This window comes from Sus scrofa, chromosome 7, assembly GCF_054392235.1.
Source record: "Sus scrofa isolate SSC_HxYL_T2T_F1_AM1 chromosome 7, Sscrofa_HxYL_maternal_Yorkshire_Landrace_v2.0, whole genome shotgun sequence".
Lineage (NCBI taxonomy): Eukaryota > Metazoa > Chordata > Mammalia > Artiodactyla > Suidae > Sus > Sus scrofa.
The window spans coordinates 24,075,066-24,147,154 of NC_139389.1; the positions used below are offsets into that span (position 1 = coordinate 24,075,066).

General features: G+C 38.2%; 6 protein-coding genes across 6 annotated transcripts; 3 read left to right on the forward strand and 3 right to left on the reverse strand.

Annotated features, from left to right (window-relative positions):
• Positions 1–11,452: 11,452 nt before the first annotated feature.
• On the reverse strand, positions 11,453–12,416 carry LOC110258293 (olfactory receptor 2W1-like). The gene is given in 2 exon segments (XM_084970350.1): positions 11,453–11,602; positions 11,604–12,416. Coding segments are annotated over 2 exon segments (963 nt in total).
• Positions 12,417–23,650: 11,234 nt separating this feature from the next.
• LOC110258294 (olfactory receptor 2J3-like) lies at positions 23,651–24,604 on the forward strand. The gene has a single exon (XM_084970351.1). It carries the CDS (start codon positions 23,666–23,668, stop codon positions 24,602–24,604), a length of 939 nt encoding a protein of 312 aa, XP_084826477.1. The 5' UTR covers positions 23,651–23,665.
• A 5,314-nt stretch (positions 24,605–29,918) lies between these two features.
• Positions 29,919–35,741, forward strand: LOC146401368 (olfactory receptor 2J3-like). Its single transcript, XM_084970481.1, has 5 exons — positions 29,919–30,018; positions 34,459–34,557; positions 34,993–35,109; positions 35,195–35,310; positions 35,442–35,741. Exons 1-5 carry the CDS (start codon positions 29,919–29,921, stop codon positions 35,739–35,741), a joined length of 732 nt encoding a protein of 243 aa, XP_084826607.1.
• Positions 35,742–37,947: 2,206 nt separating this feature from the next.
• LOC146401369 (olfactory receptor 2B11-like) lies at positions 37,948–38,886 on the reverse strand. Its single transcript, XM_084970352.1, has one exon. The coding sequence runs from the start codon at positions 38,884–38,886 to the stop codon at positions 37,948–37,950; it is 939 nt and encodes a 312-aa protein (XP_084826478.1).
• An 11,904-nt stretch (positions 38,887–50,790) lies between these two features.
• Positions 50,791–51,753, reverse strand: LOC146401370 (olfactory receptor 10C1-like). The gene has a single exon (XM_084970353.1). The coding sequence runs from the start codon at positions 51,751–51,753 to the stop codon at positions 50,791–50,793; it is 963 nt and encodes a 320-aa protein (XP_084826479.1).
• A 15,412-nt stretch (positions 51,754–67,165) lies between these two features.
• Positions 67,166–68,046, forward strand: LOC146401371 (olfactory receptor 2J3-like). The gene is made up of 3 exons (XM_084970483.1): positions 67,166–67,344; positions 67,396–67,615; positions 67,747–68,046. The coding sequence occupies exons 1-3, from the start codon at positions 67,166–67,168 to the stop codon at positions 68,044–68,046; spliced, it is 699 nt and encodes a 232-aa protein (XP_084826609.1).
• The last annotated feature ends 4,043 nt before the right edge of the window (positions 68,047–72,089 follow it).

The window sequence follows — 72,089 nt, forward strand, 5'->3', positions numbered from 1 at the left end:
AGGAAGTAAAGAATGAAGAATTGTTAAAACCAAGAAAAAAATGACCAAGAAAGCATAGCATCAAAATTATAATAAACTGTACTTGACAAGTTATAAAAGAAGATATAGATCTACAGACTAAACAAGTCTCACTTTATTTCAGCTAAAAAAATACTTAATGGTAAAACCCTAGTAAAATTGCTGGACTTCAACAATAATAATCTTTTTTAAAATTGAAATATGCTTGATTTGCAATGTAGTCTCAGGTGTATAGCAAAGTGACTGAGATACATATCTGTATATATATAGCTATGACTATGTATATGAATATATATACTTTTCAGATTATTTTCCATTATAGATTATTACAATATAGTAGTTCCTTGTTTATCTATTTTATATATAGTAGTGTGTATATATTAATCCCAACCTTCTAATATGTCCCTCCCCTTTTCACCCTTGGTAACCATAAATTTGTTTCTATATCTGTTGGGTCTACTTCTTTTTTAACAAATAAGTTCATTTGTATCATTTTTTAGATTCCACGTATAAGTGATATGATATTTGCCTTTCTCTGTCTGACTTATTTTACTTAGTACAATAATCTCCAGGTCCATCCATGTTGCTGCAGATGGCATAATTTCATTCTTTTTATGGCTGAGTAATATTCCATTGTACATGTGTACTTCATCTTCTTATCCATTCATCTGTTGGTGGATATTTAGATTGTTTCCATGTCTTGGCCATTACAAGAAGTGGGGTGCATGTATCTCTTTGAAATAGAGTTTTCATCTTTTCCAGATCTATGCCCAGAATTGGGATTCCTGGATCATATAATAACTCTATTTTTAGTTTTTTAAGGAACTTCCATACTGTTCTTCATAGTGGCTGTACCAATTTACATTCCCACTAACAGGTTAGGAGGGTTCCCTTTCCTCCACGCCCTCTCCATCATTTATTATTTGTAGACATTTTGATGATAGCCATTCTGATTGATGTGATGTAATACTTCACTGTAATTTTTTTTAATATGTACATAGTGGTGCTTTATTTTTGTTTTGTTTTGTTTTGTTATTTTTATTTATTTATTTATTTTTATAATTTTTTTATTTTCCCACTGTATAGCAAGGGGGTCAGGTTATCCTTTGCAAGTGAATCAACGGACAAGGGATTCATCTCCAAAATTTATAAACACCTTCTGCAGCTCCATACCAAAAAAACAAACAACCTCATCCAAAAATGGGCAGAAGATCTAACCAGACAGTTCTCCAAAGAAGACATACGGACGGCCAGAAAACACATGAAAAGATGTTCAACATCACTCATTAGTAGAAAAATGCAAGTCAAAACCTCTCTGAGGTGCCACCTTACACCAGCCAGAATGGCCATCATCCAAAAGTCTACAAACAATAAGTGCTGGAGAGGGTGCGGAGAAAAAGGAACCCCAGTACACTGTTGGTGGGATTGTAAATTGGTGCAACCACTGTGGAAAGCAGGATGGAGAGTCCTCAGAAAACTAAGCATAGAACTACCCTTTGATCCAGCAATCCCACTCCTGGCCATCTATCCAGAGAAAACCACGACTTGCAGAGACACTTGTACTCCGATGTTCATTGCAGCACTATTTTCTTTTTTTTTTTAATTTTTTTATTTTCCCACTGTACAGCAAGGGGGGTCAGGTTATCCTTACATGTATACATTACAATTACATTTTTCCCCCACCCTTTGTTCTGTTGCAACATGAGTATCTAGACAAAGTTCTCAATGCTATTCAGCAGGATCTCCTTGCATATCTATTCTAAGTTGTGTCTGATAAGCCCAAGCTCCCGATCCCTCCCACTCCCTCCCCCTCCCATCAGGCAGCCACAAGACTCTTCTCCAAGTCCATGATTTTCTTTTCTGAGGAGATGTTCATTTGTGCTGGACGTTAGATTCCAGTTATAAGTGATATCATATGGCACCCACATGTTCATTGCAGCACTATTCACAATAGCCAGGACATGGAAACAACCCAGATGTCCATCGACAGATGATTGGATTCGGAAGATGTGGTATATATACACAATGGAATACTACTCAGCCATAAAAAGGAATGACATAATGCCATTTGCAGCAACATGGATGGAACTAGAGAATCTCATCCTGAGTGAAATGAGCCAGAAAGACAAAGACAAATACCATATGATATCACTTATAACTGGAATCTAACATCCAGCACAAATGAACATCTCTTCAGAAAAGAAAATCATGGACTTGGAGAAGAGTCTTGTGGCTGCCTGATGGGAGGGGGAGGGAGTGGGAGGGATCGGGAGCTTGGGCTTATCAGACACAACTTAGAATAGATATGCAAGGAGATCCTGCTGAATAGCATTGAGAACTTTGTCTAGATACTCATGTTGCAACAGAACAAAGGGTGGGGGAAAAATGTAATTGTAATGTATACATGTAAGGATAACCTGACCCCCCTTGCTGTACAGTGGGAAAATAAAAAAATTAAAAAAAAAAAGAAAATAGTGCTGCAATGAACATCGGAGTACAAGTGTCTCTGCAAGTCGTGGTTTTCTCTGGATAGATGGCCAGGAGTGGGATTGCTGGATCAAAGGGTAGTTCTATGCTTAGTTTTCTGAGGACTCTCCATCCTGCTTTCCACAGTGGTTGCACCAATTTACAATCCCACCAACAGTGTACTGGGGTTCCTTTTTCTCCGCACCCTCTCCAGCACTTATTGTTTGTAGACTTTTGGATGATGGCCATTCTGGCTGGTGTAAGGTGGCACCTCAGAGAGGTTTTGACTTGCATTTTTCTACTAATGAGTGATGTTGAACATCTTTTCATGTGTTTTCTGGCCGTCCGTATGTCTTCTTTGGAGAACTGTCTGGTTAGATCTTCTGCCCATTTTTGGATGAGGTTGTTTGTTTTTTTGGTATGGAGCTGCAGAAGGTGTTTATAAATTTTGGAGATGAATCCCTTGTCCGTTGATTCACTTGCAAAGATTTTCTCCCATTCTGTGGGTTGTCTTTTTGTGTTGTTTAGGGTTTCCTTTGCTGTGCAGAAACGTTGAAGTTTGATTAGGTCCCATTTGTTTATTTTTGTTTTTATTGTCAGTACTCTAAGAGGTGGATCTGAGAAGATGGGCAACGCCTGATCCTTAACCCACTGAGCAAAGCCAGGGATTGAACCCACAACCTCATGGTTCCTAGTCTGATTCATTTCTGCTGCGTCACCATGGGAACTCTGTGGATTCTTTAGTTTTTGAAAAATTTCACATTGGTTTTCCGGGAATGGGTAAATCCAGATTGTGAAGCAAGTGCTTTTGTCTTAGACATGCAATATAATGTGTTTTTGAACCCCTTTGACTAAATCGAGATGTGTTTTTCTGAACCCTTTTTATTTCCCTATTTTTTCTTTCTTGCTTTAGCCCTTTACTTATGGGGACCATTTAAATGAAATTATTAGCAGTGCTTCCCCATTTGGCTTCACTTCAGAATAACTGGGATATGTGGAAATTTTAGAAATACAGAATCTAATTCCCGTGCCCTCCCCAGAGGCTATATTATTCTCTGTTTATACTGCTTCTCTGGACAATATCATATAGTTTCAGGGCTTTAAATGCCAGCTACATGTTGATGGCTTTCAAATTTATGTTTCCAGTCTTTTCCACTAAGCATGAAACTGGTAATCCCGACCACCTAATTGCATTTACATTTGGATGTCTAACAAGAATATGAACCTAGGAGTTCCTGTGTGGCTCAGTGGGTTAAGGATCTGGCAGGGTCACTGCTGTAGCTCAGGTGGCCCAGGTTCAGTCCCTGGCCCTGGAACTTCCACATGCCATGGGTGTGGCGAAAGGGGAAAAGAGAAAGAATAAGAACCTAAACATGGCTAAACTAGAACTCTTGATTCCCACTGTGCCAAATCTGCTATCACCTCAATCTTCCTAATCATAGTCTATGGTACAAAGATCTGCCTATCACTGGCCAAAAACCGTAGTCATCCTTAATTATTCCTCTGCCATCACCTTGAAAGTCTGAACTAGTCCAAGTTTAACCTGTTCTTCCCATGTCTACTGTTACACTGAGCACCTGCCTTCTTTTTCCTGGATCACTCAATGGCCTCATATCTTGATCCCTGCTTAATTCATTCTCTGCGTGACAGCCAAAACTCTTACTTTTTTTGGGGGGAGGGGGGCGGGGAACATTCCTGCGGCATGCAGGAGTACTTGGGGCAGGATCAGACCTGTGCCATAGCAGTGACAACGCTGGATGCTGAACTGCTAGGTCACCAGAGGACTCTCCAAAAGAGTTCTTAAAAAAAAAAGCTAAATAAAATATTTTCGTTTACCTGTCTGAAATCTTTCAAGACTCTTATGTACCTAGAACAAAATGTAGACTCCTTGAGATGGGGGCCAACCGAGATGGCAACAAAAGAGATTCCTGAACTCCACTCTTCCCATGGACACATCCAATGTGCAACAAGACAGAGTATTTATCTCTGAAAGAAATCCAGAAACTACTTGAGTGACTTCTCTACACCTTGAGTGGATGAGAAAATACTCACGTTCTGATGGGTGGAAATGATTGAGACACCCCCTCACCATAGCTCCCCCCTGCCCTGCCCTGCCCTGGCAGAGCACTATACAATTGGGAGAAACTCCCAGCTCCCAATTCCTCCCTGAGGAGCCCAGGGTTTGGACCCCATAAATGTCTATATTTTTTGGCTTTTTTTTAGGGCCACACCCGAGGCATATGGAGGTTCCCAGGCTAGAGGCCAAATCGGAGCTACAGCTGCCAGCCTACACCACAGCTATAGCAATGCCCGATCCAAGCTGTTTCTGTGACCTATACCACAGCTCACAGCAACACCGATCCTTAACCCACTGAGCGAGGCCAGGGATTGAACCCTCAGCCTCATGGATACTAGTCGGATTTGTTTCCACTGCACTACGAGGGGAACTCCAGAACCGCATTTTTAACACCCCAGCTTTCAAGAGTTCCATCTGAGGGATGGACCCTCCAAACTCTTAACTCTGAAAGCCAGTGAGACTTGCATCCATGAGACCCTCAAGACTAGAGCAAAGAAAGAGGAGTTGTTAACAGATGTAGGAGACATGACTCATTCCCCTGGGTTGACTGTTGAGGGAGCAAACAGAAAAGCTGATCTCCCAGGCTTTCCCTGAAAGAGGCCCACTGGCAAATTTAAAAGCAGCTGCCCTAAGGGTCAGGCTTTTAATTTAGCCCACATCTGGTGGCTGGCTGTGATCGGCCCCAGAGACTGGGGAAACTGGTAGGCACCTTTTCTGCCATCTCCCACTAGCCCCCTCCAAATCACCAGTATCTCCCTGGAAGGAGCTTGCATGCAAGTAATGTGCCTCAGAAATTTCACTGCGGCCCAAGGGACAGGTCCCTAGATGGGTAGGCTCTGATGACCGATGGGCCTTGCATTCGTGAATCCCACAGGACTGTAGCAAACAATGTTATACGATTGATATGTGACACTGTGTATGTTCAAGATGTACAGTGTTACATTTAAATATAACATTATAATTACCACCATAATGTTAGCTAACACCTCCATCATGCCACATAATAACCACTTCTTTTTTTGTGATGAGAACATTTAAGACTTAGTCTCTTAGCAGTGGAAACATTTGTTTTGAATATGGTTGACTATAATCACCATGCTGTACCTTAGATTTCCTGAACTATTTAACCTTCTAGTTGTACTCTTAAACATCTCAGTTCCCCAGCTCTCTAGCCCCTGGCAGCCAGCATTCTACTGTCTGTTTCTAAGAGTGTCTGTTTCAGAATTCACGTACAAGGGGTAATGAGTAGGATTTGTCTTTCTCTGCTTAACTTCTCTGACTTAGCATCCTGACTTCAAAGTCCATTCATGTTGTTGCAGATGGCAAGATTTTCTTCTCATAGCAGAATAACATTCCTGTGTGTGTGTGTGTGTGTGTGTGTGTGTGTGTGTGTGTGTGTGTGTGTGTGTGTGTGTGTGGTGTCACATCTTCTTTATCCATTCACCCACTGATGGACATAGAATGGGCTGTTTCTATGTATTGGCCATTGTGACTAATGCTGCAATAAACATCGAAGTTCAGGTATCTCTTTGGGATCCTGTTTTCATTTTCCTTGGCTATATTCCCAGAAGTGGAATTGCTGTGTTATATGGTAATTCTATTTTTAATTAAAAAACCCCTTCATATTCTTTTCCATAGCGGCTCAAACAATTTACATTCCCGCCAACATACACAAAAGTTCCCCTTTTCTCCACATCCTGACAAACGCTTGTATTCTTTGCCTCCCAGATGCTAGCCATTCTACTAGGTGTAAGATGATATGTCATTCTGGTTTGGATGTGCATTTCCCGGATGATCCATGAATTGAGCACCTCCTCATAAATGTGTTGGCCACTTGTATACCGTCTTTGGAGAAATGTTATTCACTTCCTCGGACTGTTTTTCAGTTGGGTTGTTTGTTTTTTGGCTATTGAGTTGAATGAGTTCTTTATATATTTTGGATATTAGCCTCTTATCTGAGACATGATTTGCAAATATTTTCTCCTATTCTGTAGGTTGCCTTTGTGTTTTGTAGATTGTCTCTTTTGGTTTTTCGTTTGATGTAGGCCCATTTGTTGATTTTTGCTTTTGCTGCTTGTGCTTTTGGTGTCATATCCAAGCATTCTATTAAAATGGTCTCTTTTCTGGTTAGTTTGGTCCATTCTTCCAAAAATCTGTATTTGTTGGTAGTGCCAGGAGAGATTAGGGTGATGTTTGCTTTTTTTTTTTTTCCCTTCCAGAATTTGATAGCACAATACATTTGATAAGACATTTATATTTCTTCCATTTCCAGTTGTTTTAGTGACAAATAATTCACTAGAATATTCCTTAGGAGTCTATTTAGGTGATACAAGCCCAAATTTCATGGATTAATTTTAAGTTCTGATTGGCTTTATTAGGTGATTCATGAACTGAGCACCGTCTCACCCAGGGGAATGGGTAACGTCTCCTACATCTGTTAACAACTCTAGAAGGGCATTACAAGGGGTTTTACAAATAGGAAAGTTTTTATAGGAAGAAAGGTGGGGTAAGGGAGTTAGTTAATAGCCAAAGAAAAGTAAAGATTTTTTTTCATGCCAGAAAAATCTTCTCTTTTGGGGGGAAGAAAATGGCAAGGGTTTTATCATGCCGGTTGCCTTTTATTCCTCTGGGAGAATGGAGAGGGCCCATGTGACAGATTATACCTCATTGGTGCTGACCAGAAAGTTCCACATACTGGTTGATTAAGATCACATTGGTGGTGAAGGTTGAAACTGCAGTTAGGTTAGGTATTAAATCTAGATTTGGTATCATGGACTTTAGCACAAGTGATGTCATTTTGGGCCTCTGGTTTTCCTCTTTAACACGGGGAACTAGAAACATCTTCCAAGTCACCGCATAAGAGAGAATTCTTGTACGGTTTCTCTATATCAACACCTCGTATATTATTGCCATTTTGATTTTTTTGGATTTTATAATTATTATACTTTCTTTAGGAGACCTAAGTTTCATCTTACCTATGCATGTCTCTGAAACAAACCTGAAAAAAAATAATTGCACGGATTTTTTTTCCATGTATTTGAGTCTTGTAATAATTGGGAACAGTACAGAAGGATTTTTTCTTCAAAATTAATCTTTATATTTCCAATTTGTCATAATGTCTGACATTATGTTAGGTACAATGTTTGGTACCTAAAGTAATTTGATTTATATTTAATATGTCTGATCATTGTGATATGTAATTTCTGGTTAATACATCTACTAGCCAGACATACTTGCCTTTCTTTGCAAAATCAAAACAGTAGATACACATGAAAATTTATGGCAGTCCATCAGTTTGTGTATTTACGTAACATCAAATTGCATGAAATGAATTTCATATGGGTGTTTGGATTTAGTGGTATTGAAAGGGCATTGATTTAATGATTTTTTTTTGAAAAGTCATTGATTTCACGATTTTCTTTTTTTTGGGAATCATTTTCAGGCAGAGCTACTTGATTAGTGAATGTTGTTAGTGGAAGGAATATTAAATAATACATATGTTCTTTTCTTTATGATATTTGTCTTAAATTTATTTCAACTTTTATTGAGACATCAGTGGGACATATAAAATTGTATTGGTTTTAGGTGTACAATGTTATAGTTACTATAATGAGTTAACTTTCATCACCACACACAGTTACAATTTTTTTTTTCTTGTGGTGGGAACTTTTAAGTTTTCCTCTTAGCAACTCTCAAATAAACCACATAGCATTGCTAAGTACAGTCACCACGCTGTATGTTACATCCCCGGGACTCATTTATCTTATAACTGGATGTTTGCACCTTTTGACCACCTTTGCCTATTTTACCAATTCCCATTTGTGGAGCAGGGTGGGGCCCTGCTCTCTGGCAAGTACCAATCTGTTTTCTGGATCAATATGTTGAGTCTTTTTTTAGATTTGACGTGTATGTGAAGTCATATACTATTAGTCTTTGATTTATTTCACTTAGCTTAAGGCTTTCAAGTTCCATCTTTTTTTTTTTTTTTTTTTTTTTTTTTTTGCAAATGGCAGCATCTCCTTCCTTTTTATGGCTAAATAATATATTAATATATTATTATTTACATAATTGCATAGATTTTTCAGGTGTTTACATCATATTAATCATATAATAACTATGGATATATATATTTATATATATATATATATATATATGGATATATATTTATATATAAATACCGCATTTTCCTTATCTGTCATATTTCTTTGCTAAAGCAAAAGCAGTGGTTCCCAAATGTTGACCATATAACATTTAAACACACAAGGTGATTTCTCATAATACCTTTCACACAGTGGGCATTTCATTCATGTATTCTTAGTATTATTTTTTTTTTTGTCTTTTGTCTTTTGTTGTTGTTGCTATTTCTTGGGCCGCTCCCGCGGCATATGGAGGTTCTCAGGCTAGGGGTCGAATCGGAGCTGGAGCCACCAGCCTACGCCAGAGCCACAGCAACGCGGGATCCGAGCCGTGTCTGCAACCTACACCACAGCTCACGGCAACGCCGGATCGTTAACCCACGGAGCAAGGGCAGGGATCGAACCTGCAACTTCATGGTTCCTAGTCGGATTCGTTAACCACTGCGCCACGACGGGAACTCCCATGTATTCTTATTGATTGCTCAATCTGGTTTCTGTTTATCAACACATTTTTAATCTCTGAGGCTTTTTACTTATATTCTTTGTTCTAAGAGACATCTGTGCTGGTTTTTAGCCTCCATGACTTTACCACACCCTATTCACCTTGATGTTTTCTGCTGTTTTCAGATCTTATAGAACCTTTAGAGTTCATCTCAAGTGCCATCTACTTCATAAACCTATTTCCGTTTCCTCCTAATCAGACTTATCCATTACTTTTCTGAGAGCCTTTGTACTTTTTGCCTGTGCAGAATAATTTAGCACGTATGGTTAAGTCGTTGCGGGGTAGATTCTAATTATATTATGCAATGTTGTTTTTTCAAATAGATAAAATGGTGTTACTTTTGCTTGCATATATAGTTTCACATTTAAACTTATGATACAGAGATCAGGAAGCACGCAATTAATTCTGTCAATCAGATTCATCATTTGCTTGCCTTGAAAAGTCCGCTGGCTCCAAGTGACAGTGCTCTGCCTGGCCCCCAGCACTGTCCCAATTTGGAAAGTCTCTCCGCTGCCTACACACACACGAGATATCCACTACTGTTTGTTCTGTGTAGAGACAAAGATTGTGAAGCTAAGTTTAGGCAACCATTGAAAGAAGTGGCAGGAAAATAGGGAGATCACTTTAATATCCATTTTAAATTAAACACACAGAGGCTTGGAACAAATTAAGTAATTTTTTTCTCAAGTGGAGAGAAATTGAGGTTCAATGACTGGTCTTCTGAGTCCTAGTCTAATGTGTTTGTATCATACAATTTTTCCCCCTCATTAATCTTTTCTACTTCTGCAAGAATATTGACACTGTGCTAATAGAGCATTTAAGTTAGATGAGCTAGAGCATCTGTGGTAAACTCTCATGGATGTTGATGTGAGACTCAGTTAGGAAAGTAACCTTTCCTCAAGGAGAAAATTAGATTTAATTACGATTACTCTTACTATTACGCTTACATTTTTCAAGCGACATATTATTCCACAGTGTGATATCAGGCTGACTAAATTATGGAAGTCCTGATTAGCTTATAGAAGTTCAGTGTCTTGAAAGGATTTATTGTAATTTAATGTAAATTCCAAGTATATACCCATTAATTGTGAGAAATAAAAGGGAGGTTAAGTATTTGAAATTTTGGTTCAATTTGCAACCCAAATGCCAAAGACTGGAAAAGAAAATAAAAGTAAGTGTAAGCAAGAAAACAAACAATGATGAGCATAACCTGTAATTTTCTCCTGAGTCCATTACTATTGTGTATTTTGTGTACTTGGATAATTGAAGATAGCAAAGTCTTAATGTATTTTCTAGCCCTATTAATTATAGATGGTACTAAGCTAAGAGCACAGAACTTATGTACTCTCTGTGAACCTTTTTTTGTGGGATGGTGAGCTGTTTCTGAAGGCAACTCTAAAAAGGTATTATGTGGACCATAAGAACGTCGACACTATTCTTTATCAAATTAAACATGTTTTATGTGAGTCATTATTGTCGTTCAGACTGGGGAAGTGAAAATTATCCAAAGACTCCTCCTTTCTTTACATTTCAAGAATTGTAATGTGATAGAGGAGAAAATATTACCTTTTCTTTTACTTTTAAAGTCCAACAATGTATCCAAAGTTCCAAATCCATCCAGATTATAATTATTAATAAGGATTACAATTATTAAACAAAGCCGTCTTTTAGAGATAGGTTTTAGATCATAGAAAAATACCAAAGTTTTATTCATCATCACATTTTCCCATAAAAATATAAACATTATACCATGATATAGGACAATGAAAATATTTATTTTATGAAATTCCACTACATACACATATTAGTACAATCCCTCAAAATTTATGTAAATTCCATGTAGATTTATGTCAAAAGCCTAACTCACCTCCAACTTGTCATATTTTCTTTCCATTGGGATTGAGACAATGATGAAATAAATCTTTCATGAATGAATGAGAAATGAGTAAGCCTTTTTTGTCACCTTTAAAATCCTTTAATTTGTGCCTTCTCACTCCTGTGTATCATGATAAAGAGGTAGATAGGCTTAAGTAACTTAGAGCCATTACTCAAGATAATGATATTGATGTCATGATTAGAAGCCAAAAAAGGTAGGGTGGTTATATTGTTTGCATCCACAAAGTGTTTGCATCCACAAAGTGTTTGCATACAAGAATTATTACATAAATCGATCTCTGTGATCTAGGGATTACTTGCCTCAGTAAAAATGAAAGTTAGATAACCTTATTATTGTCTCCATCACATTAATTTTTTCTATGACTTCCAGGTCCTTTTTGATTTAGTAGATTTGTGATCAACTCTCATCAGCTTCTTCAGTGCCTCCTTCATGTCTTTATTCCTTAAAGTGTAAATGAGGGGGTTGAGACTTGGTGTGATGATGGTGTAAAAGAGGGTGAGAAACTTAACCCTGATCTTTGGAGGCACTGTTACCTGGTTGTAGGTATAGGTAGATAATAGCTCCGTAGAAGATAGACACCACGGTGAGATGAGATCCACAGGTATTGATTGCTTTCCGCTGGCCTGCCCTTGACTTCATTCTCAGCACAGCTTTGGCAATGTAGCCGTAGGATATAAGAATAAGGATGAGTGGTGTAAGGACAATGGCGATGCCTAAAGCAAAAACAGACAATTCAACTGCTGTGGTGTCTATACACGCTATCTTGAGCATAGCTGGCAACTCACACAAGAAATGATCCAGAAGGTTGTTTCCACATCTAGGCAGATTCAGAGTGAGTGTACACAGTACAACAGAATTGGCCAAACTAATGCTCCAGACCATGATAATCATCTTGAGACATAAATGTGGGTTCATGATTACCAAATAATGGAGGGGCTTACAAATAGCTGTGAAACGATCGTAGGACATAACAGCTAGGAGAAGGCACTCGATGGAGCCCAACCACATATAAACATAGAGCTGAATGACACAGCCCCCATAGCTGATGGTCTTATGAGGCCCCCACAAGTTAACCAGCATCTGAGGGACGATGCTGGTTGTGAAACATAGGTCTAGGAAAGATAAATTCCGGAGGAAGAAGTACATTGGTGTGTGGAGGTGGGAGTCCAGGAGAGACGCAAGAATGATGGCTGTGTTACCGACCAGTGTGATCAAGTAGAAGGTGGCGACAACTCCTGACAGGGCCATCTCCAGTTTGGGATGGTCAGAGAAGCCCAGCAGAATGAAATCATGCAGAGAAGTAGAGTTTCTTTGGCCCATAGTCCTTCAGTGCCCAAATCCTAAACTGATTTTGGGGTTGGAGAAGGAGAGGGAGGAGAGGGTAGGAGGAAGAGTAGGTGGAGGAAGAGGAGGAGGAGGAGAAGAAGGAAAAGGAATGTGTCAACATAGAGTAAAAATTTGATGAGATACAGAAGTAAACAAGGTAGAGAATTTATACGAATAATTGAAAAAATTAATGGTACAAGTAAAAATTATGGCCAAGTAAGTCTGGTATTTGTCGGTTCTTTTAAAGTAATAAATTTAATATTATATTTTTATCTAGATGACCTTAGGGAGTTCGCTCTTAAACTTAGGGTCTGAATTTTCTCATATGTCAATCTGGAAGTTTGGACTAGAACTTTTTCTAAAATAGTGTGATTGTGTGATTATCCATAAAACTCAGCTACTTGATGTGGGAATATTATTCTTTAACTGAGTTAGTGAATTCACTTATTACATCTAATTATTTGGCTTTTGTTGGAATGAAGGATTAGTCCTCTTTTCCATTAGTTATTTACCAATTTGATTTACACCTTTGCTTTTCTGATATATTATGTAGTCGATCTGGCATGATTCCTTGGTACCTTTATCTTTCTCAACTCAGTACCTAGTTTATCACCCAAACTGGTACATTTGAATTCAAACATATTTGTTAACCATCCTCTCACTTAAATATATGTCCTCCATCACTATGCTAATCCAAAAAAGTACCATTCTGGTGAGTGTTGTTGATAATGAGGAAGACTGTACATGTGTATGGGGAGGGCATAAATGGGAAATATCTGTACCTTTCTCTCAATTTTGTTGTAAACCTGAAACAGCTCTACAAATAAAGTTGAATAAAAAGATAGAAAACTTAGAGAAAAATATATGAATGAAAATTAAATTTAAATATCAAACTGGTGACACTTTCTCTCTGTATAGTACCAAAGTTGTGCTTACTGTTTGTTATACCATTTCAATCTATTTCCTGAATATTATGAAGAAATTGCTTCAAACTATGGCCATGATTCATAAGTGGACACATTTATATGACTAAGTGGTATGGCTGAGACAGTTGTATTGAGAGAGTCATTTGGTGATTTCCTCAGAATTAGCTTCCCAAGAATTATTTGAGTCTAGGTTCTGCCATTGACCAAGATGGATAGTAAGAAAAAATTAACTTTCTGAAATGTATTACAAGCTTTTATACACCATTAGAATTATGTATTGTCTGAGCAGGGGGGTGAATTAATAATTAATGATTACTTATTTTGATAGGCATATGTTTTATGTAACCTCGAATAAGACAGAACTTCAGTTAAAATTATATGAATGCAAAAATGAAAATTCTTTTAAAATTAAAGACAATACCATACAATTAATTTCTTAACTATTTCAATTATTCTTGTAGCCTCGAAAGATTAATTTGGGAAGAGAAAATACCCATCTATTAAAAATCTCCCATAGGAAATCTCCCCGTAATTTTTCATGCTCATTGTGAGATTTAGAAATAGATCAAAAATGTGAATCCTTTCTAGCTCTTCAGTCTTCATGAATAAAATATTACATTTCAAGCCTTCATTTTCAATTTAATCTACATTTCTCTCTTTTTTAAACTGCTGAATCAAGGAGTTCCCGTTGTGGCTCAGCTTGTTAAAAATCTGACAGATATCCATGAGGATGTGGGTTTGATCTTGGTCTTGCTCAGTGGGTTAAGGAAGAATCTGGCATTGCTGCAGGCTGTGGCATGGGTCACAGATGTGGCTTGGATCTCGCATTGCTGTGGTTGTGATGTAGACTGCAATTCTGATTTGACCCCTAGCCTGGGAACTTCCATATACCTCAGGTGCAGCCAAAAAAAAAACAAACAAATCCAGATGATTTCTCTGTAATTTCTCTAGAGAAAGAAAAATAAAAAAAAAAAATAAAAAAAGGAAAAATAAAAAGAAAAAAAAGGAAAAAATTGCTGAATCGAAATGTCTGAAATCACAAATCAATAAATAACATTAGGATTATAACTTTTAAAATTGTAAATCACTATGCCATATACGTGAAACATGTAATATTGTACACCAGCGATACCTCAAAAAAGTAATAGCATCATGCCCTCTACTTACAATAGAGAATAAATTTTTTTTTTTTGTCTTTTTGCCATTTTCTTGGGCCGCTCCCATGGCTTATGGAGGTTCCCAGGCTAGGGGTCGAATCGGAGCTGTAGCCACTGGCCTACGCCAGAGCCACAGCAACGCGGGATCTGAGCCGCATCTGCGACCTACACCACAGTTCACGGCAACGCCGGATCCTTAACCCACTGAGCAAGGCCAGGGACTGAACCCGCAACCTCATGGTTCCTAGTCGGATTCGTTAACCACTGAGGCACGACGGGAACTCCAAGAGAATAAATTTAATCTTTCCTCCATAATGGAGATAAAGAGAATTTCTCTTCAGAGGTTTACAATATTTATTTGTTCTAAACATCCTGAAAGTCAGCAGGATCCTTAGTCTTTGTAGTTCCAAATTCTCTTTCTTTTACGTCCCACAAATTGTTTTACCAACTTAGACACACTATTTTCCAAGAGATATTAAAGAGTAACATTACTGTGATCCAGAGAGCGTTTCCCTGATGTTGTACTTTTTGACCCGTGTGGAGCCCACTCTGTGGAAACCAGATCCTGGTTAAGCATTTGCTCTCCGGGGCTGCAGCTTTCTCCTTTTTTTTTCCTGCAGCGCCACTGCGAGTTCTGTTTTTTTCCTGATGTGTGTTAAAATATAGATTCTCGACAGGACTCCTCCTTCTTGAACATGTGACTTCGAGGAAGGGGAGGAAACGTGTCAGAAATTCTTACTACTTGTTCTGACTTTAAATCAGCTTGCAAATAGTCTTGGTCCCAGTGAAATATTAAAAAGCAACCATTAATTCAAAATAAGAATAAAACAAAACCCAGACCTCAAGAAAGGTTTCAAAGCCATCCAGACTACATCCCATTGATTTCAGTAGAGTGCCACAGAAAAAAAGCCTGTAAATGAAACAGCTGGAGAATTAGAAGATATTCTGATATTTCACTAAGAGAAATTTAATAGATGCAAAAGTTATTCACTGACAGAACAGCATAAGATAGGGAACGAGGAAAATGTCTTTTAGACATTTTTCTCTAGTAGTGAATATGTTACAAATAAACTTTTCTGTTAGAGTGTGCATTTCCAATACTCAAATTATAGTATGTGTTATTTCTATAAAATAATCCTACCATTGATAGTACATATTGATTTGGAAAAAAGTTGCTGGAGCGTATCATTTAAAAAGTTACTGGAGCGTATAAAAAAGATATCTGATGCCTGAGGTTGAATAGTAATTTTATGAAAGATATTCAATCTGCAAATCCCTAAATAATAAGTTGAGAATCATAAGATTTATACTTTTATACAGTCCTAATGTGGCTTTGTCTTGATGACTGTGATTAGTAATTCAAACACTTCAGTATCTGTAACAACTAATTCTGTTTGTGTCGTAGAGGTCAGTGTTTAAACCCCCCAGTTCTAGAGTGAGTAGTACTCAGAAGAGTTTTATGACTTGGTTTATGGTCACAAGACTCCCTTGAGTTAAAATTACATTCCACCAATAATTAATAAAATACAGAAGCACAAATTGATTGCCTTATGATATGTACATGTTTAAATGTTGCAAGTCTCATCTCTGAGTCATAAAACAATTTTAACTATCTGCTTCAGTATGGTAATAATTTTTGTATTCTATATTTGAAACGTAGTGTGGTGTAAAGTAGATGGAGCCAGACTTTCTGAACTGAAATCCTGTGGTTTTAGTTATCAGCCGTGTGAACTTGGGAAAATTATTTAACTTTTTGGAGCATCAGATTTCTTATCTATAAGAGAGGGATAATAATACATACTTTAAGCAGTTAGTATGAGGATTAAATAAATTTAATATACATAAAACAGTATAATACTGGTTAACACATAGTAAGCATTCAAACAAGTGTTAGCTATTACTATTTCAATCAAATCAAGCGGTGTGTATGCTGTAAAAATAATCATTTTTATCACTTTTGGTAGAGCTCATACTGGTATTTGACAAGATATATGGTAAACACCTCTCCCCCGCTTTTTTTTTTTTGGCAGCACACTTGGCATGTGGAAGTTCCCAGGCCAGGGATTGAACCTGCGCCATAGCAGTAATTAGAGCCACAGCAGTGACAATGCCTGATCCTTAACCCGTTGAGCCACCAGGAACTCCAACATTTTCCTTTTTTCAACCATACTTTTAGAACTGTATACGTATAGTGTAAATATTATTTATTTATTTATAAAGATAGTAAGAAACTTAAAATAAATCAATGACACATTTTTTGGTCTAGCAAAATTCTAAACATATGGAAACGACAATATCCACTTTGATTTAAAGATCTCAATTTCATTCTTGTATTTTTTCTATTTGCCTTTAGTTTTCTATAGCTTTCTTTTTTCTTTTTAAAAATTTCTTTAAAGTTGGAATTGAATTTTATAATTTAAGTCCAATTGTGAAAAATATTCAGTTTTTGTTTAAGAAATTATAAAACAAAAATGTATATAAATTTTTGTGTATGTATATTTGCTTTAATTACATTACTGCACTGTGATTCCCTAGTCCCTTGATCCTTATTCTATAGGTATATTCCATGGGTTGGCTCCTCTGGAAAAATTACAGAGCAATCATCTAGATTCTTTAATTTTTGGAAAATTTCCCAGTGTTTTTCCAGGGATGGGTAAATTCAGATTGTGAAGCAGGTGCTTTTGCCCTAGACATACAATATAATGTCTTTTTGAACCCTTTGACTAAATCAAGAGGTGTTCTTCTATTTCCTTTTTATTTACCTTTTTTTTTTCTTGCTTGCTTTAGTCCTTTACTTTTAGGAGACATTTACAGCGAATTATTAGCAGCACCTCATTGTTTGGCTGCATTTCACAATAACTGGAGTATTTGGAAATTTTAGAAATATAGAGTCTGAGGCTCCTATGCCCTCACCAGGGATTCTAGTATTCTCTGTTTATGCTGCCCCATTGGACACTATCATATAGTTACAAGGCTTTAAATGCTACCTACATTTTGATGGCTTTCAAATTTGTATTTCCAGTCTTCTCCATTGAGCATCAAACTGGTAGTTCCAACTGCCAAATTTCATTCATTTTTGGATGTTTAGCAAAAATATGAATCTAAACATGGAGAAAATAAAACTCTCGATTCCCATTGTGCCAAATCTGCTCTCTCTTCATTCTTCCTAAGCATAGTAAATGGGACAAATATCTACGTATTACTGGCCAGAAACCTAAGGCCATCCTTAATTACTCCCTTGCCCTCACCTTGAAAATTTTACCTATTTCAAGGTTTACCTCTTCTCTCCTTATTTACGGCTACTGCCAACAATGAGCCACTCTCTACCCCCGACATCATCCAATGGCCTCCAAACTTGTTTCCCTCCTCTAACTTTATTCCTTTTCAATCCATTCTCCATTTGGCAGCTAAAAGTGTTCTTAAAATTTTTATTTTTTTCCATTTACTTTTTTGAAATCTTTTAAGAATCTTTACACACTTAGAATAAGATTCAGACTCCTTATCATGACCTAGCCCCTTTTATCCGACCAAACTCCTTCCATTCTCTTCACCCCTGTGTCTCTCTAGGAATGCAAGCATTTAAAAGGTTTTTGCACTGTCCCACTTACCAGTAACATTGTCCCAAGTTGTGTTCTTTATTTTCACTTTGTTTCTCAGCTATCATCTATTCAATGAGAGCTTCCTTGATTTTCTAATCTAAACTAAGATCCTCTCCACCCCAGTCTTCTCTATCATGTTTTCATATTTTTTCTTTAATAGCCCTTACTATACATTTTGCTTTTTAAAAATGTATTGTCTTAGTCTCTTTGGGCTGCTATAACAAAATTATTGTGACTGGGGACTTAAACCAACAATTATTATTATTATTATTATTTTGTCTTTTGTCTTTTAAGGGCCACACCTGTGGCATATGGAGGTTCCCAGGCTAGGGGTCTAATTGGAGCTACAGCTGCTGGCCTATGTCACAGCCACAGCAAAGCCAGATCTGAGCCTCATCTGCAATCTAAAGCTCACGTCAATGCTGGATCCTTAACCCACTGAGTGAGGCCAGGAATCGAACCCACAACCTCATGGTTCCTAATCGGATTCATTTCTGCTGTGCCACGACTTGGGAAACTCCCAACAATTATTTCTTATAATTTTAGAAGCTGGGAAAGCCAAGATCAAGATGCTGGCAGATTTGGTGTCTGGTGATGGTCTACTTTCCTAGTTTATAGATGCAGTCTTATTGTTGTGTCCTCTCTGGGCAGAAGGGGCAAGCGAGCTCTGTGGAGTCTTTTAGAAGAGCACTATTTCCATTCTTGAGGGCTCTGTCCTTATGACCTAGTCACCTCCTGAAGGCTTACCTCCTAGTACTATCACACTGAATCACATTCATCTACTTTTATGAATCCAAAAAGATATTATTGTGGTTTTGTCAAAGAGTGTTCTGCCTAAGTTTTCCTTTAGGAATTTTTTAGTATCTGGTCTTACATTTAGGTCTTTTATCCATTATGAGTTTATTTTTGTATATGGTGTTAGAGAATTTTTTTTGCCACACCCATAGCCTGTGGAAATTCCTGGGCTAGGGCACGGCTGCCATCTATATCACAGCTGTGGCAACACTGGATCCTTAACCCACTGTGCCAGGGCAGGAACTCCTCAGAATGTCCTAATTTCCTTCTTTTACACATAGCTCTTCAGTATTCTTAGCACCACTTTCTGAAGAAACTGTCTTTTCTCCATTGTATGTTCTTGTCTCCTCTGTTGTGGATGAATTGACCATAGTGTGTGGGTTTATTTCTGGGGTCTCCTGTTCCATGGATCCATGTGTCTGTTTTTGTGCCAGTACTGTACTGTTTTGATTACTGTAGCTTTGTAGTGTAGTCTGAAATCAGCGACGATGATTCCTCCAGCTGTCTTCTTTTTTTCTCAAGATTGTTTTGGCTATTCAGAGTCTTTCGTGTTTCCATACAGATTTCATTTTTTTTAATCGTTATTTTTTAAATTAATTAATTTATTTTTAGTCTTTTGTCCTTTTAGGGCCACACTCATAGCATATGGAGGTTCCCAGGCTAGGGGTCTGATGGGAGCTGTTGCTGCTGGCCTACACCAGAGCCACAGCAAAACGGGATCTGAGCCGCATCTGCGACCTACACCACAGCTCACGGCAACATCAGATCCTTAACCTACTAAATGAGGCCAGGGATCGAACCTGCAACCTCATGGTTCCTAGTCAGATTCAATGGGAACTCCCCATACAGATTTTAAAATTATTTGTTCTGGTTCTGTGAAAAATGTCATTGATATTTCGAATAGAGATTTCATTGAATCTTTTGATTGCTTTGGGTAGTATGGTCATTTTAATAATATTTTTTCTTCTAATCCAAGAACCTGTTATATCTTTCCATCTATTTGTTTTGTCTTCAGTTTCTTTCATTATTGTCTTGTAGTTTTCCAAGTACAGGTCTTTTTCCTCTTTAGGTGGTTTGTTCCTAGGTATTTTATTCTTTTCGATGTGATGGTAAGTGAGATTGTTTCCTTAATTTCTCTTTCTGCTCTTTCATTGTTAGTTTATAGAAATGTAAGGGATTTATGTGTATTAATTTTGTTTCCTATAACTTTGCTAAATTCATCAATGAGCTCAAGTAGTTTTCTTGTGGTATCTTTAGGATTTTCTATACATGATATCATGTCATCTGCAAATAGTGACTGCTTTACTTCTTCCTTTATGGTTTGGATTCCTCTTATTTCTTTTTCTTTTCTGATTGCTGTGGCTAGAACTTCCAAAACTATATTGAATAAAAGTGGCAAGAGTGGACATCCTTATTTGGTTTCTGATCTTAGAGGAAATGCTTTCATGTTTTTCATCATCAAGTATGATTTTAGCTGTGGGTTTGTTATATATGGGCTTTATTATGTTGAGGTATGTTCCCTCTATGTCCTCTTTTATAGAGAGTTTTTTTTAAATCATAAATGGATGTTGAGTTTTATCAGAAGTTTTTCTGCATCTATTGAGATGATCATATGTTTTTTTTCAATTTGTTTATATGGTATATATCACACTGATTGATTTATAGATATTGAAAAATCCTTGCATCCCTGAGATAAATTCTACTTGAACATAGTGTATGTGAATCCAACATAATGTATTGTTGGATTCAACTTGCTAGTGTTTTGTTTGTTGGTGAAAAATTTATTGTCATTTTAGTATGAGTTCATGATTACGCTGAATGCATTTCTGTGAAGAGTTTTTCCTTGTGACTATGACACCAATTTAACCAGGAAAGCTCCTTGAAGGGCATTAACTGCAACCCTGGGATTTATCCTCCCAATGGCCCCAGTCAAGAAAAGAAAGTCATATTACTCTTTTTGTTCCTGTAAAAGCCCCATTTGCTCTGGAGTAAGGGGTGCATCCCCTGATACCTTAAATGCCCTAAAGAGTTCCCATGTTCTGCTAAAAGGAAATCTTTTGGATAAACCTAGGCTCTCTCTTCTGTGGCAATGATAATCATAATTATTTTCAGACTACTTTCGATAGTTAGATTATGTACATTAGCAAAGATGGACTATGAGGGCAATTAGGTTAATGTTCTTAGGTCACATGACAACCAGAGAGCTTCATATTAGTTTATACATGATGAGGGCATAGACAGGAAGAGAATGATAGAGAAGGTGGACAAACACAGGGAGGTCAGTATTGAAAGAAGTTGATGGAGCACTAAACCAGGTTTACTATAAAGGAACGAATAGGACAAGACTTAGAAAAATGTCTATTAGTAACAATGGGGGTGAGAAGAAAGTGCCAAGCCATCTGCTTTCCCAGTAATGACTTAATGGAAGAAAGAAAATATTTTATTCCATGGTTTATAAAGTCTACCTTTGATAGGATCTTCATTTACCTCTTTTCCACTAAGAAGAAAATCAAACCACAAACCTTTGAAGTTTTATCTTCCTGAATTCTGTATTTTTTCTGTCCCTTACCTCTTATCCCTTTTAACTTTTAGAAAAATTCTGAAAGACAGGTAATAAAAAAGCTGCTACTTTCTTTTAATTAATATAATATGAAATTAAGGCAGCTTTATAAGGGAGGAAAACTATGTCTGCATCAGAAAAAGTGCCCATAGCATTTTAATTCAAATATCTTATGATGTATTAATCCTTATTCTAGGAGAATTTTAAAAATCCATTAGAATTTTTCTGTCATACCTTGAAAAGCTGATAGTCATTGACAATACCAATAACATCAAATGGTATATAGATACCTCTATGCCTGCCTAAATCAGTCTTAGCCAACTTCAATGTTCCTGAGTCTCCAGCTTGTAACTCAACCAATCAGACACCTCTGGTTTTTTTAAGCCAGTAAAAAAAGTCCCTCAAAAGATTGGAGGTGAATCTGTTTGGGTTGAATTTGTCTTTTGTCCTATTCAATTAGAGAATGTGAGAGGAGCAGAAGTGGCGGGGCAAAGCTGTTTGGGAATATTTAAATGGTGGATCACTGTGACTTGCAGCAATAACTATATAATAAAAGTGTTTATTTTTTCTATGAAAGATGGATAATGCACAGAGAAAATAAGCAACTGAAAATCAAACTATTAGTAAACATTTGAATTTCTTAACTTTATTATTATTATTATTTTTTTTTTTTACAAAAAAACCACCACAAGATGACCTTGTATTTGGATTTTATGTGATATTCATGTCATTGTCCCTTATTTTTTTTTTATTTTTTATTTTTTTTGCTTTTTAGGGCCGCACCATGGTGTGTGGAAGTTCCCAGGCTAGGGGTCAAATCAGAGCTACAGCTGCTGACCTACGTCATAGCCACAACAACCCCAGATCCGAGCCGCATCTGTGACCTACACCACAGCTCACAGCAATGCCAGATCCTTAACCCACTGAGCAGGGCCAGGGATAAAATCCTGCTCCTTATGGATACTAGCTGGGTTCTTTTCCGCTGAGCCACAACAGGGAACTCCCATGTCTTTGTCTGTTAAAAATTAGTGAATTTTCTATTCAGATTCTCTCATTTCAAATCGTAGACCTAAAGACATATGATGTAATTGTAAATTATGGCTTAGAATTTAATTTCTTAGCTCTTATTCTAAGAAATTTTGTGGAAACTACTTTTTAGCCTTATTTTCCAGATCTCACAACCTTGTGATATATGCACTTTCAAGTACCACAATCAGAGTTCCTCCTGTCTTTCCTGATCCAAACACTTTCCCTTTCTTGCTCCTTCCTAAACCTTTTCTTTGACTGTCCCTTTTTTTTTTTTGTCTTCCAAAAAAAGTTGTCTTCTCATTTATGTTTGGAAGCATTTTATCACTGAATTCTCCAATCTATTTCACGTCTCAGTTAATTAATCAAGACTATCAGTCATTTTTGTTTCTTTGTTTCCATAAAGGCCACTTGAGTATGTGGCTTCACCACCTCAGCACTTCATTCCTCCTTTACCTTCTGGGTGCCATTGTGTGGACATTGTCCAGTGGACCACTTCTGTGAAGTTTCAGCACTGCTGTGATTATCATGTGTTGATACTCATGCAATGAGATTCATCTTAGCTCATTATTGTGAATATTAATAAGTTGGTGTGTGCATGTATGTGTCTTTATACTTGTATTTTCATGTTATTTTTGTCTGAGAATAAGCTGACAACATAAATAAATAAGAATATTTCATCCTTTCTATAAACATATTCAACTGAAATTGACTTTTTCATTCAACATCGACATTTTAAAGTTACTACTGAATTGTTTTTCATCTCATGGTAAATTCTCTCAGCTTTATGTAAGATGATTAAAACTGGAGATATTTCTTTCTGTGTAATCACAAAATTGGAAATAATCTGAACATTACGGAAAGGAGGATAAAGATTTTCTTTTTGTAAAAAAAGGGTTTTTTTTAAATGAAAAGATATGGGATGTCTTTAATCATTTATCCAAATGCTAACTTATGGATGCACAAAGGAACTCATTAGCTTGAGAAGTTATTGATTGTATCTACAACAGGGCAAATGTCTGAATGAAACTTCAAAACAAAACCATAAAAATCGTACTGTCATATTGCAGTATTTGGAAATGGCATAGATTTTTTCCCCAATCAGTTTTCAGTGGTTTGACAATGAGTGGGGCATCCTTCAGTTTATGTGCTTCTTTCCTCAGGTATTGGAAAAAAATGAATGATGAAGGAAAAAAATGCAAGTTCTCAAGATTACTTTATTCTACTGGGTTTTTCTAATTGGCCTCACCTTGAGTTAGTTCTCTTTGTAGTTATTTTGATGTTCTACTTGATGACATTGATAGGCAACCTGTTCATCATTATCTTGTCATACTTGGACTCCCATCTCCACACTCCCATGTACTTCTTCCTCTCAAACCTGTCTTTTCTGGATCTCTGCTATACCACCAGCTCCATCCCCCAGTTGCTGGTCAACCTCTGGGGCCCAGAGAAAAACATTTCTTATGTCGGGTGCATGATTCAACTCTATTTTGTTCTTGCATTGGGAACTGCTGAGTGTATGCTACTGGTGGTGATGTCCTATGACCGTTATGCAGCTGTATGTAGACCCTTGCATTACACTGTCCTCATGCACCCTCGTTTCTGCCATCTGTTGGCTGTGGCTTCTTGGGTAAGTGGCTTTACCACCTCAGCACTTCACTCCTCATTTACCTCCTGGGTACCCCTGTGTGGACATCGTCAGGTGGATCATTTCTTCTGTGAAGTTGCAGCACTGCTGCGACTGTCTTGTGTTGATACCCGTGCTAATGAGCTGACCCTTATGGTCATGAGCTCCATTTTTGTGATCATACCACTTATTCTCATTCTCAGCTCCTATGGTGCCATTGCCCAGGCTGTGCTGAGGATGCAGTCAACAGCTGGACTTCAGAAAGTCTTTGGGTCATGTGGAGCCCATCTTCTGGTTGTATCCCTGTTTTTCATTCCAGTCATGTGCATATATCTCCAGCCCCCAACAAGAGGTTCTCAAGATCAAGGAAAGTTCATTGCCCTCTTTTATACTGTTGTCACACCTAGCCTCAACCCTCTAATCTATACCTTGAGAAACAAAGATATAAAGGGGGCAGTTAAAAGATTAATGGGGTGGGAGAGGGAGATGTGATGGATCACCTGTTTAGCAGCTTTTGTTTGAAGAGTATTATCTATCTTGGAGGGTTCTTCTGGTCCTTTGAGACTTTTTTTTTTTTTTTTTTTTTTGTCTTTCCTATGGCCGCACCTGCAGCACATGGAGATTGCCAGGCTAGGGGTCCAAATGGAGCTGCAGTTGCCAGCCTACACAAGAGCCACTGCAATGTGGGATCCAAACTGTGTCTGTGACCCACACCACAGCTCACGGCAATGCCAGATCCTTAACCCACTGAGCAAGGCCAGGGATCAAATCCGCAACCTCATGGTTCCTAGTCGGATTTGTTAACCACTGAGTCACGATGGGAACTCTGAGACTTATTTTTGATCTATAACCCAGCAAGTTTAGAAGAAAAGTTCTGCTCCAAATTTGTTGTTCTTTTAATTAAAAGAATTAACCAATTGGTTAACCAATTAACCAATTGGTTAATTCTGGACTATTATCTAGAGATAAACTTTTTGATGTGTACCACTTTAATCTATTCAATATTTAGTGTCTATAGAAATTAGGCAGTGGGTTTTAAAATTAATACGCTAATTTATAGAGCAAATATTAGTATCTATAGAAAGAGAGGGGCATACAGCAAAGACTTCGGCTAATGGAGTTTTTGGTCATTAATAGCCATTACATTTACCTAAATGGTAAAAATTATTTGGCTGGAACACACTTTTTCCAAGATACTACATTACATGAGTGTTTTGTTCTGTGGGTCTATATATATATATATATTATAAAGAACTGCCTGTTCTAAATGGTTCATTCATTCATCCATTCCTTTATTTATCTACTTATTCATTCATTCATTCATTCAATTCATTGGCTAAATATCTTCTAGATTGTTGGCTTGGTAACATAGATGAATTTTTCCTGAATAGAACTCACTCTCTAGTGGTGGAAATGACAGTGTTAAGATAGAAAATGAAGTATCTGTATAGGACTTAGTTTCCAATGGGCACAATGCTAATAAATTAATGTATCTTTAAAAAAATCTAAAACAAAAGAAGTTTGGCCAAAACCTTGAAAATAAATACCAGATGGTAATTTCTGCAGGAAGGTAATCTCATTACATGAAATAAAACCAAACAAACAGAACAAGTTTAATTTCCTTTAGTTGAGTTAGTTAATGACAAGGATATCGTTTAAATTTAAGGTACCTTAAAGCTTTTCTTTTTAAATATCATTAGTCTTTGCTGTGTAGCATGAGCTTTTTTTTTTTTTAATGTAAAACATAAAATTGGACCATATTTTTTAAAGTTACCATTCCTTATGGTAGATAATGACCAAAAAAATCACAGCTATGAGAGATTCTCAATTAATACAGCAGATATAGGCTTCTCTTCTCCCTCAACTTTTTCAAGGTAGTTAGAAGTATATGGATAGTGGGAACAATTTCTAACATTGTGATTTATAGACTGCTAATTCATGAGAACTTGTAAACTGGGAACAATCATGTTAAATAATGTTAGAGGATCAAATATCTGAAGCAGTTAATACCAGGCTCTGAAAACAACTTGATTCATCTAATGGATGTCTTAAAAACTTACCCATTTTTATACATGGATGTCTTCTTCTTATTGAATTCTAAGTGGTATTTACATATTCTTGACTCAAGTCCTATGTCAGATAAATGATTTATAAATATCTTCTTCCAGTCTGTGGTATGCTTTTATTTTCTAGTAGTGTCTTTCGAAGAGCAAGTTTTTAACTTTAATGAAATATGCATAGTTTCTACAAAAAAGCATGCTGGCATTTTGATTGTGGTTGCATTGAATTTGTATACCAATTTGGAAAGAGCTGACATCTTGGTGATATTGAGTCTTCTGATTTAGGAACCCAGTATATATCTCTATTTATTTACATCTTTTTAGTTTCTCTCAGAAGGATTGATGTTTTTATTATACAGATTTTGTACCTATTTGGAAAAATTCATCCCTAAGTATTTAATGTTTTCGAATGCCATTGTGAATGACATAGAAGTACAATTGATCTTTGCATATTGACCTTGTATCCTGTGACTGCTAAATACGCATTTAATTTCTGGTAGACTTTTAATAGATTTTTAAAGATTTTCTGAGTACATGATCATGTCATTCATAAATAAGGACTTTTATTTCTCTCTCTCCAACTGTTATTTCTTTTATATTGCTATGTTACTCTGTTGCACTGGCTGTGATTTCCAGCTTAATGTTGAATGGAAGAACTGGGAGCCAAAATGCTTGCCCTAATCTTAAGGGGAAAGTATTGTCTTTTACTAATAAGTATATTAGCTATGCTTTATCTGTGTCCTCTACCAGGTTTAGGAAGTTGCATTTTTTTCTTGCTTTTCTGAGATTTATCATGCAAGGGTATGAAAATTCTGTCCAACACTTTTTCTGCATTTTGTGAGATGATCTGATAGCCTTTCTTCTTTATTCAATTAATACAGTAAATTTCATTGGTTAATTTTCGTAAATTGAAATAACCTTGTCTCCTGAGGGGAAAAAACCTCTTGATATAATATATTGTTCTTTTAAGGCCATTCTGGATTTCATTTGCTAATCTTTTTTTTGGTAAGAGTTTTAGTGTCTATAATCATGAGCAATATTAAACAGTATTTTTCTTTTCTTGTGATGTATGTGTCTAGTTTCTGTACCAACTTAATGCTGGATTTATTACATGACTTGGCGAATATTCCCTTCTCTATTTTCTGAAAGAGTTTGTTTAGCATTGGCATTACTTCTTCTTAAATGTTCAATATAATACTCTTGTGGATATATAAGTCCATAGTTCTTTTTGTGGGACCATTTTAGATTAAAACTTCAATTACTTTCATTGTTATAAAAGTATTAAGATTTTTCTATTTCTTTAAGAATCTGTTTTGATTATTTGTATCTTTCAAAGAATCTACTGATTTCACCTTTGTCATCAACTTTATTATTCATAATATTCCATTATTGTCCTCTTAATGTTTGTAGGATTCCTACTGACCTCCATTTTATTTCTGATCTAGTAGTTTATATCTCCCACACTTTTGTGTGAATCAGTCTAGATAGAGATTTGTCAGTTTCACATTTTATTTTCAATAACTTTGTATTTCACAGATCTACTTTTATATTTACCATTCCCTTTCCTTTGCTAAATTTTAGTTTAACATCATCTTCCTTTTTTAGCCTTTTAAGGTAAAAGCTTCTGTCATTGATATTAGATCATTTCCCTTTGTTTAAAATAAGCATTTAAATCTATACATTTTTCTTTAAGCACTGATTTAGCTGCATCTCACATATTTTGACATTTTCTATTTTAATTTTCACTTTGTTTCAAAGACTTTTTTTTTTTGTCTTTTTGCTATTTCTTTGGGGCCGCTCCCACGGCATATGGAGGGTCCCAGGCTAGGGGTCGAATCGGAACTGTAGCCACCGGCCTACACCAGGGTCACAGCAACGCGGGATCCGAGCCACGTCTGCAACCTACACCACAGCTCACGGCAATGCCGGATCATTAACCCACTGAGCAAGGGCAGGGACCGAACCCGCAACCTCATGGTTCCTAGTCTGATTCGTTAACCACTGCGCCATGACGGGAACTCCTCAAAGACTTTCTAATTTCCTTTGTGATTTCTTTGACTGAAGGGAGTGGCACAGTTGGTGTTATAAAAGAATGACAAAAAACAGATATGAGAGAATAAAGATTCTAGTAAAAGTGATAATTTCCTATAAATCTATAAATATTTGACTATTGTACATCATTTCTATCTTCTATGTAGCTTTTGTGTTGTTCACACAAGTTTAAAGAATTTGTTTTTTCTGAGGTTTTTTTGTTTCTCCCTTATCTGAGTTACAGTTGTCTGTCTTTTCATTTTTATAGGTTTTTGGTGTGGTGCCCTTTTTGCAGATAATACAGTTTTAACTTCTCTTATTTCTGTGTCTGCCTCCCTTGTGGCTGAAGTTGGTCCAGGGGCTTGCTCTAGGCTTCCTGATGGGAGGGATAGGTGCCTGCCCACTGGTGGATAGGGCTGCGTACCAGCTGGATAGGGCTTTGTCCCTGGGTGAGATTAGACATGGCTGTGTGCCTGGGCTCTTTAGGCAGGCTGTTTACTGATGGGTGGGCTGTGATCCCACTTGGATTGTTGTTTGGCCTGGGGCTTCTCAGCGCTGATGGGTGGGGTCAGGTTTTCCCAAAATGGCCACCTCCAGAGAAACACATGCTGATGGATATTCCCAAGAGCTTTGCTTCCAATGTCCTTCCCCACAATGAGCCACAGTCACCCCCTGTTTTCCCGGGAGATCCTCCAAGAACTGCAGTCAGGTCTGACCCATATTCCTATGGAACCTTTGCTTTGCCCTGGGACCCAGTGCACATGAAAGTCTGTGTGAGTCTTTCAAGAACAGGGTCTCCATTTCCCCCAGTCCCATGGAGCTCCTGCGCACAGGCCCCACTGGCCTTCAATGCCAGATGCTCCAGGGGCTCTTTCTCCCAGTGCCTGATCCCTAGGCCTGGGGATTTGATGTGGGGCTCAGAACTCTCACTCCTGTAGGTGAGTCTCTGTGATACAGTTACTTTCCAGTCTGTGGGCTTCCCACCTGGGAGGTGTGGGGTTGTTTATATCATGTAATCGCCCCTCCTACTTCTTGATGTGGCCTCCTTTTTGTCTTCTGGAGTAGGATATCTTTTTGAAAGTTTCCAGTCCATTTGGTTGAAGGTTGTTCAGCATTTGGTTTTAATTTTGTTGTTTTTAGGAGAGAAGTTGAACTCCAGTCCTTCTATTTGGCCATCTTAATCTCATCTGCAAAATAACTCTTTTCTTGAAGTGTTTGATTCAAATATTCCATTCCTTGGGTTGTCGTTGGATCATCCTGGGCAATGATTAGTCTCCTTGCTTGCAGCTGGCTGCTGTAGCTGCAGGTAGATGACATGACGTGTGGAGTTGTATCCCCAACCCCAGGGGTGGGAGCCAGGCTGCCAGGGAAAACTAAAGAATTTGTCTTGAGAGTGGAAAATTCTAGTGTACAGTAAAGGCAAGTTTGTAACACGTGCAGGTCATTGTAATCTCCAGAACTAGAAGGCCTTATTGATCAATGGGTGATTTAGAGTCTTGGAAGAAGGCATGGGGGACAAACAGCTTAGGAATACTATGCTATTGTATATTCCTTGGGATAAGCAACTCATTACTTGCCCCAATAAGGGCCTTTTTGATTTGTCAGTACCAGAACCATCTTTATTATATTAGATCTGGGAATATATATATATATATGTATATACATATATATATATGTATATATATATTATATGGACTTAAAAAATAATTCTTAAAATGGACACAACCTTCTTAAGCTTTATCTTCACAGACATCCTTGTTTCTCAAGGTATTGGTGAAGGTATTGACACTGAAGGTGGCAATTACACAGAAGAGAGTAAGGAACTTGCCCTCATTTTAGCAATAAAATTTTGTTTGCTGGAGAGATATTTATACCTATAATCTGATACATTGCTGTCTGTCTGTCTGTCTGTCTGTCTGTCTGTCTGTCTATCTGTCTATCAATCATCATCATCATCCCATCATCACCTAACTTGGGGTAGCATAGGAGAAATACATGATCAGGAAATACAGATGTTGAAGGTTTTCTTTTCTCCAGCTCCTGAGTTAGTTAAAAACCTACAGGCTTATGTATCTACACTAGTACTATATTGAACATTTAAGAAGAAGTAATACCAATGCTAAACAAGGTTAAGGTCAAGTTATCACATGCAATGTACCTATGAGAGATGAGAGAATGAGACACCCAATGATAAGGATTGTGAAGACAAAAGCTTTAAGGGTCATAGTGTCTACACAGTAGTGCAGCATCTGGACCTTGGGTCCAATATGACCATTACCAAATTTGTAAGTACATGATGCCATTTAGTACAAGGTTTTCCAGACTGCAGCTTACTTGTCATATGTCTTGACAGCCAGGTGAATACATTTCACCTTTTCCAGTGCTTGATGGCAAACCTAGATAGGTTATGACCTTTATCTGCACCCCAGATACGACTATATAACATTGAGTGAATGGAGCCTATGGTAAGACACACTTCTAGTAATGAAAAGGTGACTCCCTGACACAACATTGGTTTGAGGAACTGAAAATTTAGAGTTGAAAGCAAGAAAATATTTATATTTCCCAGGAGAGGAAACAGATAAAATGTGAGGGAAATCATGAAAAGAATTAGCTCTAGAGCAGAATAGTCAGAGAAACCTACCAAAATACAGATTTCTAAAGATCTGATATTGTTCCTTTTCTTTTCTCATAGCCTTGTTTTACCTCTTGGGAAGATAGTGAGTGTTGGTGAAAAGGACATGATTGACAACTCCAAAATGAAATGCTCTTAGGGGAGAAGTGCATATTTGAGTAGAAGTCTTAGCAATGAGACATTAAACAGATATGATATTGGAGATGCACACATTTTTGGGGATGATTATTATGGGTCTTGACTGTGAATACTTACTAACATTGTATGTCTTTTTATTTTGTCAGGTATACGAAAGTGATTTCCAAAATCTGAGTATGTACAAGGGGAAGTAAGCTCAATATTTTTCCTTCTTTCCTTTCTGTAATTGGGGGAGTTTCAAATCTTTCATTTTTCCACTCATATTTAACCCAAGAGATATTTCCCTACATGCCACTGACATTCTGACTTTTATCTTTGGATCAGGGAAAACCAAGATCACTTTAAACAAATGATTAATTCTTGTAACTGCCCTTGTGGGATCTAGTCAACCTGTGAACCCAATAAGCTTCTAAATGACCAGGCAATACCTTAGAATACAAATGATAGGGTTATTTTTGATATATCCTTATAATTTGATCTATTCTTTCAAATCTTATGTATTAACATTTATCTCGATTAGATGAGAATGAACAGCTTCTTCTGGCATTTTGATAACCTAGGCCCTGTTCTACCCCAACCTCAGTGGTATCATCATATTATAAGTCACTGGTGTGTTCTCACTCTTGAAGTGTTTATTTTTTCCTAATAGCTTATGAAGATGAAAAGAATGGGAAAATAAATAAATCATATTTAATAATAAACAAATACCAGTGTCTAGAACTCTACTCCACTTGAAGCTCTGTCCATGATAATTTAATAGTTTATAATCTATTCTAATTCACACCCTTCTCAAATAAAATACTCAATTTACCAGAATCCTACAGAGATTAATTAATGTCATTTCTCCCTTTTAATCCTCCACGCATGATTTGTGCCTTATGGTCTATGATAATCTGACAAAATGTTTTGCATTGGTTTCATATCACTGAGAATGAGTATGGACTCTGAAAATTACCTAAAATCAGCATATATATTTCTTTTTCTTTTTTTTAAGCACTATGGAAAATGTTTATATCTTTTTCTTATTGAATGCTTACAACAGTCAAGACCACAGAAACATAAAGACTGTTTTCTGGTACTTCTCTTAAACAGAAAGCAAAATACCCAAATGCTCTCTTAAAATCATACTTTTTAAAATGATATCACTTATATGTGCAATCTAAAGTATGGCACAAATGAACTTATTAAAAAAACTGAAACAGACTCGGAGACTTAGAGAACAGACTTGTGGTGGCCCAGGGGATGGGCTAGGAGTTTGGGATTAGTAGATGCAAACTATTACATTTAGAGTGGATAAGTGATGAGGTCCTACTGTGTAGCACAGGGAACTAAATTATAAATCAACTATAATATAATATAATCTCATTATAAAATATAATTTTCAAACTCAGATTTTCTTTCTATAGATGGACTATATTAACCAGAAACAATATAAAAATTTAAAAATATTCATTAATTTATAAACTCATCATATAATTTTTTTTGTTACAGCAACAAGTCAATTATTGGATATAGTCTTAATTTCATTTTTTATATACTATAGCAAAACTTGATAAGACAGCAAGGGAAATTATTCATAAAATATTTTGGAAATTTTAAATAGTTACGTTAAGTTTTCAGAGTTTTGGTGGTTACCTTCTGGGTTATAGTTTGAATGGTATTCAAAGATTATTTTCAATATTTTGCATGGCTAAACGTGGCCTTGAATTTTAGAGATTTTAGGCAGAGACAATTAACTCTAATTAATAGTAAAAATGTACAATTTAGTTTTTAATGTATCCCACTTTTCAAATGTCTCATGCTTCTCTACTCTCCCACTTAACACCACCCCTAACAAGTTATTCCTCAAATGTGGCCCTTAGCATGATGAGGAATTGGGGAAGAAATTTTAGGACAACCTGTTCCCTTCCCTACAAAGACAGCTTGGAGCATGTTCATCAGTGAAGGTTGGTCTATGGAGTCATTGTTTGCTTTGGGCAACAGTGTATCATGTTGAAGGTATTCCTGAGACCCTGTTGTAACCAGGACAACTCCTTGAAGGGCATTACTTACCACTTTGGGATTTACCTTCCCAATGGCCCCAGTCAAGGAAAGCATGTCCCATTATTCTTTTGTTTCCATAAAACTCCATTTGCTCTAGGAGAAGGGGTCTGTCCCCCTAGACACTAAATGCTCTAATGCTCTTCCAGCTAAAACCAGGTCTTTTAGTAGACTCAGAATTCTCTGTTGTGTAGCATGATAACCATAGTAATTTTCGGACTCTGCTTTCCTAGTGTGATGTGGTAGGTTAGACTCTATGGTACATCCAGCCATCCCTTTATGTTGGTGATGTGAAAGAGATGAAAGCCAGAGATCAGGTTGGTCCCTACATAAAGCGGCATCGATTGGGCAAATAGAGGGAGTATGATCAGACACAGAAAGGACAGAAGTGAAAGGAGTTGTAGTTGTTTGAGTGTTACTCAAGTGGTAATTTAAGAGTATTAAAGGACTAACCTAAGAGTAAAGTAAGCTGATTAGTGATATGGGGATGGGAAGGGGAAACTCATATCACCACTCTTTCCTCCATCATGTCGTATTTTTTTTTTTTTTGGTCTTTTTGCTATTTCTTTGGGCCGCACCCGTGGCATATAGAGGTTCCCAGGCTAGGGGTCGAATTGGTGCTGTAGCCACTGGCCTACGCCAGAGCCACAGCAACGCATTATCCGAGCCACATCTGCGACCTACACCACAGCTCACGGCAACGCCGGATCGTTAACCCACTGAGCAAGGGCAGGCACCAAACCCGCAACCTCATGGTTCCTAGTCGGATTCGTTAACCACTGCGCCACGATGGGAACTCCCATCATGTCGTATTTTTAAAAACCGAGATATTTCATTCCACAGTCTGTGAAAACAGTCTTTGATGAGGTCTTTATTTCTCACTCCCTGGTAAAAATAAATTTAACCATAAAGTTCCTATCTTTACTTACATCTGGTAGTTTTATTTTTTTTGTCTCTTATCTCATATCCCTTCTAAATTCTTTAAGAATGCTGAAGGATGGTTCATGCAACAGATCAGTATATCCCAAGCTGTACTTTTTGTTTGGTTTTGTTTTTTGTTTTTTTTAGGACCACATCTGAGGCACATGGAAGTTCACAGGGTTAGAGGTTGAATCGGAGCTGTAGCTGCCGGGCTACACCACAGTCACAGCAATGTGGGATCCGAGCTGCATCTGTGACCTACACCACAGCTCACGGCAAGGCTGAATCCTTGACCCACTGAGTGAGGCCAGGGATTGAATCTACATCCTCATGGATACTTGTTGGGTTTGTTACCTGCTGAACTACAATGAGAACTCTGAATTTGATATTTTTGTGAGGGCAGGCCAGCTCTTTTGCCCAACTTGTCTCAGTGTGGGTTTGTCTCATATTTCTTCATTTTAAAAGTCAGGCTGTGCATTTTTGGCAGGAATATGACTGAAGTGACATTGTGTCCTGTTTAGAGCAACATGTCAGTAGTCACATACTGTTGGTTTATCTCAACATTGGCGACGTTAATATTGATTACTTGGCTATGGTGATGTCCACCAGGATTTCCTCTGGTAAAGCCTACTACTTTTCATTTTGCAATTAACAAGTAATTTGTGGGGAGATATTTTATTTTTATTTGATTTTTATTTTTAGCTGTGCCTGTAGCATGCTGAAGTTACATATTTCTGGGCTCTCTTTTCTGTTCCATGAACCTATATGTCTGTTTTTGATAATACCATGCTGTTTTGATGACCATGGCTTTGTAGCATAATCTAAAATCTGAGAGGGTTATACTTGTAGCTGTGTTCTTTTTTCTCAAAATTGCTTTGGCAGTTGTATTTCCATTTATCTTGAGTCTGTGTAATTCTTTTGTCAGGTAAAAGGAGTGAATGATGATGGAAAAACTCAATGCAACTTCTGGAGGCTACTAGGTTTTTCCAATTGGCCTCTTGTGGAAGTAGTACTCTTTGTGGTTGTCTTGATGTTTTACTTAATGACATTGACAGGCAACCTGTTCGTCATTATCTTATCATACCTGGACTCCCATCTGCACACTCTCATGTACTTCTTCCTCTCAAACCTGTCTTTTCTGGATCTCTACCAGCTTCATCCCCCAGTTGCTGGTCAACCTCTGGGGCCCAGGAAAAGCCATGTCTTATGTAGGTTGCATGACTCAACTTTACTTTTCCCTTGCACTGACATCCACAGGATGTGTGCTACTGGTGGTGATGTCCTATGACCGTTATGCAGCTGTATGTAGACCCTTGCATTACACTGTCCTCATGCACCCTCGTTTCTGCCATCTGTTGGCTGTGGCTTCTTGGGTAAGTGGCTTCACCAACTCAGCACTTCATTCCTCATTTACCTCCTGGGTACCCCTGTGTGGACATGGCCAAGTGGACCATTTCTTCTGTGAAGTTCCAGCACTGCTGCGACTGTCTTGTGTTGATACAAGACAGCTAATGAGCTGGCCCTCATGGTCACGAGCTCCGTTTTTGTTGTCATACCTGTCATCCTCATTCTCAGCTCCTCTGGTGCGATTGCCCGTGCTGTGCTGAGGATGCAGTCAACAGCTGGACTTCAGAAAGTCTTTGGGTCATGTGGAGCCCGTCTTATGGTTGTGTCCCTGTTTCTCATTCCAGGAATGTTTATATATCTCCAGCCCCCATCAGGAGGTTCTCAAGATCAAGGAGAGTTCATTGCCCTTTTTTATACTGTTGTCCCACCTAGCCTCAACCCTCTAATCTACACTTGAGAAACAAAGAGGTAAGAGGGGCAGTAAAGAGATTAATGGGGTGAGAGTAAGCCTGTGTACTTGGGACATGAATAGAATAATATCATATGATACCAGTGACCTCCAGTCCCACGTTTGTAAAACAAAGAATACAGTATGTGACGCTGAGGCCAATAAAAGAGCATAAAACACCTGTATCTGGCCTGGAAGCCAGAGCTAGTGTCTGTGATTATCTGATGACACATCTGTGCCTGAACTGCTGAGATACACTCAGAAGAGATAACTGAGCATGTGTTTAGGGAATATGCTGCACAGGAATGGGTATGAGGGGACGTGAACAAAGACTGGAGCCATCTGTCTGTGTTATTCTATCCATGATAGGTTGCATGAGCTTTGGTGTAGGTTGCAGACGTGGCTCGGATCCCACGTTGCTGTGGCTCTGGTGTAGGCCGGTGGCTACAGCTCCGATTCGACCTCTAGCCTGGGAACCTCCATATGCCGTGGGAGTGGCCCAAGAAATGGCAAAAAGACACACACACACACAAATTAGATACGGGTCACAGTTGGTTCTTCTTTGGAAGAACATGCCATTCTCCAACCAATAGTTTGCTTAGATTTTGATTGTACCAGAATGCATGCCAGAAAAGTTCCAATGATTCTCGTTTTTCTTACCTGTTAATTTCTTCACTACACAACACTGTTGATTTCTCATCATATTGATTCAGTATCAAGTAACAATAAAATCCTTTATTTGCTTAAAAACATAACTAATTTTTCGATGAAGTTTTAGGTTGAGTATGAATCCTAGAACTAAGTTTATTTTTGTAACTAAGGTACCTTTCCCTTTTAATGATACAGATTCTGAGCATCAGAGAGCTACTTGTGTTGCTTGAAGTAATCAAGTTGCTTTCCATTCTAGAAATATCAATTGTTTCTTTCTCATAATGATTCTTGCACTGTTTCAGAAGGCATTCCTGGCTGTTTCCATCATGTGCCAAATGTTTACATGTTGTGGTTCGTTATTATATTACTAATTTTCTCTTACTGATTCAGAAGGTTCATGCTTATGATCTTTAAAAGAAATGTTAAGAAACTTATGCACATATTTTGTCCACCTATTTAATATATTTTAATATTTAAGAATATATTTTAAGGTTTTTAGGTAAATATTCAAACCCTGTATACTTTTTTTGTTAAACAAGACCCACAATGAGTTTTTAAGGAAGCAGTAGCATCTCCATAAGTTGAGGCTGATTGTCTCATGAGACTCCTGGTTGGTCTAAGGTTTATTTATTTATTTATTTATCTGAATTTATTACATTTATTGTTGTACAATGATCATCCCAATCCATTTTTATAGGATTTCCATCCCATGACCCCAGTGCATCCTCCCATCCCCCAAACTGTCTCCTTTGGAAACCATACGTTTTTCAAAGTCTGCGAGTCAGTATCTGCTCTGCAAAGAAGTTCACTGTGTCCTTTTTTCAGATACCACATGTCAGTGAAAGCATTTGATGTTGGTGTCTGATTGTCTGACTGACTTCACTTAGCATGATAATTTCTAGGTCCGTCCATGTTGCTAAAAATGCCAGTATTTCGTTCCTTAATGGCCGAGTAACATTCCATTGTGTATATGTACCACATCTTCTTGATCCACTCCTCTGTTGAGGGGCATTTAGGTTGTTTCCATGTCTTGGCTATTGACAATAGTGCTGCAATGGACATTGGGAGGACATGTGTCTTTTTGAGTCATGGTTTTCCCTGGATAGATGCCCAGTGGTCTAAGGTTTAGAGTGTCTCACTCTGAATGCCCAGTGGCAGTGTGCTGCCCTCTTAGACATGGCCAATGTTGCAGAAAGTGGTGGAATATTTCTTAAGGGACACTGTCATAGGAAATGCACTGATGAATAGTTGCCGTCATGACTAGCTTGAACGAATGGGTTTATATTATTACTTTATTCACTTCTTAACACCATTAGAATTTTAGTGTGTGCCACCAGAATAGAACTCTTTTTAATACATTTCCACAAACAGTGCCCTTATGGGTGCATTATTAGCCAAGTGTCCCCTTGGTCTAAGAGCATTAGAAAGAACATGAGAAACAGGACACAGGACAAGAAGACCCTGTGCCATGATCTGGGGAAGTATGAGACAAGAATGATTTGTCAGAGAAACTCCTATATACCTAGTCACTTGTTAAATAATGTCATTTGATGTCTGCGAACTATCACTTGGAAGTGAAAACGCTCCTCACCAGGTTGCCCCATGCACCCTTTACATCCTTATTCCTCAGAGTGTAGATGAAAGGGTTGAGTGTAGGAGTCACCACTCCATAGAAGAGAGCCATGAACTTGGGCTGGTCCCTAGAGATGGAGGAAGGGGGCTGAAGGTACATGCTAATGCCTGGACCAAAAAGGAAGAAAACTACAATGAGATGGGAGGAACATGTGCCAAAGGCTTTTTTTCTTCCCTCTGAAGATTTAATCTTAAATACAGCATGTCCAACAGAAGCATAGGAAGCAAGAATGAAGCATAGTGGCACAGCTAACATGAAAATGCAAACCACAGAGAGTGTGAGCTCATTGGAGCCCTTCTCACCACAGGCTGCCTTTATCAGAACAGGAATCTCACATATCAAGTGATCCAGTGTGTTGTGACCACACAGTGGTAAGTGTAATGTGACAGTGGCCTCTGAGACAGCGTAGGTCATTCCACCCAGCCACACAGTGGCCACCAGTAGGATACAGGTGCACCGATTCATGATGAGGGTGTAGTGCAGAGGCTTGCAGATGGCCACGTAGCGATCAAAAGACATAAGAGCCAAAAGCAGACATTCTGTGCCTCCCATTATGTGGAAGAAATAAAGCTGAACGGCACAGCCCAGATAGCTGATTGTCTTCTTCGATCGTCCCAGGTGAAAGAGCATCTGAGGGACAATGCTTGTGGTGTAGCACATGTCCAGAAAGGAGAGGTTGGTGAGGAAGAAATACATGGGGCTGTGCAGACGGGAGTCTAAGGTGGACACCAGAATGATGGCTATGTTTCCCACCATGGCCATGGGGTATGTTAGAAGCAGAATAATGAACAGAGGAAGCTCTAGCCAGGGACGATCCGCAAAGCCTAGTAGAATAAACTCTTCTGGATGGCTTTTGTTAATTCGTTCCATTATCTGCAGTTTGCTTCCCCTGTATCAGAGCAGTGGCAGGAAAGGTAGAAAGATTTTTGGAAATGACAAACACAATTGTGTATAGTGGGAGTATATGCACACAATTAAGCATCCATTCGTAGAAGATTGGGTCCAGTCACTTGGGTGGGTGGGGGAGGATAATTAAAAGATGTGACACCAGGGGACTTAATTTCTCCTCATGACCCTACAGCATAAAGACAGCTACCTTAAGCAAGTAACTGAACCTTTCTGAAATGGAATCTAGTACTCTGTGTGATAAAGATGACAATAAGCATGTCCTTGGGCTCTGGTAAGGATTGAATGCCAAGCAGAAGTGACTGTGTTTCAGATGCTCCAAAGTAATGCTTTTTTATCCCTTGGTTTGCAGAAATACCAGCTAAGTTTATTGGTTCCTACCTTCAGGTGCCCGATAAATAGATGTGGCTGGGTCTTAGGAATCAGATAGGTCTTTTTCAGAATCCCTGCTGCAAGGCCTTACTGAAATGTTAAGAAGAGTGAAAGGGTGGAGTTAGCTCTAGCACAAGGAGGAGGTGGAGAGAACCTAGCCCTAGCCCTTAGTTATCATCTAGATAGGCTTGTGCAGATGCAGGTTGAATTATTATATCATCCCCATGGGGACTAAGAAGGCTTTTACAATTTAAATCCATCTTGGTCATTTAGAATTGAGCAAGAAACTTAAACCCTTAGATGACAGCTTGCTGAAGTATAAACTGAGAGACTTCAGCTATAAATATGTTTCCCCCAACTCAAACATTTGTTGTTGGATGTCCCTTTTCTTGCATAACTACTTTGTTGAAACCAGGCCATTGATTGTTCATGTCAGAATTTATTATCTATCTTGTAGGAGTTTTTCTTTATCCCGGGGGCTTATCTTGTTTTTAGGTAAGGCCTTGGCCTGTTATCAACAGCTTACTTACTTATATGTAGCTACAAATACGACATTTATGTCCAGGGAACTGGAACAGGAGGAAAGTATTTCCACTGAGGACCAGAGAGTCATTGGTTTAGAGGCAACTGATTACATTTGGAGGCTGGCAAAGCACAGTTTTCACATACTCTGTTTCTCTGAGTCCTTAAGGCCATTGTGTGAGGTGTCACATAGAACGCCCCTGGGCTAAGATATTATTTTGATTCCAAAAGAACCCTAGGTCTGTTGTGCACAGTGAGATAATATCATAATAATTCCAGCTAATCCTTAATGAGCCTTGTGTGCCAAACCCTACAGTAAACCTTTCAGACCCATGAATCATCTAGTACCTATTCCCAAACCTTATGATAAAGGAAATGTTAGTATCTGAATTGTAAGATACTGTTAATCATTCATCCCAGTTGTCTGCTAATGACTAGGGAGGATCTAAAGATCAAAAAGCCATGAATCCCTTAAATGAGGTATTGAGATGGTGAGACTATAAATCCAGTTTTCAGGGTTCCGTAGATGTATAGCTAAGCTCTAAAATTCTATGCTCGAACTCTGCTCTTTTCCATGTCATTCTCCTGGTGTTTCATTACTTTCAATTCTCTGATATCATGACATTTTGTCCAATTTTTGATCTACTTCCAATAATATTCCATCAGGACATCAGGGCCTCTTTATCTCTGAATTTTTTTTCCTTTGTCCTTGCCCCTAGGCATGCAGACATTCAGAGATCAAAGCTGAGCCACAGCAGTGCCCTAAGCCACAGGAGTGACAATGCTGGATTCTTAGCAGATAGGCCTCCAGGGAGCTCCTGTCTGTGAATATTTAAAGTCCCTTGTCTCTCCATCTCCACTAAGGTTTTTCATTCTAGCGTATCCTTTTCTTTTTTCTTTTTTTTTTTTTTTCCACACCCATTGCATGTGGAACTTCCCAGGCCAGGGATTCAACCCATACTGCAGTTTTGGCCTTTGCCACATCTGCAGCAATGTGGGATCCTGAAGCTGCTGTGCCACAAGGGAACTTCTCTAGTGTATCTTTTTGTACATCATTTTTCATCACACAGCGTATTATTTATATTGACAGAGACTTTTAAGTTATGTGTAGGAAAATGTTATAGAAGAAAGGAGAGGTTTTTATCTGACTTCAAAATGTCTGGATAAAACAGGTGGATGGGTCAACACATCAGATTTCTACTGCATATTTTAAAAGTTGACATGATTGGATGAAGGCTACACATTTCATTCAGGTATTTAATACCTTTCAGGAATAGTGTTTATTCAAATTTACATGCTTTTAAGATGGGTTTAAGTGATAGACTGAGAGACTCTGATTACAAAGAAAAATCCATTGCTTTCTACAGGCAGCAAACTAGTTATTTCCAAAGTTTAGAGAAGACTTCCAGAAATGAAATGCTGTCTGGTTTCCCTGTGTATATTTGGTACTCTGATGTACACACATTCCAACCTTCCCTAAGAAGGTTTTTTTTTTTTGTTTGTTTGTTTTTTTTGTCTTTTTGCTATTTCTTTGGCTGCTCCTGCGGCATATGGAGGTTCCCAGGCTAGGGGTCGAATCGGAGCTGTAGCTGCCGGCCTACACCAGAGCCGCAGCAACGTGGGATCTGAGCCGCATCTGCAACCTACACAACAGCTCACGGCTACACCGGATCGTTAACTCACTGAGCAAGGGCAGGGACCGAACCCGCAACCTCATGGTTCCTAGTCGGATTCGTTAACCACTGCGCCACGACGGGAACTCCTGAGAAAGGGTAGTTGTTAAAACAAGTATCTTTTTACTTACCTTATGTTGATAACTATAGTTTAAGCAAATGGAATTATAAAGGAACACATTTGAATTTTTCCAACTGGCCTAGGACAAAGAAATCTGTAGTACACAGACGAATATTTAAGAATGATATTCAGAAGTGTGTATTCCATTCGACACAATGCTACCCCAAAGAAGAAAGCCCATATTAGGAAGACGACAGTAGGTAATATCAAGAGTGCTTTGCATGTGTGCAGTCTATTATATCCCGGAGACTCTTGGGCATTATTTTCAGACAGCCCGTTAATGCTTATCCCAGATGAGTTAGCAGACAAATTCCTTTGGGACAGAGTTCTCCATGGAAGTGCTTCTGGTGTACAATTAGTTATCTACTGAATTGAGGTTGTTACATATGTTTTAGAATAAACTCATTTGATTTCTCAAAACACTGGAAACTGGTTTTACTTGATTATTTTATTCACTTATTATCTTTGTAATGTTTCTTTTATTGGCACTGCTTTTTTAAATTGAAGCATCATTGACATCCAACAATACATTATTTTTCAGGTGTAGAGTGTAATGCTTTGACCTTCATATACATTGCTAAATGATCACAGTACATTAACCATCAGTCGCTATACAAAGTTACAATTTTTTCTTTGTGCAGAGATCTTTAAGACTTATTTTCTTAGCGGTTTTTCAGATCTGCAATAGTGACTGTATCACATCAAACCTGTACCACAGAAGTGACCTGAACCACTGCAGTGACAATGCCAGATCCTTAACCTGCCACCTCACAAGGGAACTCCAGGGTTCTCTGTTTTGTTACATGGATCTATGTGTCTGTTTTTGCTTGTTTGTTTTTAGGGCCACACCTATGGCATATGGAAGTTCCCAGGCTAGGGGTTGAATCGGAGCTGCAACTGCTGGCTTATGCCACAGCCGTAGCACTGCTGGATCTGAGCTGTGTCTGCGACCTATACCACAGCTCTCGGCAGTGCCCCTGAGTGAGGCCAGGGATTGAACCCACATCCTCATGGATACTAAGTCAGACTTGTTACTGTTGATCCACAATGGGAACTCCTATGTGTCTGTTTTTATGCCAGTATCATAGTGTTTTGTTTACGACTGCTTTGTAGTATAGATTGAAATCAGGGAGCGTGATGCCTCTGGCTTTGCCCTTAAGATTCATTTGGCTATTCAGGATATTTTGTGTTTCATACAAAGATTTAAAATTACTCATTCTAGTTCTGTGAAAAATGCCACTGGAATTTAATAGGGATTTCATTGAATCTGTAATTGCTTTGGGTAATATTGATATTTAATTCTTGCAGCTCATGAGAGTGGAATATATTTTCATTTATTTGTGTGTTCTTTAGTTTCTTTTGTCAGTGTCTTATAGTTTTCAGTGGACCGGTCTTTCTTCATTTCTAGGTATTTTATTCTTTTTGAGGCAATTGTATATGGGATTCTTTATTTCTGTTTCTGATCATTGTTGGACAATAATTTTATTTATTTATTTATTTATTTATTTTTTTGTCTTTTGTCTTTTTGGTTGTTGTTGTTGTTATTGTTGCTATTTCTTGGGCCGCTCCCGCGGCATATGGAGGTTCCCAGGCTAGGGGTCAAATCGGAGCTGTAGCCACCGGCCTACGCCAGAGCCACAGCAACGCGGGATCCGAGCCGCGTCTGCAACCTACACCACAGCTCACGGCAACGCCGGATCGTTAACCCACTGAGCAAGGGCAGGGACCGAACCCGCAACCTCATGGTTCCTAGTCGGATTCGTTAACCACTGCGCCACGACGGGAACTCCTGGACAATAATTTTAAATAGGGTTCATTTAGACCAAAGCTAGTTTGAGTAAAAGGATGTGGAGACATTCACGTGAATTTCTTGCATATCTTATTTTGTTCACCTTGTAGAATATCTCCAATAAGATATAATATTTCTGGCCATACCTAATAAATAAAGGGACACAAAAATAAGTTGAAGAGAGAAGAGAAAACCGGAAGTGGTCTTTCTGGGAGGAGGAATAAAATGACATTAAAAATCCTTTAAAATATTTAATGATTTTCAGAGTTCCCGTCTTGGCTCAGCAGAAACGAATCTGCCTAGCATCCATGAGGATGCAGGTTCAATCCCTGGCCTCGCTCAGTGGGTTAAGAATCTGGCGTTGCCGTGAGTTGTGGCATAGGCCATCAGCTACAGCTCTGATTCGACCCCTAGGCTGGGCTGGGAATCTCCATATGCCGTGGGTGCGGCCCTAAAATAAAAAGACAAAAATAAATAAATATTAAAAAAATTTAATGATTATCTGATATGAAGACTGATAGCTTCTCTCTCTTCCTCACACACACAAACCCATAACATCCCACATAATAATAGTCCGATTTGTATATGAACATTAAGATTTAAAAGTTACACATACAATCCATGAGTGCATTATTCGAAAAGCAAATTCAAATGTACTGAATAACAGGTACAAATAGATATGTCTCCCTTTGAACATCCTCTTTCCATGGCCCATAATCTGACTATCTTTTCCCTAAAGTAAACTACTAGTATCATATGATGTGTATTGTTCCACTTTACAAGTGTGATGGATATTCGCTGAGAATATCCACTTGCATAAGAGAAATGCAAATCAAAACTACCATGAGATATCACCTCACATCAGTCAGAATGGCCATCATTAATAAATCCACAAATAACAAGTGCTGGAGGGGCTGTGGAGAAAAGGGAACCCTCCTGCACTGTTGGTAGGAATGTAAACTGGTACAGCCACTATGGAGAACAGTTTGGAGATACCTTAGAAATCTATACATAGAACTTCCACATGACCCTGCAATCCCACTCTTGGACATCTATCCAGACAAAACTCTACTTAAAAGAGACACATACACCCGCATGTTCATTGCAGCACTATTCACAATAGCCAAGACATGGAAACAACCCAAATGTCCATCGACAGAGGATTGGATTCGGAAGATGTGGTATCTATACACAATGGAATACTACTCAGCCATAAAAAAGAATGACATCATGCCATTTGCAGCAACATGGATGGAACTAGAGACTCTCATCCTGAGTGAAATGAGCCAGAAAGACAAAGACAAATACCATATGATATCACTTATAACTGGAATCTAACATCCAGCACAAATGAACATCTCCTCAGAAAAGAAAATCATGGACTTGGAGAAGAGACTTGTGGCTGCCTGATGGGAGGGGGAGGGAGTGGGAGGGATCGGGAGCTTGGGCTTATCAGACACAACTTAGAATAGATTTACAAGGAGATCCTGCTGAATAGCATTGAGAACTTTGTCTAGATACTCATGTTGCAACAGAACAAAGGGTGGGGGAAAAAATGTAATTGTAATGTATACATGTAAGGATAACCTGACCCCCTTGCTGTACAGTGGGAAAAACAAAACAAAACAAAACAAAAAAAACAAGTGTGATGGATATTTTTCACTGTCTTTCCTCCCTCGCCCAGATCCACTCTTTATCCCACTATGTATGTTGAACTCTATGCTCTACTCAAAAGACTGAATCAAAGGAGTCCTTGATATATGGCTTCTGTCTGGATTCAGCCAATGGGGGTCACGAGTTGAGGATTAGAGAAAGTGAGAACAGCTAGTTTGGTTTATTTTCCCTTGGCTCCCTCTCAGCTGGGACACATGAGGTGGCCTGTATTGCTCAAGCAAAAGTCATAGCTCTTGGAGATAGCTGTGTATTACGGTTTCTTTTTTTCTGGTTTCCAGTACCACTTCCCCACTTTGTTGCTTCAGGCCTTGGGTGTGTGACAGACGTCCATTGTGGCTAGTTCCAGGGTAGTGCATGTACAGTACCCATATAGACACCCCTTGTAGGGGTTCTAAATCCTTCTCACACCTTTGATCAATATTTCCTTTTTTCAGCTTCCCTCATTTTCCCAGGTGGGTGTGCCATCTATTATATCTGATATAACTCTCCATTTACAAACAGACCAGCATCATTCCATGCTTCAGAACTTTTGAATTGCCATTTCTTCTACCTAAAATGCTCTTCTCTTGACTTCATCATGGCTAGCTCCTTCCTGTCTTTCAGTTTTGAGCTTAAACACCCCTTCTAAGAAGGGATACCCAATGTGAATTTACTTCTTAGTCTCTCTATCGCATAATCTTTTAAGTTTCATCGAAAGATTATTTTCCAAGTTATTTTACATTCTGATTCCCACTGAAAGATGTAAATTTTATGACAATAGTAACTAAAAAATTACAATGGAGTCATCTTATACATATTATTATGTCACTTGATTTTTACACACACAGACTTTCTCATGGTGGAGAAATTGACAAACCGATACTTAAAACATTTTTCTTTTCTTTTCTTTCTTTCTTTCTTTTTTTTTTTTTTTTTGTCTTTTCTACGGCTGCACCCGCGGCACATGGAGGTTCCCAGGCTAGGGGTCTAATTGGAGCTATTGCTGCCAGCCTACACCACAGCCGTGGCAACGCCGGATGCCTAACCCACTGAGCAAGGCCAGGAATCAAACCTGCAACCTCATGGTTCCTAGTCAGATTCGTTAACCACTGAGCCATGACGGGAACTCCCATTTTTCTTTTTTCTACAAAATGCTATCTGATATACTTTTGCTGCATTTTCTATGTTTTGGCATGTTGTTTCTGTTTTGATTATTCTCAAAGTATTTGGTTATTTCCCTTGTAATTTCCTTTGATTTATTATTTAGAAGTACATTGTTTAATTTCTACATGCCCATATGTTTGTCAATATTTTTGTTACTTATTCTAAGTTCATTCAGTCATGTTTAGAGGATATACTTTCAGTCATTTTAATTTTTTTAAGGGCTGCATCTATGGCATATGGAAATCTCCAGGCTAGGGATCGAATCAGAGCTGCAGCTGCCATCCTACCTACAGCCACAGCAACCCGGAATCCAAGCTGCATCTGTGACCTACACCACAGCTCACAGCAATGCCAGATCCTTAACCGGGTGAGCGAGGCCAAGGATGGAACCCGCATCCTCATGGATTCTAGTTGAGTTTGGTACCACTGAGCCACTACGGGAACTCCCCTTTCAGTCATTTTAAATTTATTGTGAGTTGTTTCATGGCCTAATGATCTATTCTGTAGAATGTTCCTTATGCAATGAGAAATATATCTATTCTGCTTTTTTTGGACGAAGTGCTCCGTATATGTTAGTTTTGTTTACCTTGTTTGGCTCTCTCTTTCCTTGCTGATATTCTGTCTAATTCTTCCATCCATTATTTTAAGTGGGGTACTGAAGTGCAGCAGTTATTGTGGAATTAACCATTTCTCCAATTAGTTCTGTTACTTTTTATGTTATGTACTTGGGCAATCTTTTGTTGGATGCATCCGTGTTTGTTAGATCTTCTTGATGGATAGACTAAATTTATCATCATAATTTTTTTGACCATAGTAACAATTCTTGTCTTTATGTCTATATTCTCTGATATCCACATAGCTGTTAGTGCTATCTTTTTTTGCTTTTTTAAGATTATTTTTTGAAGTATAGTTGTTTTAGAATATTAGAAGGAGTTTCAAGTGTACAGTATAGTGATTCACTACTTTTACAGATTATACTCTATTAAAATTGTTGCAAGATAATGGCTGTAATTCCATGTGTTAGACAATAAAACCTGGTTTCTTATCTATTTTGTAGTAGTTTGTATCCATTAATCTCATACTCTTCTCTTGCCCCTCCCCTCTTCCCTCTTTTCATTGGGAGCCACTAGTTTGTTGTCTATGTTTGTGAATCTGTTTCTGTCTTGCTATACGCATTGATTTGTTTAATTTTTTAGATTCCACATATAAGTGATGAGAAGAAGTGTTTGTAAATGTGTCACATCAATGTGTCTTCTTTATCCCCTTCATCCATTCAACTGTTCATGGATACTACGTTTGCTGTCATTTCTGGGCTATTGTAAATAATGCTGCTCTGAACATTAGGGTGCCTGTATCTTTTCAAATTCGTGTCTTTGTTTTCTTTCAGTATCTACCCTGAAATGGAATTGCTGGATCATGTGGTAGTTCTGTTTTTAACTTTTTGAGACATCTCCATAATGTTTTCCGTAGTGGCTGTACCAATTTATAGTCCTACCCAGAATGGGAAAGGGATCCCTTTTCTCTGTTTCCTCACCAATATTTATTATTTGTGTGGTTTTTGATGACTGACATTCTGATAGGTGTGAGGTGACATCTCATTGTAGTTTTGATTTACATTAATCTAATAATGAGTGATGTTGAGCATCTTTTCATATGCCTATTAGCCATCTATATGTCTTCTTTGGAAAAACGTCTCTTCAGATCTTCCACCCATTTTCTGACTGAGTTGTTCATTTTCTGATATTTGTTGTATGAGCTTTTTAGGTATTTTGAATGTTAGCCCCTTATCATATAGGCTTGAGTATTTTCTCCTGTTCAGTAGGTTGTCCTTTTTTTGCAGCTCATTTTCTTTGCATGTGAAAGCTTTTAAAGTTAATTAGTCCTGTTTGCTTGTTTTTGCTTTTATTTCTTTTGCCTGAGCATGTGGATCCAAAAAAATATTGCTATGATTTATGTCATTAGAACGTTCTGCCTGTGTTCTCTTCTAGGAGTTTTATGGTTCCAGGTTTTGTTTTTTTTTTTGTTTCAGGTCTTACATTAAAGTCTTTAGTTTATTTGGAATTTATTTTTGAATATGATGTGGGGAAGTATTTTAATCTTATTCTCTTACATGTAATTGTCTAGTTTTTGATCTTTTTAAGTGTATAAAACTTATCAAAATTAGTAAACTAAACACAAAAGTTCATGCTACAAAATCATTTTTAACTGGTTTTAATTTTTAAAAATCATTCCTTTTTTCTTGGAGTTCCCGTCGTGGCGCAGTGGTTAACGAATCCGACTAGGAACCATGAGGTTGCGGGTTCGGTCCCTGCCCTTGCTCAGTGGGTTAACGATCCGGCGTTGCCGTGAGCTGTGGTGTAGGTCGCAGACGCGGCTCGGATCCCGCGTTGCTGTGGCTCTGGCGTAGGCCGGTGGCTACAGCTCCGATTCGACCCCTAGCCTGGAAACCTCCATATGCTGCAGGAGCAGCCCAAGAAATAGCAAAAAGACAAAAGAAAAAAAATTCTTTTTTTGTCGATTAGTCAACCTATTTATAAATAATAATCTCTGATGCCTGCAGATAATTCCTGCCTATTTCTGTAGCATAATTGTTAATTGGCTATTTTTTGCATTTTCAGAATATTTCTATTCTTAACTGAACACAGATATAAATAAAAAAAACAGTGTGTTTTGTTTTGATCTTCAGTGAATCAGATAGCTTTTGGTAAAATGGGCACATCTGGCAAAACAGACATCTCGGTCATTAGTAACCATCACTATCATTCCGTGACTGGAGAATTACCACATCTTCTTTTTCTTTTCCAGCTTTATTGAGATGAAATCGACAAATAAAACTGTGAAGACTTAAGGTGTATAATGTGATGATACATATATCAAATATATATCCCTCGATGTATGTATCCACTGTGAGATGACCACCACGATCGAGTTAAGTTCATTGCTCACATGGTATCTTTTGTGTATGTGTGTGGTCAGAAGAGTTAAGATCCGTTCTGTTAGCAAACTTCAAGTACATAATTCAGTGTTATTAACTACCGTCACCATGCTGTGTGTTAGATCCCCAGAACTCATTCATCCTATGCTGTAGGTTGTCATGGGAGCTGTCACAGTTCTCCATTCCTTGTCCTATACCCACTGCTATGTGGGTAGCTGAGAATCTCTCATAGATCACAGCACCTCCCTGAGAACGAAATGTTCAAAGCCAAGGTAATGTTCCTATAGATGCCTCAAGCGACTAGACGATGTCCATTTATCTTAAGAGCAAGTTTTCGAATGATTTCCAAATGTATTTGGTCAGGAATCATCTGAACATATGTAAATCTTGTTTTTTTTTACTCAAATGAATTTATCACATCTGTAGTTGTATAATGATCATAACTGAACACATGTAAATCTTATACATAAAAATAAATTTAAAATTATTTATATTATGTAGTATTAGTTCAGTTTTCTTCTTCCATCCTAGAAGTTAAATAGGTGTTCTCCTTCTTTTGAAAAAAAGTTTCACCATGAAGACTCTGGTGAAAATTTCCTGTAATTTTCTTTTAAAATTCTGCAACAGATACTTCTGATTTCTTTTTTTGGGGGGAGCTTTTGGATTACTTTTAAATTTTAATGATTTTCATTTTTTTGGATGTTTACATATTTTTACAGTACACACAACTCAAAAAGGAACTATTTAACTCTATGTCATGTACCAATAATTAAGGTTGAAGAATTTTAAAACATTTTTATGGAAGTAACACACATCACAGAGCTATTAGGGCATAAAGAGCCATGTGGGACACACATATGTGGAAGCACTACCCCAGTGACCACCACAGAAGTTATACGGATCTCTCAGGGGCTAGAAAATGCCTAAGAATTTAGAGTGAGAACTTGCTACGCTTCTGAGATGTAATCTGGCAATTTGTCCTTTTAACCTATACTTTAGCCTAAATGGGAACATTTTGGGAAACCTGTCTAGTGTTGGACTCATCTATTAAAATTCTTTGGTATCCAACTTCCTTCCGGAATTTGGTAATGAGAATTTTAACTGTGAGTACAGAGGTATCTCCAAAATAACAATCACTGTTATTCAAGAAGGTTCTTACAAAACGGATTGACAAGTGCGGTTCTCCCTCCCTCCGTCCTTTTCTCTTTCTTTCATTTTCTTTCTTTCTTTCTTTCTTTCTTTCTTTCTTTCTTTCTTTCTTTCTTTCTTTCTTTCTTTCTTTCTTTCTTTCTTTCTTTCATTCTTTCTTTCTTTCTTTCTCTCTTTCTTTCTCTCTCTCTCTCTCTTTCCTTCCTTCCTTCCTACCTTCCTTCCTCTCTATCTTTCTCTCTTTCTTTTTTAGATATTTTTAAATGATAGTTGATTTACATTTTCTGTCAATTTCTGCTGTACAGCATGGTGATCCAGTCATACATATATGTACATTCTTTTTTTCACATTATCCCCCACCATGTTCTATAACAAGTGACTAGATCTTCCTTCCCTCCTTCCCGCTTTCCTTTTATTTCATCTTTCTTTCTTTCCTCTTATGTTGGTTTTGCAGCTTTTTCAAAGAGCCATTTTTGTGGTCCTCTGGTATCTACCTATGAGCCAATACTTTTTTCTTGCCTAGAGTTCTCCTAAGGGCTGCCTTGACGTCCTTGTTCCGTAAACTATAGATGATGGTGTTGAGCATGGATGTCACCACGGTATAGAAGAGGGCTAGGAGTTTATCTATTCCTGGTGAATGGCTAGCCTTGGGTCTCAAGTAGGTGACAGATGCTGAGCCATAGAAGAGTGTTACTACAAGTAAGTGGGAAGAACAGGTGGAAAGAGATTTTCGGCGACCCTCAGGTGAGGGCATGCTGAGCACGGCAGCTAGAATTCTGCCATAAGAAGCAATGATGAGTAAAAATGGGCTGGAAATGCAAAGGGTGGCTGCAACAAAGACTGCAGCCTCATTATGGGAGGTATCCCCACAGGCAAGTGACAGGATAGGGAGGAGGTCACAGAAGAAGTGGTCTATTTCACAGGGGCCACAGAAGTCCAGGGAGAAAATATAGTTGGTCTGGCCCAAGCCTACCATGCATCCCACTCCCCAAGAAACCATTGCCAGATGGACACACACTCCACGACTCATTCGTGTTGCATAGTGAAGTGGGGAGCATATGGCCATATAGCGGTCAAAAGCCATGGCGGCCAAAAGACAGCACTCACTGATACCAAAAAACGCGAAGAAAAACATCTGTGTAGCACACCCCTCCCGAGAGATTCCTCGGGCCTCGATCACAAGGTTCTGCAGCATCTTGGGTGTAACAGAGCACGTGTAGCCAATCTCCAAGAGAGACAGGTTGGCCAGGAAGAAGTACATGGGGGTGTGGAGGACCGGGTTGGTCCAGATGGCAGTGGTTATGAGAGCATTGCCCGTCAGTGATGCTAAGAACATGAGCAGGATGAGGGTAAACAAAAGGAAACACTGTTCAGTGACCTCAGAGAATCTGGCAAAGGCAAAGCGTTTGACAGACATGCTGTTGTCCTGCCACAAGGAACAATTGAGGGTCATGCCTGAAAAAAAGAGGCAAGGTCATCATCAAGAGTCTTTCATATAGAAATCTGAATCTTTCTCTTACTCTTAACAAGCTCTCGTGAGTCAGAGAGATAGATTTCTTTTCTGCTATTCTAAAATTCAAAGTTTGGAAGTTACCCTCATCTTGAAACCAAATCCTATTCCATGTTCACTCTCCTAGTTGATTTTTTTTTGTTGTTGTTGTTGTTGCTATTTCTTGGGCCACTCCCGCGGCATATGGAGGTTCCCAGGCTAGGGGTTGAATCGGAGCTGTAGCCACCGGCCTACGCCAGAGCCACAGCAACGCGGGATCCGAGCCGCGTCTGCGACCTACACCACAGCTCACGGCAACGCCGGATCGTTAACCCACTGAGCAAGGGCAGGGACCGAACCCGCAACCTCATGGTTCCTAGTCGGATTCGTTAACCACTGCGCCACGACGGGAACTCCTCCTAGTTGATTTGTCGTAAATAATCAATCAGCAGGCATGAAATGGAAAACAGTTTAGTAAAATTCTCTCTCTCATCCCTTCATTTTACGAGTTGTCAAATACTACCAGATAATGTCCTCCCATACCTACCTATTTCTTTCCTATTCTTTAGCCACTGACTTGCTTTCTTTACTCATTTATCAAGAAGTATTTATTGAGCTCAGCATATTTTCAAAGTATTTTTCAGTTTCTGTTGTAGGTCCTGGATTCAACAAAGAAGGAAAGAAGAACAGAAATAAATGGACCGATTCAGAATTCTATTAAATATGAAATAACAAACATACGATTACAGGGACCCTTAGCGTCTATGACTGCTGAAGAATGTGCTCACACATCAAGCATTCTATTATAATGCATTTACACTTATACTAAAGCATTTAGAAACATTTCCCTTTTGTTGTTACTAATTAACTTAATATAATTTAATATTTCTCTTTTCTATGTGGCACCACAATTCAGTTAAGGTTGTGGCAAAGAAAATAGAGACAATAGTTTATATATTTCTTTGAACCCCAAATATTTTCTTTCTTTCTTTTGCTTTTCAGGGCCACACCCACGGCATATGGAGGTTCCCATGCTAGGGGTCCAGTTGGAGCTACGGCTGCCGGCAGTGGAAAACGAACCCAGTTAATGCCCATGAGGACATGGATTTGATGTCTGGCCTTACTCAGTGGCTCACTTGCTGTGAGCTGTGGTGTAGGTTGCAGATGTGGCTTGGATCCTGCCTTACTGTGGCTGTCACGGAGGTTGGGAACTACAGCTCTGATTTGACCCCTGGCCTGGGAACTTCCATATGCTGTCAGTGCAGCCTTAAAAAGAAAGAAACAAAAAACAAAATAAGAAATTAACATGCACTTTATCACATTCAGAAACTCTTGTCCTGTAGAAATGTCATGTTAACGGACTCATTGGACACTGTGTGCAATATTCCCTAATAGTGCCAGTCTATAAAAATAACCTATATTAAGAATCAGCCATCAACCAAATAATGCACCATGATTCTAATCTAAAGATATAGGAGTTTTATGCAAATGATGAACTGTGTTTGTAGATTCTTACTCAATGTGATGACAGATCAAGTGGCCGTTGAACATTGACAAGATTCTGCAGGTTCAAATCTTGAGATGGAGTTTCAGTGATAGGTGGATGTATGAAAAAGTAAATAGAGGAGAGAGACAAGATCATTTCAATAGCTCGTGGCTTTCTTCATGTGCCAGCTTACCCAGCCCAAGATCCAAGACATGTACCTTGTCTACAGCTCTGCTTTGGAAATAACCCAGCAGAAGTGATTCATTTGGAGCCAGCTCCACGTAACTAGAACTGTTCCTTAACTGACTCAGGCCCTTATTAGTCTCTATTGTCATGATGAAATGTTTCTTTAGTTCCTATCAGCCAGAGGAAATCATGTGATACATTACTAGATGTTTTACCTGAAACGCTTAGTGCAGTGCCTGGAATATAAGAAAAACTCAGTAAATATTAGTCTCCATTATTCTGAAACGGTCATTTCTAAAATGCTTGAATCATAGGTACAATTTAAATAAACTGGCCATTGAATATGGCAGAGATGATTTCCCATTGCTTTCCACCATTTATCCGTAGTTATTTCATCGAGGACCTAACATCTAGCTGAGTGATGCCTTAATATAACCCAGCAGAAACTATTTTATCATTTGATTACAGGATAATCGAGGCATTTCCAATTACCCGAAGATAAGACATATATCTGTTTGCTGTAAAGTAATTAGTTTAGAACAACTTACAGTAGTTTTATGACAGGAGTACTGGCAAGTCTTCAGAGAGGGGCGAATCTATCCGATTAAAATAATGTCCAGAAGTGAATAATGCTTTGAATGCTGGCTATTCATTTTCAAGCTTTAATTCACCATCTTCCATGACACTCTTAAGACATCAGTTATATCACATACCTTTACTCATAATATTTGAGGGAAGAAAGTAGATGGTATTTGCTTCTGATGAGCCACTTCCTATTTTGTCTGCACAGTCTCCTTATAACCTCCCCAAATTCAGAGGATGTAAAGCTCCCCAATCCTTACTTCTAAAACTAAGCACTGAGAAGCTTTTGTTGTAGTCAGAACCACGTCTGATGCCAGGAAGACTGTGTCTCCTGAGAGAGCATTATGTCCTTCCTCACAGTGCCCTCAGCCACACACACACACACATACACACACAGATTCACACACACACACACACACAGACACACACACACACAGACACACACAAGCATGTAGGGTTGTGCTGATTACATAATATATTTGAACCTTTCTCATCCTGAAAAAAAGGAATGTGAATATGTTTTACTTCATTTCTTCTCCTTGTTTCTGAATCCTTATCATGCTTCCCTTCTCCTGAGAGATATTTTCTTCTAACAAGAGGGTCAGGAATAGTTTGATTTTCTCTCTGAGGAATTTCAAATGCCTCTATTTGTTGTTGGTTATGAACATTTAGGTAGCAAAATAAATAAATATAAAAGGTAATGTAAAAACAAGAGGATCTTTCTGTATAGCGCTGGGAACTAAACCAGTCACTCATGATGGAGTATGAGGGAGGATAATGTGAGAAAAAGAACGTATATGTGCATGTGTGACTGGGTCACTTAGCTGTACAGTAGAAAACTGACAGAACACTGCAAACCTGTTATAATGGAGAAAATAAAAATTACTGTTTTAAAAAAGAGATGCTTGAGAAAATGCTTTGGCAAAGATGCCATAGTTTGGCTGCTTCTAGTGTCTATATTCCTGGATAAATACTCCTCTATTTCTACAAGTAATGAAGTAGCATTGATTGAACATGCAGTATTTTAGGTGCTTTACATGTCATTGCAGTTTTAGTTTAATCATCACAATTAATCAGCAATACATTAGTTTCTTTGTTAACGATGAAGAAGTTGAGTTTCAGCACAGCACAGGGAACTTTATCCAATCTCTTGGGATTTGGGACCATGATGGAAGATAGTGTGAGAAAAGTCATGTGTATATATATATATATATATATATATATATATATATATATATATGTATGACTGGTCACCTTGCTGTCCAGCAGAAATGTATACAGCACTGTAAATCAACTACACTTTAATAAAAAATAAAATGAAAAAAACGAAAGTAAAAGCAAATCCATGGTAAAATACGAATAACCCATATTATAGATTACTGCTATGACAGACTGTATGCACAATGTGATAGTAATTCAAGTGAAATCTAGCCAAATATTTGACCCCTGTATACTATTAATATGAAATACTGAGATTTACAATTTAGTTTGAATTTAAAGAAGTAGTCATCAAAATAATTATGAAAATGACATAAGTAAGGTTCACACCACATGATATTGAAGCAGTTAGTATTTTTCTGGGATTCTCTCCCCAGATAATAAGAAATGAGTGACAACGGAAAAAAAATCGATGCAACTTGTCGAGGGTACTTTGTTCTACTGGGTTTTTCTAATTGGTCTCATCTGGAGATAATACTTTTTGTGGTTATCTTGATGTTGTACTTGTTGACATTGTAGCAACCTGTACATCCTTATCTTGTTGTACCTGGACTCATGTCTGTACGCAGCCATGTATTTCTTCTTCTCAAATGTCTCTTTTCTGGGTCTCTGCTATACCACCAGCCCCATCCCTCAGTGGCTGATCAAGCTTTGGGGTCCAGAAAAAAAACTTCCAGGAGATTGACAGAAGCTAAATATTCTCCTACAGATCTAGTGACCACAGTATGAAAAACATTGGAACATTGTACAGACTTCTCTAGCCTAGGTTGTTGGGCATTTCCCACCTTTTGATAACTGGGTTTTTCTGCTCGTATTGGATCCATGTTTAAATTCTCTCCCCAGTAGGAAAATTTAAACTCTGAATATATAACCATGTAATAATATTAATATTTAAATATTTATTACATACATAATATTTGATATACATTGAACGGAACTGGAATGATACATGCCAAGCTCATAATAGTAGTTATATCTGGGTTGGTTTTTGGGTCAGAGAATGATGGTTAGAAAGGACACTGATTTTCTATGTGATATATATATATGTATATATATATATTTTTTTTTTTGTGCTATTTCTTGGGCCACATATGGAGTTTCCCAGGCTAGGGGTCTAATCGGAGCCACAGCTGCTGGCCTACCCCAGAGCCACAGAGCCACAGCAATGCGGGATCCGAGCCGCGTCTGCAACCTACACCACGGCTCAAGGTAACGCCGCATCCTTAACCCACTGAGCAATGCCAGGGATCAAACCCTCAACCTCATTGTTCCTAATTGGATTCGTTAACCACTGCACCACGACGGGAACTCCCTCTGTGATATTTTATTGCAGGGAGCTGAGGAGATACAGGGACTCAAAAAAAGGACCTTGCCTGATGGCAGAAAAACCTGAAGGCAGGTTCCTAACCAAGGAAGGGAGCTCACCTGAATGGTACAAGCCGAAGGTGGGCTTCTGGTCAGGATGAAAGCCTGCCTGTACTGTACAAGCTGAGGGCAGGCCTCAGGTTACACAGCTCTCATTTTGATGTTGATGGGGAAGAATTGGGGCTTTCCCGGGAAAACAATTTCCATGTTTGCGCTGGAGAACATGGATTGCTTCTCGGGTGACCTGGTCTTTCCTGTCGTTTTATTTGTTATTCAGTTTTCCTCAGTCTTTCCTGATTATTTACTTATTATTCTTATTTTCCATTCTTATTTTCCTGTGGTGATTTGTGACTTAGCAAAGTTACAGCAATAATATAATAAGAATTTCATCCTGAAGGACTTTCCCCTATTTAAATCCGACTTAGGTAAAATATAGTGTTTATCTACTAACTAGTTATACAGTAAACTTTAGAGTTAGGATTTTAATGAGGTTCATAGAAGTTAGACATATATTATCCATGAAACCCAGCTGTGAGTTTTGTCCTTGATTTTAAAAGCTTTTAAGTGATAGCTAGTTAAGTTGGTTTATATTTTCTTATACTGTCTCCCTGCCATAATGCTTTAAAGATAAGCACCAGTCTAAAAGCAAGATTTGTGAGTACCAAATTCTTGTGTCTGTGACCTCTTCAAATTGTAAAGACTGGCTGGCCATGGGATGATTTGTACTGAGTCTCCTCCTTTCCACATGATGTATTGTACCTAATTGCCCTTAAATTGTATTCACTAAGTTTAGTTAAGATAAAGATCTTAGAACATGATGTATAGCTGCTATACCGTGTAATAGTTAACCAATGTACTTTTAACACTGTGATGTAATCTGTAGTAAAAAACTCTCCGTATAATCAACCACTTATGCCAATAAAATGTGAGCAGTCCAGTGCCCTGAAAGAAGGGACAAAGAGGCTGTCTCCCTATGTACATTCGCCGATGCTGTCCATCTCCTATCGGGAAAGTGTACACTCCCTGGCCACCTGAGCAGGCCTCTGGCATTTTATGTGCTAGAAAATGCTGGAAATAAATATGACAAAAGTAATAGTTGATGATTCTGAGTTGTGGGAATATAGGTTTTCTATGTGTGTGTAATATTTTAAATATCCGAAATAAAGAATAACAGAGAATTAAAGTAGAGTTGTTTGTTAAAATATCAGTTCAAGTTAAAATTCACCGTGATGGTAATAGTAGCTCACATGTATGTATGGAGTAATTATGTACTAAGCACTGTGGAAAATGTTTGTATCTTTTCCTTGTGGAATTTGTACAACAATCAGGACCAAGGACACATAAAGACTGTTTTCTGGTACCTGTCTTAAACAGAAAGCAAAATACCCAATTGCTCTCTTAAAATCACAATTTTTAAAATGACATCACTTAGATGTGCAATCTAAAATATAGCACAAATGAACGTATCGACAAAACCAAAACAGACTCAGAGACTTGGAGAACAGTCTTGTGGTTGCCAAGGGGGAAGGGGGAGTGGGATGGACTAGGAGTTTGGGGTTGGTAGATGCAAACTATTACATTTCTAATGGATAAGCAGTGAGGTCCTACTGTAGAGCTCAGGGAACTATACTCAGTTTCTTGTGGCAGAACATGATGGGAAGATAATATGAGAAAAAGAATGTATTTGTGTAAGTATGGCTGGGTCCCTTTGCATTATAGCAGAAATTGGTTCAACATTGTAAGTCAACTCCACTTAATAAAAAATGTAATCTTATTATAATTTCCAAACCCAGATTTTCTTTCTATAGATGGCATATATTCGCTAGAAACAGTGTAATGATTTAAAAATGTTTATGAATTCGTAAACTCATCAGATATTTTTACAGTAACATGTCAGTTCTTGGATATAGTCTTATTTTATTTTTTATATATTATGGTAAATCCCTTGACAAGACATCATGGGAAATTACTCATAAAAATGTTTTGGAAAATTTATTTATTTTTATTTGTTTTTTTAATTGATTTTTATCTTTTTATTGTTATTTCCCCAACACATTTTTTCCCTACTGTACAGCATAATGACCCAGTTACACATACATATAGACGTTCTTTTTTTTCACATCATCATGCTCCGTCATAGTTGACTAGATCTAGTTCTCAGTGCTTAACAGCAGGATCTCATTGCTAATCCACTCCAAAGCAATAGTCTGCATCTATTCACATCACGTTCCCAATCCATTCCAACCCTCCCCCTCCCCTAGGCAACCACAAGTCTATTCCCGAAATCCCTGATTTTCTTTTCTGTGCAAAGGTTCATTTGTGCTGTATATTAGATTCCAGATATCAGTGATGTCATATGGTATTTGTCTTTCTCTTTCTGACTTACTTCACTCAGGATGAGAGTCTCTAGTTCCATCCACGTGGTTGCAAATGGCCTTATTTTGTTTTTTTTTTTTATAGCCGAATAGTATTCCGTTGTGTATCTATACCACATCTTCCTAATCCAATTGTCTGTCAATGGACATTTGGGTTGTTTCCATGTCGTGGCTATTGTGAATGGAGCTGCAATGAACATGCGGGTACATGTGTCTTTTTCAAGGAAAGTTTTGTCTGGATACATGTCCAAGAGTGGGATTGCTGGGTCATGTGGTAGTTCTATGTATAGTTTTCTAAGGTACCTCCATACTGTTCTCCATAGTGGTTGTACCAGCTTACATTCCCACCAACAGTGCAGGAGGGTTCCCTTTTCTCCACACCCTGCCCAGCATTTGTCATTTGTGGACTTATTAATGATGGCCAGTTTGAAGATGTGAGGTGGTATCTCGTGGTAGTTTTGATTTGTACTTCTCTAACAATGAGGGATGTTGAGCATTTTTTTCTTGTGTTTGTTGGCCATCTGTATATCTTCCTTGGAGAATTATCTATTCAGGTCTTTTGCCCATTTTTCCATTGTGTTGTTGGCTTTTTTGCTGTTTAGTTGTATAAGTTGGAATTTTTAAATAGTTATGTTTTCAGAATTTTGGTGGTTACCTTCTGTGTTATAGTTTGAATGGTCTTTGAAGATTATTTTTAATACTTTTGCAGGGCTAAACATGTCCTTGAAATTAGAGAAGTTAGGTGGAGACAATTAACTCTAGTTAATAAAGCAATAATATACAATGTAGGTTTTTTTTTTCTTTTTTGCTTTTTAGGGCCACACACACGGCATATGGATGTTCCCAGGCTAGGGGTCAAATTGGAGCTATAGCTGCCAGCCTAGACCACAGCCACAGCAACGCCAGATCTGAGCTGGGTCTCTAACCTATACCACAGCTCATAGCAACACCGGATCCTTTAACCCACTGAGCAAACCTTATGGATGACTTATGGATGCTAGTTGGGTTCATTAACCACTGAGCCATGATGGGAGCTCCCAATTTAGTTTTTAGGTATCCCATTTTTCAAATGTCTCATGCTCCCTATTCCCCCACTTAGACCACCTCTAACAAGTTATTCCTCAAATGTGGCCCTTAGCAGGATGAGGAATTGGGGAAGAAATTTCAGGGCAACCTATTCCCCTCCCTATAAAGACAGCTTCATGAGCATGTTCATCAGTGAAGGTTGGTCTGTAGAGTCATTGTTTTCTTTGGGCAACAGTGTATCATGTTGAAGGTATTCTTGAGACACTGTTGTAACTAGGACAACTCCTTGAAGGGCATTACTTACCACTTTGGGATTTACCCTCCCAATGGCCCCAGTCAAGGAAAGCATGTCCCATTATTCTTTTGTTTCCATAAAACTCCATTTGCTCTAGGAGAAGGGGTCTATCCCCTGAGACACTAAATGCTCTAATGAGCTCCTCTTCCCTGCTAAACCAGATCTTTCAGTAGCCTCAGAATTCTCTGTTGTGTAGCATGATAACCATAGTAATTTTCAGACTCTGCTTTCCTAGTGTGATGCAGTAGACTAGACTCTATGGTGCATGCATCCAGCCATCCCTTTATGTTGGTGATGTGAAAGAGATGAAAACCAGAGATCAGGTTGATCCCTACATAAAGAGGCATCAGCTGGGCAAAGAGAGGGACTATGGACAGACACGGAAAGGGCATTTAGTGAAAGGAGTTGTTTGAGTGTTAGGCATGCCCTAGGTAAGGGTATTAAAGGACAAATATAAGAACAAAGACAGCTGACCAGTGATATGGGGATGGGGAGGCGAAACTCATGTCCATCACCATTTCCTCCATCATGTCGTATTTTTAAAAACCGAGATATTTCATTCCACAGCCCAAAAGAACAGTCTTTGTTGAGGTCTTTATTATCCTCTCCCTTGTAAGAATAAATTTAACTGTAAAGTTGCTACCTTTCTTTTCTTGCACCTGGTAGTTTTATTTTTTTGTCTCTTATCTCCTATCCCTTCTAAATTCTTTAAGAATGCTGAAGAATGGTTCATGCGACAGATCAGTATATCTCACAGCTGTTTTTAATTAATGTTTTAATTAATGTACTAAGTTATTCAGGCAACTTTATGAAGAATAAGAAAATTACATCTGCATCAAAAGAAGTAATGATAGCATTTGGGTTTACCTTTCTCATGAGCTACTCTCTCCCTTTCTAGAGATTATAAAAAAAACTTTGCATTTTCTCATCATCCCTCAAATGGCAGTGACCTCTAAGTGAAATAATCTGCTTCATTTATTTGGCCATCGCTGTTTTTTTAATTCGGCCATGGTGAACTTCTTCAGCATCCACTGGGCTTCAACCACACCTTCTTGGTGTGGTCTGAACTTCAACCTTGGGGAGGAAGCTCCTCTTCCATGTTTGTTCTTTCTTGGATGCTATCGCTTGGTCCAAGGTATCTTTTAGAGTTCTCTCATAACTTAATAATTCTTTATTTAAATTTTGGTTTCATTACAAAAATTATTCCTTTTATTTCTTGTTGTACTTGCAGCATGTGGATGTTCCCAGGCCAGGAATCAAACACACACCACAGCAGTGGCCTGAGCTACTGCAGTGACAACACTGCAGCCTTAACCTGCTGCACCATGAGGGAACTCCCCCCAAATTCTTTTTTAGCAATGTACTGTCTGATTGTCTAGTATAGTTTCTGAGCTGTAGAAAACAGTCTAGATTAGTGTATCAACTAGTTAATGAATTTGAGTTTAAGGCTTGAATCAGTCTTACAACCTTGGGGCCAAACTGTTTCTGCCTTTCCTGTTGAAATTCACTATCTACTGCTGCTAACATCTTTTTCAAGAATGGTACTTATAAAACGTGAGCAATTAAGAGACCTCATTTGTGCCGTATATTAGATTCCAGATATAAGTGATATCATATGGTATTTGACTTTCTTTTTCTGACTTACTTCACTCAGGGTGAGAGTCTCTAGTTCCATCCATGCGTATAATGAAAAAAATAAAATAAAAAAAAAGAGCCCTCAAAGGAGGTAACCACATGTGGTCCTGCTGTGGTTTCTTTTTCTTTTCTTTTGTTTTATTTTTAGTCACAGTTTGTTTGTAAATGTGAGAGAAATAATTGTATGTGTGAGGAATCAGAAGTGATGTGGCCTCATTGGGTGAGGCCAAGCACTCACAGAGAGACAGAGGCATATTTGACTGGTGGGATACTTATGACATGAACCAAGCTGAAAATCTTAGTTCACGTGAATAGATCTGTGAAGCAGTTGCAGAGAACCTTGACAAAATGCCTCTTAAAAGACACGTGAGGAGTTCCTGTTGTGGCTCAGTGATTAACGAATCTGACTAGCAGCCATGAGGAAGCAGGTTCAATCCCTGCCCTTGCTCACTGGGTTAAGGATCTAGCGTTGCTGTGAGCTATGGCGTAGATCACAGACTCGGCTTGGATCCTGTGTTGCTGTGGCTGTGGTGTAGGCCAGCAGCTACAGTTCTGATTCAACCCCTAGCCTGGGAACCTCCATATGCCACAGGCGTGGCCCTAAAAAACCAAAAAAAAAAAAAAAAAAGAATCCCCCCCCCAAAAAAAAGAGACGTGGATTTAACTGATTTTAAAGGAGAAATTTTTAGGAAAAAGAAGATATAAATTCATTGAGCAGAAGAAAGGAAGAGTGTGGGAATGGCAGAAATGGCTTGTCACAATAACAATATAAAACTTTCCTATGAAAGAGAAGAATCGCTTAAGAGTTATAACTGTTTATGAAATGTTAAACGAACAAAAAAAAAAGAAACAAGCTCTCTAGGAACCATGTATTAAGTGATGAACAGCCATTTAATGGTTTCATTAAATATTCAGAATTCTTCTCTAAGTTGGAGAATAAAAACATTTGTAGACATTAGTAATTATGATCGAAGTTTAAATACTGTCTCTGTTATTGTCCTGAAGAAAAGGGAATATAGAAACGTCCTCAAGGCCTTTTGTTCAGGTTTCTAGCCCGGTGATATACACATATACACTTTCAGCTTTAAGCACTAGTAGTCAGGTCACTCTCCATTTCCCTCAACCTCACACTCTTCCTTGCTTCTTTGCTCTCTCAAAGAACTTCTATCTTCCTTTCCCTAAAATGTTCTCTTTTCAATACAGTTATATTCAGATGTCCTTTAGGATGTGTTCTGCCACCGCTTTCCCCATCTACTTCACAGATCTGTTCAAGTGAACTGAGGTTTTCAGCTGTGTTCATATCATGATTATCCCCATAAGTTGATGTGCCTGTGTCTGCCTTTTTTTTTCGTATTTCTCTTTGTGTTTTTAATTTCCAGTTAAGAAATAAGCTGTGAGTGTGAGTAAACAAATCAGAAGATAAAATTCTTCCTATAAGAATAGTTAATTGGAGCTCAATATTTTTTACCCTATGTCAATATTTTGAAATAATAAATAAATTCATATTGTTAATTATATCTTTTTATCTGTGTTTAAGATTATTTGGATTGCAATTATTATGTTTTCTATAAACACATAAGCAGGAATGGCATGAAAATGCTGAAAAGAAAACTAAAGCTGTTTGTTAAAAAGATTATTTGTTCCATGGAAATTTTCCTTTGTAGCTATGTTAGAAGATTTTCAAGTTACTATTTACCCAGACGTCACCCTGGGCGAGTTAGGAGGATTCAAAAGTTAAGAAATTATTTTTCTGTAGTAGGGAAAAATATCTGGATGAAATATAAAAGTAAAAAAAAGCCTTTGTATTTACTTAAAAAATTTTTAATGTGGTAAAATATTAAATTTGTAGAAAAATTGCAAAAGTGGTACAAAAACTACCATTAACCTTTTAACAAGAGTCAATAATAATTATATTCTACCTAAAATAGTTATTCTATTATCCACTTGTCAATCATAACCATCTGCCTGCCTGCCTATCTATCTACCTATCTATCTACCTATCTATCTACCTATCTATCTATCTATCTATCTATCTATCTATCTATCTATCTATCTATCTATGTAGCTAGCTAGCTGTCATCTTTATATATGTATCTATCTGTCATCCATCATTATCTGCCAACTATGTGTATGATCTCTTTTTGTGGACCATTTGAGACTAATGTCGAGACGTCCTGTCCTTTTACTGCTAAATGCTTAAGTGTTTTTCCCTAAGATTAGAGACACTATTTTACATAACTAATGTGTAGGTAACAAAATATAATATGGAGACAATATTATTATCTGACCAATAGTTCATATTAATATTTCTCCAATTGTCTCACAATATTTTTGTCCCAGTCCAGAATCAGACATTTAGATATCATGTCTTTTTTTTTAATGCAATATTATTTCTTTTTTTTTATAATTTTTTTTCTATTTTCCCACTGTACAGCAAGGGGGTCAGGTTATCCTTACATGTATACATTACAATTACATTTTTTTATCATGTCTTTTTGACTTTTAAAAATCTGGACCAATTCCTTAGCTTCATTGAAATCTATATTTGCTTATTAGGGTTGCACCCGTGGCATATGGATTTCTCAGGTTAGCCGTTGAATCAGAGCTGCAGCTGCCAGCCTACACCACAGCCACAGCAACGTGGGATCTGAGTCACATCTGCGACCTACACCACAGCTCACAGCAAAGCCGGAGATCCTTAAGCCACTGAGCAAGGCCAGGGATCGAGCCCACATCCTCATGGATACTGGTTGGGTTTGTTACCTGCTGAACCACAACAGGAACTCTGAATCTGATATTTTTGTGAGGGCAGGCCAGCTCTTTTGCCCAACTTGTCTCAGTGTGAGTTTGTCTCATATTTATTCATTTTAAAAGTCAGGCTGTGCATTTTTGGCAGGAATATGACTGAAGTGACATTGTGTCCTGTTTAGAGCAACATGTCAGTAGTCACATGCTGTTGGTTTGTCTCAACGTTGGTGATGTTAATATTGATTACTTGGCTATGGTGATGTCCACCAGGATTTCCTCTGGTAAAGCCTACTACTTTTCATTTTGTAATTAACAAGTAATTTGTGGGGAGATATTTTATTTTTATTTGATTTTTATTTTTGGCTGTGCCTGTAGCATGCCAAAGTTCCTGGGCCCGGGATTGAACCTGACTCACAGCAGTGACAATGGTGAACCCTTAACCTCTAGGCCACCAGGGGACTCTGTGGGAAAATATTTTAAACTATGTAAATATCCCATCTCTCATCATACTTTCATTCACTAGTTTTTAGCATCCATTTATGTTTTTCTAACTCTATCATTCCTTCTATGTTTATTAATTATGATCCTAAATATGAGGATAGCTTTCTCTTCTTTACTATTTATTCTTTTTAAATTTATGAATATGAATTCTTTCTTCTTTCAGTTCATTGGTATCATGGTTTCTCTTAATATCCAAATTGAAAAGTGGTAGGCCCTTCAAACTGGTTTCTGTTTGTGTGTGTGTGTGTGTGTGTGTGTGTGTGTGTGTGTGTGTTTGTGTGTGTGTGTGTCCCTCTGGTTCTTGGAGGATATTTTTTCTTTATTGAAGCATAGCTAATTTATAATAATATGTGAGTTACAGGTGTACAGCATTGTGATTCAGTATTATTGCAGATTGTACTCCATTATAGGTCATTGCAAGATAATGGCTATAATGTCCTGTGCCACAGAATCTATACTTCTTCCTTATCTATTTTATACATGGTAGTTTTTAATCTGTTAATCCCATACCCATAATTTGTCCCTCTTCTCTTCTCTTTACCCCTTGGAAACCACAAGTTAGTTGTCTATATTTGTGAGTCTGTTTCTTTTTGGAATAGTCAGTTATATTAATTTTTAGATTGTACATAAGTGATATGATGCAGTGTTTGTCTTTCTCTGATTTATTTCACTATGTGTAATATAATCTAGGGCCTCCCACTTTGCTGCAAGTGTCAGTGTTTTGTCTTTTTAATGGCTGAGTAATATCCCATTGTATGTATGCACACCCCCCCACACCCCCACACCCCCCCACACACCCACACCCACCCTATATCTTCTTAATCCAATCATGGACACTTGGGCTGCTACCATGTTTTGGCTATTGTAAATGGTGCTTCTGTGAACATTGAGGTGTGTTTTTTTTTTTGGAATTGATTCCCCCCACCCTGGCTATATATACCTGGGAGTGGAATTGTTAGATCTTATGGTAGTTGTATATTTCTAGTTTTTTGAGGAACATTCTTACTCTTTTCCACAGTGGCTGCACCAGTTTACATTGCCATCAACAGTATACAAGGATTCCCTTTTCCCCACATCCTCTCTAACATTTGTTATTTGTAACCTTTTTGATGATAGACATCCTAACAGATGTAATGTGATATCTCATTGTCAACTGATTGGCATTTCTCTAATAATTAGCAATGTGGAGCATCTTTTTCATTTGCTTGTTAGCCATCTGTATGTCTTTGGAAAAATTTCTCTTCAGGTCTTCTATTCATATTCAGATGGACTTATTTTTTTGATATGGAGTTGTATATGACCTGTTGATTATTTTGTAGGTTAAACCCTCGTTGGTTGCATCATTTGCAAAAATTTTCTTTCATTCTGTAGGGTATCCTTTTGTTTTGTCAATGGCTTCTTTTGCTGTGAAAAAAACTTTTAAGTTTAGTTAGGACTTACTTAAAATTTTTTGCTTTTTTTCTTTTACCTTAGGAAACTGATGCAAAAAATGTTGCTATGATTTCTCTCAAAGAGTGTTCTTCCTATGCTCTCTTCCAGGAGTTTTATGGTTTTGTTGTTACATTTAGATCTTTAAGCCATTTTGAGTTTATTTTTGTATGTGGTGTGATTAAATAGTCTAGCCTCCTTGTTTTATATGTGGCCATCCAATTTTCCCAGCACGACTTGCTGCAGAGACTGTCTTGTCTGCATTATATATTCCTGCCTCCTTTTTTTGTAGATTAATTGACCACAGGTGAGTGGGTTTATTTCTGGGCTCTCTTTTCTGTTCCATGAACCTGTGTGTCTGTTTTTGATAATACCATGCTGTTTTGATGACTGTGGCTTTGTAGCATAATCTAAAATCTGAGAGGGTTATACTTATAGCTGTGTTCTCTTTTCTCAAAATTGCTTTGGCAGTTGTATTTCCATTTATCTTGAGTGTATGTAATTCTTTTGCCAGGTAACAGGAAATGAATGATGATGGAAAAACTCAATGCAACTTCTGGAGGCTACTTTGTCCTGCTAGGTTTTTCCGATTGGCCTCGTGTGGAAGTAGTACTCTTTGTGGTTGTCTCAATGTTTTACTTAATGACATTGACAGGCAACCTGTTCATCATTATCGTATCATACCTGGACTCCCATCTGCACACTCCCATGTACTTCTTCCTCTCAAACCTGTCTTTTCTGGATCTCTGCTACTCTACCAGCTTCATCCCCCAGTTGCTGGTCAACCTCTGGGGCCCAGGAAAAGCCATGTCTTATGTAGGTTGCATGACTCAACTTTACTGTTCCCTGGCACTGGGATCCACAGAATGTGTGCTACTGGTGGTGATGTCCTATGACCGTTATGCAGCTGTATGTAGACCCTTGCATTACACTGTCCTCATGCACCCTCGTTTCTGCCATCTGTTGGCTGTGGCTTCTTGGGTAAGTGGCTTCACCAACTTGGCACTTCATTCCTCATTTACCTCCTGGGTACCCCTGTGTGGACATGGCCAAGTGGACCATTTCTTCTGTGAAGTTCCAGCACTGCTGCGACTGTCTTGTGTTGATACAAGACAGCTAATGAGCTGGCCCTCATGGTCACGAGCTCTGTTTTTGTTCTCATACCTCTCATCCTCATTCTCAGCTCCTCTGGTGCGATTGCCCGTGCTGTGCTGAGGATGCGGTCAACAGCTGGACTTCAGAAAGTCTTTGGGTCATGTGGAGCCCATCTTCTGGTTGTGTCCCTGTTTCTCATTCCAGGAATGTTTATATATCTCCAGCCCCCATCAGGAGGTTCTCAAGATCAAGGAGAGTTCATTGCCCTTTTTTATACTGTTGTCCCACACAGCCTCAACCCTCTAATCTACACTTGAGAAACAAAGAGGTAAGAGGGGCAGTAAAGAGATTAATGGGGTGAGAGTAAGCCTGTGTACTTGTGACATGAATAGAATAATGGAGCATCTCTTCACCAGTGGTTCATCTGCCCATCCATATATCAACCACTCTTTCATTCACTTACGTTGTCAGCACTGATGGAGCATGTACTTTCACTATATCACAGAGTTTGTGGCATTAGATATGAATTCAACACAGACTGCCCACATGACAACCTCCCTAGAGTGGAGAAAACAACCATGTAAAATCAAAATCAAACTCAATATTAGATTTTTTTCAGTGGTGCAATCCTAAAAAAACAAAGGTATGCCTTTCTTAATCGAAAATGAGATATGGATTTATTCTAAAAATTGATAAAAGGGCAGGTGTTATATATGTTTCTCTTTTGGCCACACCTGTGGCATTTTAAGTTCCTGGGCCAGGGATCAAATCAGAGCTGCAGCTGCAACCTATGCCACAGCAGCGGGAATACCGGATCATTAACCTGCTGAGTCACAGTGGGAGCTCTGAGCAGGTCTAATTCTTATGGAGAGATGATATTCTTAATTGTAAATAACCTATACTGTGTCTTTTAATTTCTTACTTTTTGCGCAGAATTTGTCGTAAAATTTGTCTTGTTTTGATTAACTATAGTGAAATACCTTAAATCTTTTCTCCAATACATCCTTTTTTTGAAAGTAGTTAATTTTGAGAGAAATTTTGGTCTATGTTCTTTACTATACCTTTATCAATAGTAAGAAAATAAGTTTCATGAATCAGCGGTCTCTGAAAAAATGTAGCAGAAGTAAGCACCTCATATTTCGTTTTTCCCTCCAATATAGTGAGTAGTGTAAAGGAGATGGAAATAACTTGTAGTTATAATATATAGCTTGTGAAGTAACGGTCATCCATAGACTAGGTCAGGTAAGTACTTGGGGCCCCGGCATAACCTAAGTTTCTAAAAAGAATATCGGAAGCAACCAAGTACTAGGCTCTGAAAGCAATTTGATAAATCTGATGTGTACTTGAAAGAATTACGTGAAAATATACTGGAAAAATTATGACAAAGCTGTTTGAAAAATGTTAGTTTTTTTCTTTTTGAGCTTGATCTGACTTAAATATTAGTGGTAAGTACATTACGAAAATCAACTTATATATTTTCCGAGTAAAGAAATGTACTTTTATTAAAGTAATAGTTTTGTTACCTGTATTATTGCTGCTATCTCTATCTGAAATAAGTGTAGCATGCACATAACATTTTAAACTGGAATCCGTATTGTATGGTAATCCAAGTGCCAGCTGTAGTTTTGAGGCCTGTAACGATTTCACATGATTGATTCAAATCCCATTCCCAGAGTTCCCATCATGGCGCAGTGGGAAGGAATCTGACTAGGAACCATGGAGTTGTGGGTTCGATCCCTGGCTTGCTCAGTGGGTTAAGGATTCAGCATTGCCATGAGCTGTGGTATAGGTCGCAGATGCAGTTGGATCCCATGTTGCTGTGGCTGTGGTGTAGGCTGTTGGCTATAGCTCTGATTTGACCCCTAGCCTGGGAACCTGCATATGCTGCGGGTGTGGCCCTAAAAGGCAAAAAACAAACAAATAAAAAAACCTTATCAAATCCCATTCCCTAAATTTTTTTTCTTTTCTTTCTTTGTTTTTATTTTTTTTTTCTTTGCTTTGCTTTTTAGGTCTGCACCTGGGGCATATAGAAGTTCCAGGCTAGGGGTCCAATAGGAGCTGCAACCTACACCACAGCGCATGGCAATGCCTGATCCTCAACCCACTGAGCAAAGCCAGGGATTGAAACCACAACCTCGTGGTTCCCAGTCAGATTCGTTTCTGCTGTGCCACAACGGGAACTCCCATTCCCTAAATTTTTAAAATGAAAAACACATCCCAAAACTTCCCCTCAGTTTCTGGTGTGGTTTGCAATTACATTGATTCTGATGTCTTAGCCTTTATGTGTCTGTCATTCTTTATCTCCACCTCGACACAAACAGTAATACAGCATACATTCATTTGTCCTTAACCTATTGTCTAAGAAAGGAAGAACCAAGAATCATGTACATGTAAGGACTGTTAGTAAATAATTAGTGCCGCACAGAGTGAACCATCACAGAGCAAAATAAAACTTTTAAAAGCAAACCCAATAGTTTAGTTCTTTGAACCACCGTGTACTTATGGAAATCTTATTGTTTGCAACACTTCATGTAATACGCTGGCCTCTCACTATCTAATTCAAGAAAACTGTGGGAGTTCCCATTGTGGCTCACTGGTACTGAACCTGACAAGTATCCTTGAGAAAGCGGGTTTGATCGCTGGCCCTGATCAGTTGGTTAAGGATCCAGTGTTGCGTGAGCAGTGGTATAGGTCACAGACATGGCTTGGATGCCACGTTGCTGTGGCTGTGGTGTAGGCTGGCAGCTGCAGCTCCGATTGGACCCCTAGCCTAGGAACTTCAATGCGCTGTGAGTGCAGCCCCCAAAAGACAAACAAACAAACAAACAAACCCCAAAATAAAACCCAGACTTTGACATTTCTTGTCTCTTTTCTTTCTTTTTTGCTTAAAAACCATATGAATTAAAAAAAAATGTAGACTATTTTTTTGGAATGCTATAGTTATAGCATACATATATATTGAATCCTAGCTCCATTACCATGATCTTCTAATTAATTTGTAATTGAAAACAAAGTTCAGTTAACAAAATCCCCTCAAAGATTAACACAGATTTTGAGTTTATTGTTTTGTACTTTTCGAACTACTTAAGTGAATCTTATGCAATTTTATCACAAACCACAATGAGATATCTCCTCGTGCCTGTCAGAATGGCTATCATCAAAAACAAGACAAATAACAAACATTGGTGAGGAGGTAGAGAAAAGGGAACCTTCCTGCACTGTTGGTGGGAGTTTAACTTGGTAGAGCCACTATGGAAAACAGGATATAGGTTCTCAAAAAACTAAAACTAGAAGTACCATATGACCCAATAATTCCACTCCTGGATATAGATCTGAAAAGAAGAAACACTAATCTGAAAAGATATATGCACCCCAGTGTTCATAGCAGCATTATTTACAATTGCCAAGATGCAGAAACAACCCAAGTGTCCACCAACAGATAAATGGATAAAGGAGATATGATATAGGGGACACACACACACACACACACACCCAATGTGTGTTTTTACTTAGCCTTAAAAAGAAATCAGATTTTGCCATTTGTAGGAACATGGGTGGACTTGGAGGCAATTATGCTGAGTGAAAAAGTCAAACAGAGAAAGACAAATATTGCATTACATCACTTATATGTGGACTCTAAAAAATATAACAACCTAGTGACTCTAACAAAAAAGAAGCAGATTCACAAATGTAGAGAACAAACTAGTGAGAGGCGGCAAGTGGGCATGGCAACATGGTGGTAGGAGACTGAGAGGTACAAACTATTGTGTGTAAAATAAGCTACAAGTATATATTTTACAACACAGAGAATATAAGCAATATTTTATAACTAGAAATGGAGGATAACTTAAAATTGTGAATCACAGTATTGTACACATGTTGACATCTAATATTGTACATAACTGTATTTCAGAAAAAATAAAGGGAGTTCCCATTGTGGCTCAGTGGTAAGGAACCTGACTAGTATCCATGAAGATGCAGGTTTGCTCCCTGGCCTCGCTCAGTTGGTTCAGTGATCCGGCATTGGCATGAGCTGTGGTGTAGGTCGCAGACGTGGCTCAGATCTGGTGTTGCTGTGGCTGTGGCGCAGGCTGGCAGTGCAGCTCCAGTTTGCTAGCCTTGGACTTCCATAGGCTGAGGGCGCAGCCCTAAAAAGACCAAAAAGAACACCCCCTGCCCCAAAAAAGAGAACAGAAAAGAGAGAAAATAAATTGCCTAACTTTGGCTTTTCACCAACAACAATAAAATCTGAAGGGAAGAAGACACATGGCTTGCCGAAGTTTAAATGACCTCTGTGTGGCAAAATCAAGGTAATGACAGTAGAGTTTTGGTTCTGAGGCCCTTTGTCGTGACCAGCAAT

What these genes read in the sequence shown, in the direction of transcription:
- LOC146401370 (XM_084970353.1), bottom strand. Translation starts at nt 51,753, where the DNA reads ATGACCCTCAATTGTTCCTTGTGGCAGGACAACAGCATGTCTGTCAAA.
- LOC146401371 (XM_084970483.1), top strand. Translation starts at nt 67,166, where the DNA reads ATGATGGAAAAACTCAATGCAACTTCTGGAGGCTACTTTGTCCTGCTA. An exon ending in TCCCATCTGCACACTCCCAT is followed by an intron (nt 67,345 to 67,395) that starts GTACTTCTTCCT and finishes CTACTCTACCAG; the next exon opens with CTTCATCCCCCAGTTGCTGG. An exon ending in TGTTGGCTGTGGCTTCTTGG is followed by an intron (nt 67,616 to 67,746) that starts GTAAGTGGCTTC and finishes TGTTGATACAAG; the next exon opens with ACAGCTAATGAGCTGGCCCT.
- LOC146401368 (XM_084970481.1), top strand. Translation starts at nt 29,919, where the DNA reads ATGGACACAACCTTCTTAAGCTTTATCTTCACAGACATCCTTGTTTCT. An exon ending in TGGCAATTACACAGAAGAGA is followed by an intron (nt 30,019 to 34,458) that starts GTAAGGAACTTG and finishes TGTCCTGTTTAG; the next exon opens with AGCAACATGTCAGTAGTCAC. An exon ending in TGTTGGCTGTGGCTTCTTGG is followed by an intron (nt 35,311 to 35,441) that starts GTAAGTGGCTTC and finishes TGTTGATACAAG; the next exon opens with ACAGCTAATGAGCTGGCCCT.
- LOC110258294 (XM_084970351.1), top strand. Translation starts at nt 23,666, where the DNA reads ATGATGAAGGAAAAAAATGCAAGTTCTCAAGATTACTTTATTCTACTG.
- LOC146401369 (XM_084970352.1), bottom strand. Translation starts at nt 38,886, where the DNA reads ATGGAACGAATTAACAAAAGCCATCCAGAAGAGTTTATTCTACTAGGC.